Source organism: Nuphar pumila, chromosome 13, assembly GCF_984573655.1.
Source record: "Nuphar pumila chromosome 13, dmNupPumi1.hap1.1, whole genome shotgun sequence".
NCBI classification, from domain to species: domain Eukaryota; kingdom Viridiplantae; phylum Streptophyta; class Magnoliopsida; order Nymphaeales; family Nymphaeaceae; genus Nuphar; species Nuphar pumila.
In genome coordinates, this window is record NC_143261.1 from 99,155,876 (window position 1) to 99,216,823 (window position 60,948).

At 36.8% G+C, this 60,948-nt stretch overlaps 2 protein-coding genes across 2 annotated transcripts; one reads left to right on the plus strand and one right to left on the minus strand.

The window, feature by feature from the left end:
* Positions 1-15,086: 15,086 nt before the first annotated feature.
* On the plus strand, positions 15,087-31,928 carry LOC149819416 (vesicle-associated protein 1-2-like). Its single transcript, XM_089985987.1, has 7 exons — positions 15,087-15,363; positions 15,510-15,580; positions 15,707-15,788; positions 15,918-16,033; positions 16,121-16,279; positions 16,399-16,440; positions 31,499-31,928. The coding sequence occupies exons 1-7, from the start codon at positions 15,312-15,314 to the stop codon at positions 31,607-31,609; spliced, it is 633 nt and encodes a 210-aa protein (XP_089842113.1). The 5' UTR covers positions 15,087-15,311; the 3' UTR covers positions 31,610-31,928.
* Positions 31,929-34,578: 2,650 nt separating this feature from the next.
* EYE (conserved oligomeric Golgi complex component-related / COG complex component-like protein) lies at positions 34,579-59,213 on the minus strand. Its single transcript, XM_089984527.1, has 10 exons — positions 58,806-59,213; positions 57,531-57,620; positions 57,294-57,413; positions 57,106-57,207; positions 56,649-56,929; positions 55,638-55,783; positions 54,373-54,571; positions 51,855-52,542; positions 35,154-35,486; positions 34,579-35,069 (listed from the first exon to the last, which is right to left on the minus strand). The coding sequence occupies exons 1-10, from the start codon at positions 59,091-59,093 to the stop codon at positions 34,788-34,790; spliced, it is 2,529 nt and encodes an 842-aa protein (XP_089840653.1). The 5' UTR covers positions 59,094-59,213; the 3' UTR covers positions 34,579-34,787.
* Positions 59,214-60,948: the final 1,735 nt, after the last annotated feature.

Below are 60,948 nucleotides of genomic sequence, written 5' to 3' on the forward strand. Positions count from 1 at the left end.
GGCAGGGGATCAACAAAGAGTTGAGCCCGCAAGCAAACAACAAACCCAAAAATAAAGGGCCGAAAGCATGAAGGCAAAACAGAAAAAAAAAACACAAAGATCAGTCAGGGTCTTGAGGAAGAGAGGGCGACTAAAGGGGGTGGATAACACGGGAAAAAATGTGCAAAATTGCATACACATCAGCCAAGATGCAATGAACGAGCTTATTTAAGGCAACCGAAATTTGATGAAAGATCGCATTGTTGTGAGTCATCTATACAACCCATCAGAAAATAAAAAGCCAAGTTCTCCAGATCAACCACCACTGTTTGCAATTGTGAACCTGCGGTGAGCTTCACAGAAGGTCGAGCGCAAAGAATTCTTGTCTCACGATGACTTCAGACTGATTCCATGTACTTTTAAAGGGATCCACAAATATTGGGCAGACCCAAAAGAATGACAAAGGATGCACTTACTCGGATACTGAAAACCCACATTCTTTAGGAAGTTGTCTGTCTGACCCTATCATGCAAAATTAACCAAGCTAAGAACCAAGACTGGGGAGTTGCGCCATTAGCCCATAAAATGCACTCAGGAGCCAATCAACCCCAGGAAGAAGAAGAGATTGATAAACAAATTTGGTGCAAAAAGTGTCGTTCGGCACAATTACCCATTGCAAAAGTTGCACATCATTGCATGAGGACGAAAGACATGGTTTTAAGCCACATGCGACGCAGGTGCGTGAGAGAGAGGAGCTAGGTGAGAAATGATAGGTTGTAAATAGGTTTTTCTGCCCTTTGAATATTTTTTTTTCAATCTTGTAAATGTATCGAGCATGATTCATTTATGAGAAATTGACACTTGGAGCATGTGTTTTCAATAAAAAATGATATGTAGAGCCTTAAAAATTTACACAGATTTTGAAGATGATTTTGAACCTTATAAAAATCCACCCATGTGTCTACATAAAAGGCTTCAAGAACTTATCTCAAGTACATAGATCACATCTGTACGGTTAGAATTTAAAAATAAAATGAAAACAAACTGAAAACCCATTTAACAAGTTCATTTCGTACCTAACAAGAGCTCTCTCTCTCTCTCTCTCTCTCTATATATATATATATATATATATATATATATATATATATATATATATATATATATATATATATATACCATGGCATCTTGATAACATGGGGACTTGTTCTTCGGGTGTCAACCTGCCAACCCCCAACTGTCTTATACATCTTTTCCTGACATTGATCTTTGATTGCGCTGACAGGACTATGTGGAATAGGTCTGTCTGAACCAATGCTGGTCAGGCGTAGAGGTATTTTGGATAAGTTGAATTATTGTCTCAAGTGTTCTGTTTTGCGTATTTTTCTATTTCTTTTTCTTTTATTTATTTATTTTTGTTTCAGGTGTCCCCAACACCACTAGTACTACTCCAAGGGGATGGGTGGAACACTGCAAGACACCTAAAAAGTGTTCAGGCATCCCACGTGTCCGTTGTTTTTGTCCTGTGGGTGGAGCGTGGATACTTGTAACGCTATGTACCCTGACTTCATATTCTATTAACTTGAGGAAGAAAAACATCAAACATCATCAGTTCTCACGTACGCCATGTTTGGAAGTGAGAAAAATAGCATATAAAAGAAACTTTTACATGTAATCTGAAAAATTGAATTGAGAGAGAGAGAGAAAGCAATTTGGCATATGAAATTTTTCGCCTAGTTTTTTATATGAAAAAAGTTTTAGAATTTTTTTGTGTGAAAGTTTCTGTCATTTGGAACAACTGTATCATTTTTCTTTTTCACTCACATTTTGCTATCATTTTTCACTTCCAAATACTTTGGAGTAGAAAAAGGACTCCACGACAACATAGCTGCTTTTTTTTTAAGGAGATGACTCGTGTGGCATTTGAACTAGGGGTGTCAACAGGTCGGGTTTGGTTCCGACCTAGGTGAAACCAGACTTAGATCAGATTTTGGGGTATGGTATTGGATTTGGATCTGGGTCTAATTGGGTCCACTATAAGAAAAATAATACTCAGACCCGATAAGAACTACATGAACCAAATCCGGACCATACTCAGTAGAACCATATTTTTTATCATTTTTACATTGAAAATTTATGGGTCTTAATCAGAACTCGGGTCGGGTCCGGGTATGGTATAAAATTTTACAAACTATACTCTGGTCCATGTATTAATCGAACCTTCAAGTCCGGACCCAAGTCTTAATCAGGTCTTTTTATTTATCACCATACCCGGACCGTATAGGGTTTGGTTTGGGTCGGGTCCAGGTAAACCAGGCCCGTTGACAACCCTAATTTGGTTAGGACTTAGAGAGAAATTTCATTCCACCCTAACTGCAAGGCTACTTAAGTTTGACAAAAAACAGCCACAACAAGGAGCCCGAGGATCAGGTGCAATGTGATTGCACAAGAAGCACATGTCGTCCCATCTTTTTGAATGACACCTGCCCGGTTTAGACTAAAATTGCATCAGGCAGGTGCCATTCTTAGACACGGGTCATACATTACCTGATCCATGCTCAGACATGTAAGCGTGCAGCAACACTTTGTCTAAAATCTCTTTCATTATCCTACAATTCTCAAAGTTAAAAATATATGTCAGAACCCACCTGTGAACTTGAAAAACAAGTCTCGGTAGTCGGAGGGTGTTGTGTGTTCTCCCCGGAAGATGCATGTTTGGGGGCCCGAATGAGCACCACGTATATAAGCACATGGGGCTCGTATCCCATGTGTGTTGGCATCACTTAGCATCAGAGTTTGGTGTGATTGCAAAGACTTAAGTACTCTTTCTTGCTATTCTCGCCATGAAACGACGGTTCAAGAAAAGGATAAAAATGTCCTCTATCTAGAAAAATAAAATGTTGGTTCAAGAAAAGGACAAAAATGTCCTCCATCCAGAAAGTCGAGGATGATGTTAACTCTTTAAAGTCCAAAACGTTCTATTTGCACCATCTGTTGTAACAGAAGCTCCCTTTGACTATGCACTCTTTACCGTCGTCTACTGCCGTCGGAGCACCCTTTGCCATCGTCTCGAGTCCAGGTTCTCTCCTTGGTTTTCAGCTTGTGTTACAACACATTGTCCCCTTCTCATTCCTGCCTTGTGTTACAAAACATTCTCGAGTTTGTTCCTACCTCGTGGAGATAACTATAAATCGATCAACTGGTTCGATCATTGGTGGGTGTCATAGGGGCATTTTTCGGCCATCTCTTTTTACAGTCTTCTCTTCTTTTTTGTTTTCGTTAGGCAGTATGGAAAAAAACAATGACGCACAAATATTCCAACAAGTGCCATTAAGGCATCGTGAGTACCTTTTCATGTCATCATGTTATTGTTGAAGAACGTATGTCATCGTGAGTGCCATTAAGGCGTTGTTTTGTTATTACAGGTGGATCTTGTCTTTTCAACGATTGGAAAATGAAAGAAATTTATACGCTGGGACCTGTTGACAAGAATGTCTGTTTACAGATGCGAGGAAGGACCTCTACTTCATCTGTTATCGTTCATTCACTCAGTATATGCAATGTATCACAAATCGCGATTGTAGTAACATCCCACCGATTTATGAGATATTGTTTTGTTTGTTAATATCGATTTGTAAGCTATTATGTTGAATTTCTGTATTGATTTGTAATATATTTTGCGATATGTATATTGATTTGTAAGATATTATATGTTTTGTAGTGTCGATTTGTAAACTATTATGTTGAATTTCCGTATTGATTTATAATATAATTTGCGATATGTATATCGATTTGTAAGATATTATATTTTATAGTGTCGATTTGTAAGCTATTATGTTAAATTTTTGTATTGATTTATAATATAATTTGTGATATGTATATCGATTTATAAGATATTATGTGTTTTATAGTGTCGATTTGTAAGCTATTATGCTGAATTGCCGTAGCGATTTGTAATATATTATGCGATATGTATATCGATTTATAAGATATTATGTATTTTCTAGTATCGATTTGTAAGATATTTGTAGAAAGAATTTTAAAACATGTGCGTGCAGAAATACATTGTTGTGCACTTGCGATGGCGATTTTCGTATTCAAATTGCTGCTCATTTAGCGATTTCTATTAAAATTGCTTCACAGCGTCGTAGATATAATTAAATCATTGTCACGTGAATCGCTATCGTCAACACACATATACGATAAATCGTTTCTTTTATTGGCATGGTAAGTAACAACTTGATGCATAGTATAAGCAAATAACAAATCGTTGTTGCTTTTATATTGTGATTCGTTGAATCATTTCTTTGACTTGCTTAACCTTATCGGTATCTGTTGTTATATGCATCTTGAATAAATCGTAGTAAATGTATGCACTGGCTAACGCAAAATGATATCTTGCTTATGACAGTGGTGAGCTTATCATCTGGTTGTAATGAAGATGATCTACCTCAATCATTGGAAAGTTATGGAGAAGTGAATATCTGTACTAATGACTCACCTGAAGAAGTGAACATGCGCACTAATGATGCACATGATAAGAAGGGTACAGGCGTTAGATTCACTATTGACTTGAATGTTCCAGCAGAAGAAATGCAATTTGATAATGAGGTATACGATCATGACAGTACACTTGATAAAGGTGCAGGCACTGGGAATGTACATAATAGTACACTTGACTTTGTTCCCGTAGAAAGAATGCAATTTAATAATATGGAAGCTGCATACAAATTTTACAATGATTGTGCCTTAAAACTTGGCTTCAGTGTTAGAAGATATTCTTGGTCAAAAAATGCACATGGTGTCGTGGTGAGAAAGACATATGTTTGTTCTAAGTAAGGTTGGAAGAAGTCAAATGAAAATCCAACAAGGAGCAAGTTAGATTCAAGATGTGCAGCGAGAATGGTGTTAAAAAGACTTCTGAATGGGAAATATGTAGTTCGTACTTTAATCAGTGGTCATAATCATGATTTAGCAACTTCATTTATGACTCCTATGTTAAGGTCACATCATAAAGTAACTGAAGTGTATGCTGCAAGTGCTGAAATAGCTGATAGTGTCGGCATTGCACAAAGGAAGACATATAATTTATGCACGCATATAGATGGTGGTCGCGAGAATGTGTCATTCACACCTATGGATCTAAGAAACCACTTAAGAAGAAAGAGGACAGATAACATGAAGAATGGAAAAATATGTCATTTGGTTAATTACTTACAAAAGAAATCGAGCATTGACCTTGGATTTTTTAGCGTAATGCAATTGGATGAAGATGAATATGTGTGAATATGTTTTGGGTAGATTCAAAGTCAAGAGTAGATTATGAATGCTTCAATGATATGCTTATTTTTTATACAATAGTGAAGATTAATACTGAACAGTGACCATTTGCGCAGTTTGTCAGAGTCAACCATCACTCACAGAGTTGTATATTAAGCGGTGCTTTTTTGTATGACCAGACCAAGGAAAACTTTGAGTGGTTGTTCAGAGTATTTACACAGACAATGAATAGGAAGCAACCTGAAGTTATACTTACAGATGATGATCACGCAATTGCGACTGCAGTGTCTCATGTATGATCAGATGCACATCATCGCCTATGTTTGTGGCATATCTTTCAAAATGCAGCAAAGAACATAAGACACATTTAATCAGAAGACAGAGTTTGACAAAAAGATTACAAGGTGTGTACTTGAGAGCATAGACGAGGTCACCTTTATGTCTGATTGGGAAGCAATGATTTAAATAAATGACCTTGAAGACTGTCTGTGGTTACAAAATTTATATGCAGAAAAAGAGAAGTGGGCATTGACTTATGAAAGATAATACTTTGGGGCAGGGATGATAAGCACACAAGGAGTTGAATCTATGCATGCCACACTGAAGAAAACCCCGTATTTATGTTTAACAATATTTCGCTTCATAGAGCAATATGAATTATTTATAGACGATCTTAGATAGAATGAGCTTGAACAAGATGTGAAATGCTTCAATACACACCCTGTAACTTTGGGCATGAAAATATTGATGTGACCTGCAGATCTGTATACACTAACTGCATTTGAATGGATTAAAAAAGAGGTTATACAGGTCATGAACTGCAACATAGAAGGATACATGCAAACTGAGAATATGCATAAATACCATATTGTATGGGAGAGCAAAGAGCATCTAAAAAGGCAAGAAGCGCATGCCACGTACAATGCTGACAACAGAACTGTTGAATGTATGTGCAAAATGTATGAATCCAAAGGTATTTTATGTCGTCATGCATTAAAGGCGCTTAATCAAGAGAAGATACAAGAAATACCTGAGTCATATTTAATGTAAAGATGGACGAGATAAACAAAGATTGGACTGATGGATACAGATAATATCAGTCAATCTGGTGTTTATGAGAAGTATCACGTAGCCTCCCATTACCAACAACTGTGTAGGTCACTTATGAATATTGCAAATTTAGCATCGAAAAGTGAAAAAGCCTATATATGCATGAGAAAATTGTCAAGGGAGTTACTTGAAAACGTGTAGTTAATTCACCATCAGTCTGTTGCAGCTCATGAAAGCCAGTTCAACAACATGGGAGAGAACAACGAAGGTGAAAATCATGATAGAAAAATTCACGTAAACATCATCTTCAACAAGTCAAGAGTGAATGTTGTAGATTATGATGAAAAAATTCACCTAGTGAAGGGTATCAAAAGAAAACATACCTCTTATCGCAGTCGTCGGAGGACAAAGGGTGCACTAGAATTGGTTGGCAAGAAAAGGTCTAAGAAACAACCAACTTTTAAGCAAAAACAACCAAGCCCTTTGCATGAACATGTATGTAATATATTATATTGATTCCCATGTAAATTACATTACGTGCAGCTTATCAATATCTAACTTATGTAATTTCTAACATGCAGCAATACCCTACAGACGTGCACTACAATGTTGTAACTTTCAATCCTTCCGACCAGTTTTTCTGAAAGGATAGCTTCAGTTTTACAAGTCTTTTGGTATGTAATCAATGTTGGGAGGATGTTTACGTCTCTTGTGAAACTTAATGTAGTGTCTTATATTGTTTTGTTTCATGACAGGCTCAGATCAATTCGAAACCGAGCTATGAAATATAGGATTCACGTGTGAATTCTATTTAAGTCTTACCATAAAGTTAGTTGTTATGCCTCTTTACATGACCCGATTTCCACAATGTCGGATTTGTTAAGAGTTTAACAAAACAGGAGTTGAATATGCTTATACACTGGATGGTCTTATTAAGAAAGAGTTTTTGGATGAAGCCATTTTCATGAATCGTGAGACACAAAAATAGAATTGTTAATATTTTTGTATATCACCGTTCATGAAAATGGCTTCATCCAAAAAGCTATAGAACACGGGAATGGCGTGTGAATTCTGTTTAATAATGTATCTTTCACATGTATAAATTGTTGTAATATGTATCATTCACATGTATAAATCGTTGTCTCATCTAGCCTACAGAACTACAATTTTGATACCGTAGGTAAATCGTCATTGCTTAGTGCTTATATAATTAGTGAAAATCATTGTCTCATCTAGCCTTCACATATACAAATCATTATATATATATTGTAGTTAAATCATTGCATAAAAACCATACTTCATAGTTGGAAAAACATCTACCTAATCTTCGATATACTTCAAGACAAATATGCTACAGTCGTGCAACCTGTTGACAAGAATGCTTATTTACAGATACGAGGAAGGACCTCTACCCCATTCGGTATCGTCCATTCACTCAGTATATGCAATGTATTCTAAATCGCAGTTATAGTAACATACTACCGATTTGTGAGATATTATTTTGTTTGTTAATATCGATTTGTAAGTTATTATGCTGAATTTTTGTATCGATTCTTCCATTGTTTGCAAATCATACTTCGTAGTTGAAAAAATATTTGCCTAATCTTTGATATACTTCATGACAAAATGGTGCAGTGGAAGTATCCTCAGCTGCACATAGAATCATTTTGAGCTCATTTTCTTGGAAAGGATGTATCCTTAGTTGCACATAGAATCATTTTGCAGTAGGAAATGAACTTGACGATTAACGATATGGATGTTTTGGTGATCTCTTCTATAAAAATGAGAGTCTCTAAAAGATAGATATGTGTTTGACATAAATGTCCTCCCATAAATAGTTTTCCATGATGTATTGTAACTAAATACTCATTTGTTTTGATTGTTCTATGTGGGGTTCTATCTGGGATGAGAATTTGAGAACTTTTGGAATCATTTGATTGAGTGATAAATTCCCCCTGACTAGTGATAAATGCATGACCTGAAAGACTGTTTGCTTTTGCAGTACATTCCTCCAGCCTTTGTAAGGTGTATCAAGTTAGATAAATGTGTTAATGTCACCTTAAACAACCATACAGACAACCCTTGGCGTATGAAAGTGCACGCTAAAGATGGTGTCATGTTTCTCAAGAATGGTTGGCCAACATTTGTCGCATGTCATTCCTTGCAATTTGGAGAATTTTTGGTGTTCAAGTATATTGGTAATTTGGATTTTGATGTTAAGATATTTGGTAGAAGTGGATGTCAAAGGGCAACTACATATCTTGGTAAAAGTCTATGCATGGGAAAAGTCAAGCAGTTCTTATACATTAGGAGAAACACATGGGAACAAGTCTATGCATAATCAAGAGGTACAAATGTGTTGTAAAAAAAACTTGCAAAGAGATAAGGACCTCTATTGGTAGATAGATTAGCCTTCTATCATTCTCAGTGACTAGCGAAGGCCACTCAGTAAACTGAAGGTGGTAGTCGTGCGGGCTGCATCTTTTCTACCAGTTGCAATCCATACCTTCAATATACTTCAATTCTGGCTGAAAACAAGCTGGATTTCATGCACACCTGGATTGCACTCGAAGCACATAACTATTTGGACATGGGGATTATGTTGATGATGATATATGTTTTCTTTGATGATGATGGTCATGTATTGAAACTAAATACTCATATATTTTATAAATGAATGTGGTTGTAATGTATCGTTGAAGTTAACTCAAATTATAGTTTACTAAGTCTAAACATCGTGTCAATTTGTTTATTGTTTTTTCTTTCTACCTTTTATGAATCAGTCATTATGTAAATCGTGGTAGGACATGTTGTTCATATATACAAAACTCGTAAAATTAATTCACGAGAGGACAATCAGTATCATGCAAATCGCAATAGCAAGTATTGTTACAATGAAATCGATTTGCTACTATTTCAGGATTTGTAGTTTACTAAGTCCAAACATCGTGACAATTTGTTTATTGTTTTTCTTTTCTGCCTTTTATGAATCAGTCATTGTGTAAATCGCGATGGACATATCATTCACATAGACATAGCTCATAAAAGCAAATCGCTAGAGGAAAAATATTATTATATTATGATACATAAAGAATTGTGGTTCTAAGTAGATTTATATTTATTCGCCTTTTATCAGTCAGTGTAAATCGCGATAAGATAAATCATTGTACATATAATGTATCTGAATCGTTATACAAGATATTGTCACAGAGCAATTTACACAATGATGTCTGTATCTTTGAAGTTAACTCAATTTGTTCTTTACTAAGTCTAAACATCATGTCTATTTGTTTAGTTTTTTTTTTTCGTCATATATGAATGTCATTGTGTAAATCGCGATGGAACGTATCGTTCACTTAGATAAAGCTCGTAAAGGCAAATTATAATAGGATATTAAAACAGATTTGGTTTGATTATTTGATGGGTTTTGGTGGCATTGGTTGTACAGATCGTGATGTAGCAAATCACGATAGTACGTAGTATTTATACATACAAATTGTTTCATCCTTTTATCAATGTTTGTATAAATCATGATATGAAGATAGCTTGTAAAAGCAATTCATAATTTGCAGAGTACACAACGCTAAACGCTTCTTCACTTTTTTTTTATGAAGGTCGAACATTACAATGATTTGTTCAATGGCACTTGTATGTTATGCTTATTAAAAAAAGAATTACACATTTATAGAATGTCACTAGGGATGGCAGTGGGGCGGGGCGGGGCGGGGGACAAGGTCTCCACCCCCGCCCTGCCTCAAGATTTTATCCTCCACCCCCGCCTCGCCTCCCTGGCGGGGATGGATTTTATCCTCCACCCCCGCCTTCATCCCCGTTTCATGTCCTCCATCCCCGGTTCAAACGGGGATGAGGCGGGGCGAGGATATTGCGGGGAAAAGTGGTTGGGGCGGGGTTGGGGCGGGGATCGTGGCGGGGATGGGGCGGGGCGGGGCGAGGAAAAGTGCACGTCCATCCCCGCCTCCACCCCCGGACGGGGATGGATTTTAACCTCCGTCCCCGCCTCCATCCCTGTTTCATACCCTTCATCCCCGGTCCAAACGGGGCGAGGCGGGGCGGGGACCCGCTTTCCCCCGGTCCACTGCCATCCAAACCCGATCCTCTGTACCATAAAGGGTTAAAAAGGTTTGGTTTTAGACCTGATTCGACTCATGGATCCTAACCTAGTCCACCAAATTGAACCTATGACCCAAGCTAGATCCAAGGATCCAAACCCGATCCTCCAAACCGAAAACCCAGACCCAGGTCTCCTATAAACCGGGCACTCGGATCATGTTCATAATGGGTCACAGAATCTAGGGCTCAGACTTGGTCTACCCGAAACCCTGTAATCATTCTGAGTCTTAGATCAAATCGCATCGGGTTGAGGACAGAGCCGGTCCACTCGAAACCCAAATATTGGGTCCGAGTCTAGGACCAAGTCCAACAGGATCGAGAACAAACCTGGTCCTCTAAAACCTCCAGGTCCTATCAGGTCGGGTACATATCCGGTCCAATCGAAACCCCAAAAACAGGTTCGAGTCCAGGACCGGGTCCAATCGGGTGAAGGACATACCGGGTCTATAGACCCATAACCCAATGTCAGAATAATCTAATATGAGTGCCACTTAACGAAAGCGGCTATGGTCAATTCGAACCAAACTTTAATGGAGGTGAGTTGTCGGCGTTTTCCTCAACCAATCAATGCCTCTTATACATCCCAGCCATCAAGTCGAGAGGTGAGCATGACTTTAAACCCAAAGAATTAAAAAAAAAATTGTATCACCTTAGCCCTCGTCACACTATGGTGGTGATTTATATAGTGGGAGAAATGTAATGGGAGGTCTACATTCATGTAGCTCTTCACATTCTCATAAGTGTCATGTAACCATAACCTCCATCTAGACTAAAACCTTTCATGTTCCCGAGGCAATATGGGTCAAATCCATAGTCCAATAGATGATTCATCTATCCATTTATCCTAAGTCGACCTTAGACGTGCATGTTAGCATTTTGTTGTATGGTTCACAAGTTTAATGTTTGTATGAGCACTGTAGCCCCTCATTTTAGTCAAAATTTTCAGCAACTGATGATTCAATGCAGAGCATGCCTAAATTATGACACATCTGGAATATAGCTCTTGAAATACAATAAATAATTTTCTTCATATGTTCTATACCTCTTTTTGATGTTGAAGCAGTGATGGCCACTGCCCACTGCATTCAACTATGGTATATTGAATATTATGCTGTCAAAAGTACACCAAGTAGTGAGCCTAAGCAAACTCATAGGGCATCATACCCATCAAACTGCCAAGAAAAATCAGCTTACAAGCTCTAAAAGCTCCACAAAAACATTTACCAAGTCAACCTAATAGAATGGTAGGGCATACATCATCTTCACCCACAACCACCAAATTTCATCTTTCATGTAACAGACATGGACACTAAATCAGTCAAAAAACAATTCCAACTCTCCATTCTATAATCTCCCTCATCCTGTGCATTTGCATACGTATTATATATATATATATATATATATATATATATATATATATATATATATATATATATATATATATATATATATATATATATATATATATATAGAGAGAGAGAGAGAGAGAGAGAGAGAGAGAGAGAGAGAGAGAGAGAGAGAGTCACTAGAATATGGAGAACTCAAAATATTAGAACTAATGTGTGAACCATAATTTTTATGAATTTTTATTTTTGCTCTTATCTAACTATACGGATGTGTTCTTGTTTGGTTTCACAAGAACACGCCCTTGAATCATCGGATTTTGATGCATAAATGAGATTTTTTTAAGGCTTTAAAATCAATGGCTCATATTGTTAATAGATATTGAAGTATTCAAAAATCATATATTTTTTTTATCAAAAATACATGATCCAATGGTTGATTCCTAGCAAATTCATCAAGACAAACACATCCACATGGTTGAATTTGCAAAAAAAGTGTTGAAAATGTTCATATTTTCAGTTCTCATGTTCTAGTGATTATATATATATATATATATATAAAGAGAGAAGATGGTAATTGTTAATCACTTTTCTAGTTAACCACTGTGCTAACTGGGCTTTCAAAGGGTTTTTTCATGTATTACTTAAAGTTGATCGTACACATGTGTTTGGCACGGTTGGAAACAACACTTGGATCATGCTATTTTTTAAGCTTTGAATGTTTGGAAAAATCACAGACCAATTTTTTAAACCTTACAAAAACTCTCTACTTATAAGAATTGGATGATCCAAGAGCACCGTCAGATTTAAGAAAAACCCTTTGAAAGCTCAGTCAACATGACAGTTAGAAAAGTGCTTATATATGATAGGTGGTAGCTGTTTACCACTGTCAGACTATCGGGCTTTGAAAGATTTTTTTTTTCTTCTAAAATCTGTGCTTCCATATGTGATCTGCATGTTTGATTTTATAGGAATGGACTCTTGCATCATCAGACACAAGTAGGTTTTTATAAGATTAGAAAATTGACGGTTTACAATTTTAAAAAATATTCAATGCTTAAAAGATCATTTTTTTTATCAAAATCATGATCAAAATGTCATTTCTTAGTAAATTGACCATGCCCAACACATCTTTAGTGGCAGATTTGGTAAAAACAACCCCAGACCACCTATTTATTGGTGGTAAGCATCCAATAAGCTCAAAATATGGTAGGCAGCTATCACTTTTCCTATACATATATAAGTGTTCTCGGGTTGTTTTTAGCAAATCTGATACTGCAGATGCGTTGGGCATGGTCAATTTACTAAGAAATGACACTTGAATTATGATTTTGATAAAAAAAAATATGATCTTTTAAGCATTGAATATTTTTTAAAATTGTAGACCGTCAATTTTCTATATATAAAAGGCCTGATATTTGTGCATGTGCCCAAAACTATATATAAGGTCGAAGCTGGGTGTTTTTCCTTTACCCTAGCAATTAAAAAAAAAAGACCAAAAAAAAATCACTAGTTTTTTCTAAACATTCCCTTTGATTTCGTAACATTGTCAGCACAAATCATGGAACTTCAGGGCGATACCATGCTGGACCCATCACAAGCTCAGATTTAGATAGCTCCACCACATATCATCCAAACCATACATGACCACCAAGCTTATGTTGCAACTTCCTTGTAGTTAGGCTCTGTCAAATTGGGTTCAGATAAATAGACCAATCCCAAATCAGTTTAGCGGGATTTGGTAAACAAACAAATATCCAAATGAATAATTGGATCTGGATTTGGTATAGAGTTTTACATTGAATCTGAAGTTGGTGTAGAGTTTTACGTTGAATCTGAATATGAAGAGTGCATTTGATTCTGATACTGTTTAAAAAATGTGTTGGATTATATATTAAATCTAATCAGATCTGGATTCAATAGCCACAATTTTTTTCCGAATCTGATCGGCATCTGCAATGAGATTAGCAATACCTGATTTAGTATGATTCGATAATGCCTACCCACAAACCAAATCCAGCCTGTTTGCACTATGGTTTTTTTTAAGACTACGCTAACGGAAGACGCTCCATGACCGACTGCATATTGGAAGGCCTTTGGTTGGTAAAACTCTTGAGGTTCATTCTTGGTCACTAAGGAGTACACTTAGCTTCATCCTTGTAGCAAGGGATGCCGCTGCGAGTTTCGAATTGTGTGTTGGGATGTGCCACATACGACCTGTGATCATTTAGAGTTTCTCTCATAGCTTATAAGAAAACTTTAACATACTTATGGTTTCTTTTTTTGTTTTGGAAACTAAGCATCCATATATGTATAGATACAAAAGGTTGTTTTACAAGGAGTGTTTTTCAAGAGAGGTCTTTGAGAGTTCTTGTTAGCAAGGGTGAATGGTATAGCTTATTCCTATTGCAACAAGGGAGGAGAAAGAATGTGGTGCAAATTTTGGTTTTGACTTGTCAAGTTGAGGTAATCCTCATTAGTTGTGTATTAGTATAATTCTTCTTATTCTCGCGAGCCCTTAACATCTTATTAGTTTCAATAAAGATTTCTTTCGTACTTAAGTGGTTTTTTGGAAGCACATAAATTGGGTGTCCTATGTGCTTAATTGATTGTTTTTTTCATTGCATCGTGTGTTTGCATGTCTTCCACACATCTAGTGGCAACAAGGACAAGAGGCACGCCGTATTTGTATAATCTTTAGTTAAGAATAATACAGAAGAGGACACGACACGAGAGTTAGCATTGATGAAACAGATCCACCAAACCGACGAACATGGCAGTGTTGACGGTGAAAATAAATCCACGATCAAAAAGCTACGTCGCAATACCAACCCAACGAACTCGCTTACATCATTAAGTCAACATTAATATTATTAATCGCTCAAGCCCGACCTTATCGGGCTGCCAGCTTCAATAGAGAAAAAAAAGAGAGAAATTTTGGGAAGAAAAACTTTTAACGTTACACGTGGCAGGAGACGATCAAAGAAGCTTAAGTTATTTTGTTACCAGACATCATTTCCCACTCATAATTACAGTGTTTCATAAAAGAAAATTTGTCAGCAAAATGATGGTCTTATTCATTGCCTATGTCCTCGCCGCAGGCGTGGACCCCACACGTCCTGCAAGCCGGGCCCCACTAAAAAAATGCTGTCATGTGATTTAGCCAGAAGACATAGACTTGGACCTTTCCGATCACCAGTTCGTCACCTTGTCAATCTCATAGCGTCATTTCGTCCCTTCGATCCGACGCAACCGAGTTTCCTCTTGTCGTCTTTATTTTATCCATTTAATTATTTTTTAATTCCATTTTTTTAAAAAGTGAAAAATAAAAAAGTGGGGGGAAGAAGAAAACCGCTCTCAGCGAACTGTTCCAGATCCTTCCGATACAATGCGTCCGGCGGATCAAATTCTCGGAATCTGAGCTCCCTTCACGTTTGGTTTTCTGGAATTCCCAAAAGCGTCGATCTAGGGTTTCTTCTTCTGGTTTTTTCCTTCTTCGGTGGGGGGGAAGAGGGAAGCGGCGGAGGGAAGATGAGTTCCGGCGAACTCGTTAGCATCCAACCCAACGAGCTCAGATTCCCATGTAACGCCTTCTTTTCGGAGTTGTTCTCTGTTTGGATTCGTCGGCGTTTCGGTTTTCCTCCGTTTGGTTTCTTTCCTTTTCTTAGTGTTTTTTCTGTTTCCGGTGGAATTCTGCCTGATTTTGTTTTTTGGTTTGGGGACGTGAAGTTGAATTGAAGAAACAGATATCGTGTTCTCTCCAATTGACGAATCAGACGGATCAGTATGTGGCCTTCAAGGTGCTTCTATGCTTCCTCTTCGTTTTATCGTGTTTTGGGGTGGTTTCTCTTTCGGAGACCGTGACGATTTTAGGATGATGTAAAAAATCGAATGTTTCCTTTTGGATTCCCGTTGGTTTTTATCAGGTCAAGACCACGAATCCGAAGAAGTATTGCGTTCGGCCAAACACCGGAATCATCTTGCCGCGGACCACTTGCGATGTCATAGGTACGATCTTTATCGTCGCCGTCGGAGGCTTCGTTCTTGTAGTTTTTTCCTTTTTCCGATGACGATTTGGGTTTGGGATTCTTGGGGATTGTTCTTTGATGGTTGTAATTTAATGCTGGTTTGCGTTAGTAACAATGCAAGCCCAACGTGAGGCTCCTCCGGATATGCAATGCAAGGATAAATTCTTGATCCAGAGCGTCGTCGCTGCTACTGGAGCTACTCAGAAGGATACTATGTCAGAAATGGTAAATTGGTCTCTTGTGGTGGTGATTTCTTTGGTTGGTTGCTTGTCGATGTTTTGATTATTGAATCCGTGAGTTGGGTGTGTGCAGTTCAACAAGGAAGCTGGTAACCATGTTGAGGAGTGTAAATTGAGAGTCGTGTATGTGTCTCCACCCCAGCCACCATCACCGGTTACCGAAGGATCGGAAGAGGGCTCCTCGCCGAGGGCATCTTTGTCGGAAGTTGGGAATGCTGCAGTATTCAATGGTGTATGTACTTTGGAATCAACCACTGACTCCTTATCTAACAACTGTTTGAATTTACATCTCTTGTTTTTTTAATGGTTGGATCTACTTATGTGAATCGATTTTTTATCTCAATTATTTAGGTATTGCGTGAAGATGCTGATTCCAAGGAAAGGGCCTCGGAGGTATTTACTTGTGAAAATTTCTGAACTAGATTACGTGAACTTGTTGTTTTATAATTATTGTTTGTGTATCTATAATTCTTTAAGCGCATGTGCATGCACAACTCTAAATAAGTAATTATTACAACCTTACATCATAATGCAAACATGTCAAAGGCTCAAGAAAGCTCTCATTTTGTTGTAAAGGTTGTGGGTGGCATCTAAGTTCTAACCTCTAACCAGTGTTGTCAGTATCGCATCTTATCATATGATACGATACCATATATCGTAGTATCGGTAGGGGACCCAATACAATATGAGACCCATATCGTATTCTGTATGATTATTGTACCAATATGATATGACTCGTATGATACATGGATGTATGGTACCATATTGTTTGAATATCATTTTTTTTATGATTGATAGATTAAGATGCTTCTTCTTTTGTTTTGTTATATTATATATACTTTGATATCAAACATTCATGCTTGTGAGTCGTGACTTTTTCTAAATGTTCGTTGGGAGTGTTATCACTATCTTATCGAATGTTTTATTAGTGCATGTTTATGTTTAATTACTCATGATGCATATATTCATTTTTTCTATTGAATTCTATATTTTTTCTTGCTTTTTGGAGATTTTTCTCTATTTTTTTAAAATTTTCAGATTTTTTTATGATTTTTAATTCATGTTTTTTCCAGTGTTATTAAAAACGCGCCTCAAGGCTCAAAAAGCGCGCCTCACCTCAAGGCGAGGGCCTTTGTGCCTTGAGGCACAGGCTTGAAGCGCAAATGCATAGAGGCGTACACCTCATAGGCCTTGAGGGGTAAGCCTCGAGGCGAGGTGCGCCTCACGGTGAGGCGCGCACGCCTCATGATTATGGTCAAATGAGGGTCAAATCCCTCATTTGACCATAATTAAAATCTTGCCCCCCAACCCTAACGAGGGTCGGGGGCCCTAATCTCTCGCAGCCCCTCTCTCTCTCTCGTCTCTCACAATCTCTCCCTCTCTCTCGCAGCCCCTCTCTCTCTCGTCTCTCACAATCTCTCCCTCTCTCTCGCAGCCCCTCTCCCTCTCTCTCTCACAACCTCTCACAACCCCTCTCACTCTCTCTCACAGTCCCTCTCTAGCGTCTCTCCCTTGTCGGCCTCCTCCTTCTCGCCCGAAGCAGATGCAACGCCGGAAGCAGCCATACCCCAGGTAACCCGACCCCCTTCATTCTTTTTCCTTCGTGTCTGCCTCCCTCTCTTGAATCTCTGTAGCAGGCAGGGGCACGACCCCTGCCGTGCGATTTATTCCGTCAGGCCCGACCCCCTTCGTAGATCTTGAGACCAAGGTTGGGAAGTTGGTTGTACCAATGTTTATAGAGAAGAGCAGTTTGTAAACGAACCAAACTGAAAGCCTTGTTCAAGCTCAGTTCGATTACAACCTAGCTGAACATGAGCTTGCACAAGCTCAAGCTAGCCAAAACTGAGTTGGCTCGTTAAGCAGAACTAGGTTTTTTTTACAAGAAGCCACAACAAAAATGAACCAGTGACCTCATTGTTTTTATCATATTTGTATAACCAGTTCATTTACTCTTATGTTTGTTGGCATATGATAAACCTAATCGTGCTCATTTCACTTATATTGCACGAACTGCTTCTTGCTTATTGCTCAGCTCATTGAGCTCAAGTCTGAATGAGCTTTGTGCGAGCCAACTAAGTAGAGCAGTGAGTTGCTCTGTTCGCTTACAATCCCTAACAAATGGGGTGAATGAGATAGCTGGATGGTAAAGTTGCACTAATCTTTTTTGTCCATAGGAAATGTTGGGGAGCTCAAGTTTGGGGACGGTTTCTCTGCGTAAGAATAAAAAAAGTAGCTTTTAATATATATTTTGAATTATTTCAATAGAAATGTATAAAAGATGCAGTAAAATATCACAAAATTATTCTTGTGTATTAATTAAAAAGTCAAAAAAATTGATGTTCTCATGTGCTATGTTTCAAAAATTTTACAAACTCCCATCTCAAACTCTTTCGTTTGTGGGTACACCCTTATTGAATTGGTGGTTCAGTGGCCACATTTTGAATGACCTTACTTCAGGCCAGTCAGTGGCACTTTTCTACATGAAAGATATTAGAATTAAATACATTTGCATTAGTTACATCAATGTTACTTTTACATGTTAATCTCATATTTTTTTTCGTATTTATTTGAGATTTTTTATTTCGTGTTGGTTGGTGCTTCATCAATAAAGCATTTCTTATTTATTTATATTTTTAGATAATTTTTATAGCTTTTTTAAGTTTAAAAAAAATTGTTTTGAGGCTTACGCCTCGCCTCAGATTTTGGTGGAGCGCCTCGCTACGCCTCAATGCTTTCGTACTATGTGATTTTTGTAGACGATTACACTAGATTTTGTTGGATATATTTTCTTAAACATAAACATGAAGTGTTTTCAACTTTTAAAACTTTTCGTATGATGGTTTTTAACCAATTCAATGGAAGTTTAAAAATTCTTAGATCCGACTCTGGTGGCGAATTCCTTTCAAACGAATTCAAGAGTTATCTTGAAAGTTATGGTATCCTCCATCAAAAATCATATCCTAAAACCCCACAACAAAATGGGTTAGTTGAATGAAAGCAATAGGCATATCATTGAAACAACTAGAACCTTGCTCATTTCGCAAAATATTCAAAAAAAAACTCTGGGCTGAGGCAGCCCTTGCATCCGTCTATCTCATAAATAGACTTCCATCAAAAAATTTGAACAAGATTTCCCCATTTGAAAAATTGTATGAGAAAGAACCTGATTATAGCAGGTTAAGGGTTCTTAGATGTAAATGTTTTGTTCTTACTGATAAAAACAACAAACTTTTCCCAAAGGCCATTCTTTGCGTCTTTCTTGGTTATTTCGAAACCCAAAAGGGTTTTCGATGTTATGATGTTAAAAATGACAAATTATATGTTTCCAGAAATGTAAGTTTTTTGGAAAATCTTAGTGGTTTCGAAAACCTTGAATCTAATGATGAAAACGTAGATTATTCTTTTTTATTTGATCTGTTAACTGAAAGTGACGATACTAGTGATGATGAGTCAAATCAGAATGACTCAAGTGATAATGAAACCAGGGAAACCAGTCTTGTGTCCTCTCCATTTTCTCAACATGTCGATGTGGAACCTCCTAGGGATCCCATCATCTATACTCATAGAGATAGAAACACCTTCAGAAGTACCCTTGAAAGATATGATGATGCTAGTAGGACTGCTCCTCAAAGTGAGAACCTTCGTAGGATTAATCCTTCTCACCTAAACATAGAGTTTGTCTAGGCGTCATTCATTCTTACATAGAACCTAGAAACTTTGAGGAAGCACGAAAATGTCGTGAATGGATAGCCGCCATGGATAATGAACTCGGAGCTCTGAAAGAGCCAAGACATGGAAATTTCAAGACCTTCCTAGAGGTAAGAAAACAATAGGGTGTAGATGGGTATTTAAGGTTAAGACTAAGAGTGATGGATCCCTCAAAAGATATAAGGCTTGACTGGTTGCAAAGGGGTATAGTCAAGAATATGGGATTGATTATGAGGAGACATTTGCTCCAATAGCTCGGATGATTAATGTCTGATGTCTTATAGTTGTTGCCTCAATCAACAAATGGAACATCTATTAAATGGATGTTAAGAATGCCTTTCTAAACGGAGAGCTACCAGAAGAAGTGTATATGGATGCTCCTCCTGAAATGGAGACTCTTAAAGGAAAGGTGTTTCGCATTCAAAAGGCACTTTATGGTTTGAAACAAGCCCCCAAGGCTTGGTATGATAGGTTTAATTCCGTAATGATAGAAAATGGTTTTTCATCCTGTTTTTCTGATACTGCTTTGTTTGTTAGAAAATCCAATGCAGGTATTGTCATCTTATTGTTGTATGTGGATGACATGCTCATAACTGGTAGTGATTCTCAAGGGGTTAAGAGCATAAAATCAATTTTGAAAGATAAGTTTGAAATGTCTGATCTGGGTTTTCTAACTTATTTTTTGGGTATTGAAGTAACATACTCTCATAGAGGGTATTTCTTATCTCAAACTAAGCTTGCTTCTGAGATTATTAACAAATCAGGTATTACAGATGAAAAGGTTTGTGAAACTCTTGCTATAGTAGGAGCTAAAATGAAGATTGATGATGGTGTTTCCCTTTCAGATCCTACTCCCTACAGACAGCTTGTTGGTTCATTGATGTATTTGAGTATCACCAGACCAGAGTCCATACTGCAAGCCAGTTTCAGCATGCACCAACTTTCGTCCACATGAGTGTCATCTTGCGAGTCGTAAGATACATAAAAGGTACTCTAAATAAGGGAGTTTTTCTGTCATCTTCTTCTGATTTAAAATTAATTGCTTATACTGACTCTGATTGGGAAGGTGACCCAAATAACTGTTACTCCACCACTGGTTTTTGAAATGAAATGGGGATCTTCGAAACACGTGCTTTGATTAACAAGAGCAAGTGTCAAGAATGACACTAAAGCATAACCCTTAAAAAGGGTATAACTGGAAACAAAATAAAAATAATAAAGTATTCTTTATTGATATGAAAAACCAATTGCTTAAGAAGCATTGGGGGTAAAATACAAGAGGGGCTGCACCCCTTTATATACACAGCTGAAAGAGGACTCAATAGAGCTGTTGGGCACAGTCCAACAGCTCTATTTAGAGCTGTTGGACTGTGTCAGTCCAACAGCTCTATTGCTAGTCAAGTCTGGACAGGACTTGACTAGCAACAGTCATTCTAGTTCAAACTGAACTAGATGACATAAAGACAAAAAAATAAAAATAAAGGAAAAAAAATACAGAAAAGAAAGAAATTAAAAATGTATTTATATATATATAATAATATAATATTATTATATATACATATATGTACAGTTTTACATTTTAACACTCCCCCTCAAACTTACGGTACAATGAGCGAAAGTTTGTCTAAGAGAAAGTGAAATCGGGGAGCAGCGAGAGGCTTTGTAAAGAAGTCTGCTAACTGATATTCTGAAGTGACATATGGCAGATCAATTATCCCGTGTAGATATTCCTCTCTGACGTAGTGACAATCCATTTCGATGTGTTTGGTGCGTTCGTGGAATGTTCTGTTACTGGCAATGTAGATCGCACTTTTGTTGTCACAACACATTTGTGAAGCCTTTGTTGCTTCAACTCCCATGTCAGCAAGCAGTCGTCGGAGCCAAACTACTTCCATGGTCGTGGTTGCCATGGCTCTGTATTCAGCTTCGGTGGATGAGAGAGATACCTTCTGTTGCTTTTTACACCTCCACGAGATTAATGATTCCCCTAAAAAGACACAAAAGCCACTGGTTGAGTGTCTGTTATTGGGATCACCTCCCCAATCAGCATCAGTATATGCAATTAAATCAAGAGAAGAGGAGGAAGATAAGAAAAGTCCTCGTGAAAGAGAGGACTTGATGTATCTGATAATACGCATGACTGCTCCCATATGAACAAAAGTAGGAGCATGTTGAAATTGACTTGATGTATGAACAACATGTGCTATATCTGGTCTGGTAATGGATAGATAGGAAAGTGCCCCGACAAGCTGTCTGTAAGGAGTAGGGTCTGCAAGAAGTTCTCCATCATCAATCTTCATTTTAACATTAACAACTTTTGGAGTGTCAACTTTCTTATCATCAGTAATACCAGACCTGAAAACAATATCAAAAGCAAATTTAGTCTGAGATAATAAATATCCTCTAGGAGAATAAGCAACTTCAATGCCTAAAAAATATCTCAACAAGCCCAAATCAGTCATTTCAAAATGAGATTTAAGAAGTGTTTTGATTGTTTCAACTCCCTGTTTATCGCTTCCGGTGATGATCATATCATCCACATAGAGAAGAAGCACAATGATCCCTGCATCAGAATTCTTAATAAACAAAGCAGTGTCAGTTAAACAGAATTGAAAACCAATATCAATCATAACACGACTAAACCTATCATACCAAGCTTTTGGTGCTTGTTTAAGTCCATAAAGAGCTTTTTCTAAGCGAAGGACTTTACCCTTAGGAATACTTAGACCAGGAGGGGGTTCCATATATACTTCTTCAACTAGCTTTCCATTTAAAAAAGCATTTTTGACATCCATTTGAAAAATAGACCATTTTTTTATAGAAGCTAAGGCAATTAAGGTTCGGACAGTAGTCATACGAGCCACCGGAGCAAAGGTTTCTTCATAATCAATCCCATATTCTTGGGCATAACCTTTGGCTACTAAACGGGCTTTATATCTTTCAAGAGTACCATCACTCTTGGTTTTAATTTTATAAACCCATCGACATCCTATAGTTTTCTTCCCTGGAGGAAGATCTTGAATATTCCATGTAGAAGCCTTTTCAAGTGCATCTAATTCAGCTTTCATGGCTTCTATCCATTTGATATCATTTTTTGCTTGAAAATATGTGGATGGTTCTTCATATGAGTGAATTAATGCAATAACTGCCCTATATGTGGGTGAGAAAGACTCGTATGATACAAACTTTTCTGGAGGCCTCGAGATTCGGGATGATTGTCTAGTTGGAATGTTAGAATATTTCTCAAGTGCACATGGAGTATTAGACTCTTGTCGCCTGGAATATTGAATACTAGTATCTCTATGAACTTCTTCATTTTCAACATTAAGATCAATAATTCTTTGATCATCATCAAAGTTACAATCAAGGTCATATTCATCAGATGTTGATGTTAGATCTAGCAAAAAGGAGTACTCAGTGACGTCTTTTAATTTTCTAAAATCAAAGAAGCTCTCCTTTTCAAGAAAGGAAACATTTCTAGACACATATAGTTTATTATTTTTGAAGTCAAAACATCTATAACCTTTCTGGTTTTCAGCATATCCTAAAAAGGCACAGGGAATCGCACGAGGGGAAAGTTTATCATTTTTGTCAGTAAATATGAAACATTTGCACCCAAATATTCTTAATCTAGAGTAGTCTGGAGAAATGTTCATAAGTTTTTCAATGGGAGTGATATTTTGTAACGAAGAAGATGGCATCCTATTAATGAGATAGGTGGCAGTTAAGGCAGCTTCTGCCCAAAAGTCTTTAGGGACTTGATTTGCTATTAATAAAGTTCTAGTGGTTTCTATAATATGGCGATGTTTTCGTTCTGCCAGTCCATTTTGTTGAGGTGTATAAGGACAAGATCTTTGATGTGTGATGCCATGCAATTTAAGATAATTTTGAAAATCTGTGGATAAAAACTCTCCCCCTGAATCTGTGCGAAAAATAGTAATATCATTTTGAAATTTGTTTTTAACCATATTATGAAAAGTTTGAAAGTATGAAAATACTTCAGACTTATGTTTGAGAAAGTACATCCACGTATGTCGGGAGAAATCATCGACAAAAATAACATAGTAAACAAATCCTCCTTTAGAAATTACTGGTGCAGGACCCCAAACATCCGAGTGTATTAATTCAAGTGGTCTTGAAGAGAAAAAGGTTCTGTTCTGAAATGGTAATCTTTTCATTTTGCCGAGAATACAATCTTTACAATCAAATGATTCAGAGTTACAAAATTTTCCTAGATTTGGAAAATGTTGGATTTTGGCTATATGTGGGTGACCAAGTCTCTTATGCCACAGTTCCAACTCTATTTTTTGAATATTATAACAAAAAGCTTTTTTCGGCATTTCCAAAAAATCCATGTAATAGAGTCCTCCTTCTCTATGGCCTTCCCCAATCAGCTTGCCTGACTGGCGATCCTGTACCCAACAACCATGAGAAGAAAAAGAAATATTACACCCATAATCAGAAATTTGAGATACAGATAAAAGATTTAAATTTAATTTGGGAACATGTCTAATTTCTGGAATAAAAAATTTTTTTGTTTTATAAATTTTTTCAAAATTTCCTATTCCTTCTATTTCAAGAGAAGTCCCATCAGCAGTAAAGACCTTTGACACACTTGTTTTATTTTTAACACATTTGGATAGACTTTGATTATTTGGGGTCATATGAAAAGATGCACCAGAGTCAAGAAGCCAAGAAATTTTACCTAAATCAGAAAAAGATGAGGCTGCTGCGCCGGTTGAAGCTTCAGATGAGGAAGAGGCACCTTTGATGAGAGGCTGAAGAATCTCCATTAGTTGGGCCAGGGAAACTGGTGCATCCTGATCTTTAGGCTCTGATCCAGCATTGCAGCTCTTTTTTCTCTCAGCTCCTTAAGTTTGGGACATTGTGGCCTGTAGTGTCCCGGTTCATGACAGTGATGACAAATAACTTTCTTCTTATCATAGTCACCATTTTGTCGGTTAAAGTGAGGAGGCCTATATGATCGAACATGATTCCCTGGTCTAGACACGGCTAAAACGGAATCATCTTCAATTTTTAAAGAACCTTTCCGGAGACGATTTTCTTCCATTGTTAACTCTTCAATAGTTTCAACAATAGAAGGAATTTTTCCCCGGTGAAGTAGGGCCGATTTAGTGGTTTCAAATTCCGGCCTTAATCCAGTGATAAACTGGTAAAAATGTTCAGCATCGAGTTGTTTCTGACGAAGCTCGATGTCTTCGGCACAATGCCACTTTGGTTCTAAAAGGGAAAGTTATTCCCAAAGTTCGAACAACCCATTGTAATATTCACGAATAGTTTTGTCTCCTTGTGTCATCATTCGAACTTTTTCTTGGAGGTTGCACACGTGTGCAATATCTTTAAGGGAATACATATTCTTAAGGTATTCCCATGCCTTATCGGCATGATCAAATTTGGCAAGACTTGAGCATTTTTTAATGTCAACGCTATTGATAAGCCATGACATTATCTTCGCATGAGATATTCTCCATTCTTTCCATTTCTTCTCGTATGAGGCAATAGCCTTGATTTTCTCTTCTTCCGATAGAGGGACCTCTTTATCTCCCTCCTTTTTAGTAATAGATAGCTTAGGTTCCGAATCGGAACCATCCACAATCCCCCATAAGCCTTTTCCCCATATATGGTGCTTCATGATTGAAGCCCATGTTACATAGTTCGTATCGCTTAGTTTCATAGGCATGATGGTGACTTTATCATTGTCATCCATCGATTACAAGGAGAGAAAGAATAGGGATAGAAGAGAAACAAGAAGGAAAATGAGAAAGAAAGAAAAAAAACAATACAACAAGATGTGAAATCTTCTCCAATGAAGTGATAAAACACTTCTCTTCAAGTGGCGAACACTTTTGCAAACGGGCACGGAAACCGAGGCAGCTTTTCCTCAAGATTTAGTACTTCCGCGGCTCTGATACCATGAAATGAAATGGGGATCTTCGAAACACGTGCTTTGATTAACAAGAGCAAGTGTCAAGAATGACACTAAAGCATAACCCTTAAAAAGGGTATAACTGGAAACAAAATAAAAATAAAAAAGTATTCTTTATTGATATGAAAAACCAATTGCTTAAGAAGCATTGGGGGTAAAATACAAGAGGGGCTGCACCCCTTTATATACACAGCTGAAAGAGGACTCAATAGAGCTGTTGGGCACAGTCCAACAGCTCTATTTAGAGCTGTTGGACTGTGTCAGTCCAACAGCTCTATTGCTAGTCAAGTCTGGACAGGACTTGACTAGCAACAGTCATTCTAGTTCAAACTGAACTAGATGACATAAAGACAAAAAAATAAAGGAAAAAAAATACAGAAAAGAAAGAAATTAAAAATGTATTTATATATATAATAATATAATATTATTATATATACATATATGTACAGTTTTACATTTTAACAGTTTTTGTGTGTTCTTACGAGACTCACTGATTTCGTGGAGATGTAAGAAGCAACAAAAAGTGTATCTATCATCAATTGAAGTCAAATATCGTGCCATGACAACTACTACCATGAAAATTGTATGGATCCATCAGCTACTTGAAGACATGAAGATCACTATTGAATGACCCACTAAGTTATGCTGTGATAACAAGAGTGAAATTTACATTGCCAAAAATCATACTTTCCACGAGCGGACTAAGCACATTGAAATGGATTGTCACTATGTTTGTGAAGCCTATCTAAAAGGAGTCATTGATCTACCTTATGTTACTTCAGAATATCAGTTGACTGACTTTTTCACTAAAGCCTTATGTGCACCTCGATTCAACTTTCTTCTTGGCAAACTTTCGGTCATCATGCCTTAAGTTTGAGGGGGGTGTTAAATTATGTATCAACCTTGTAATCTCGTATATATATATCTATATATATATATATATTTCTTTTTTGTCTCTTTGTTCACCTGAAAAGGGTATTTCTGTAAATACCTATTTTACGCATATTCCATTTTGAATATGATTGTAACTTTTTTAATTCTTTTATTTTTCTTCTTTTTTTTTCTTTTCCTTTTATTTTTGGTATTTTGTGCCACATAGGGAGGCTCCCCAAAGAGTCGTTGGGGAGCCTCCAACGGTCACATATGTGACCGTTGGGGGCTCCCAACGACTCTCTTGGGAGCCCCCTATGTGGTTCCTTGTTTGGTTATAAATAGGGGCTTATTCCCCCTTGTATTCTTATGGCTTTGAGTCAAAGCCCAAGCTTCTAATAAAGTTCGAATATTTATTTTTATGCCTTTGGTGCATTTGTGAGAGTTAGTGCTTTTATGCACAAGTGTTCTTATTGTGCATGTGTGCACATATTTGTTATCAAGAATATTAAGGTCTTGATCTTAGTATCTTGTTGAAGATACTTTCACAATATATATATCCGACGTTGATCCAGCGTGAGGGCTTGGGATTTGAGAAGTGTTTTGCGAAGGTCAATTCGGGTTTGGAGTATGGTATATAAATCTCTTTTTTTATTTTTTACATGGGTCAATTGTTATTAGGGCTCGATTGAGCCCAACTTAACAACTGATGGTTTGGACCAAGGTTGTTAGACTAGGAAGCTGAAGCGAAAAACAATACGGGAAGCGAAAGCGAGAAGCGATGTATTTTAAAATATATAGAAAGCGGGAAGCGAAGAATAAATATATATATATATATATATATATATATATATATATATATATATATATATATAAGAATTGAATGAGAATCAAAATGAAACAAAACAAAAATTAAAATAAAAGTGACTAATATTAAATTTCATAATTTTTAAGTGTAAAAATTAAAGATTTAACAAAATCTAAAGATTTAACAAAATCTAAAGATTTAACAAAATCTAAAAATGATGACTACCAATTTAGAGAAAGCATGGGAGAAAACACATAAAAATATGAAAAGTTGAGAAAGAGAACATATAAGAAGAATAGATGAAACGTGTGGAAAGCATAGGAGAAGCGTTGGGGGAATCAAGGTTTTCATCAAGTTTTGGAAGCGAGGAGTATCGCGCTTCCGAAGCGAGTTTCCGAGAAGCGAGCTTCCTACTATCTAAGAAGCTTCTGGTAACTCTGGTTTGGACTTGACTTAAGAGTTAAGACCAATTTGGCTCAGGGAAAAGTTTGATTCCCAAACCCGACCTACATTGGGTCAGGTTCTTGGCCTAATGTCTACCCTTAATACATAAAATGTAAATAAATAAAAATATATATATATATATATATATATTTATGATAGGAAAGGATATGAATGCTTTGAACTTCACCGAGGACATGGCATTGGATAGAAATGATTGGAGGAGAAGGATTCATGTGGAAGACCCAGAATGATTTTCTTTTTTGGTTCATATCGCCGACCCCAATTGTTTTGGGATGAAGGCGTAGTTGTTGTTGTTGTATATATATATATATATATATATATATATATATATATATATATATATATATTTACTTATTTATTTATTTATTTACATTTATATCCTTACTCTCATAATGACACTTTTAGAGTTTCCCATGCCATACCCTCCTTGTACGCGTACCTGTATGACATAGGTTTTGACTGATAACATACTCACTGTTATGCCCTGAGAAAATGACAAAAGGTACCTTTGCCTTATCTTTGAGGTGCAAACTTTTTCTTCTTTTTTTTCATGAAGTGCCTCTCAGGTGATTTCTTACAAAACCATGATGATGATGGTGATGATAATGTTGGTGGTGGTGATGGTAGTGATTAGAGTTTTGGTAATGTTAAATGCACATGACAATGATGATGGAGAAGCCATGTCACAAGGGCACAATAAATGGGTTCATATATTTAGGTGACATGACAATATGTGGACACATCACTTGACACATAATTACACGTCTTACATTATGTTCACATTTCAATAGTGTTTTCAATATAAATATATTATATGTCGTAAAATATAAAAATGTATTTTTACAATGAAAAATAAAAATACATGTGTCCTTGTGTCCTAGTTTGGAAAAAAAGCATATTCTTTTCTTGTTTCCATATCGAGTCCATGCATTTCTGTGTTCATATCTCATAGTGAACATGAACATGATGATGGTGGTGTGCATGACAACAATGTTGTGTTCATGAAAAATGGCAGTAATGATAGTGATACTGGTTCAAATAATGTGATGGTTGGTGGTATTGTTGGTGAATGTGTGAAAATGTTGGAGGCCTTAGTCTTTAAAAATAAGAGTGGTGGTGTTTGATTTGTTATTTGGAGAGTTAGACTAGGAGATATGCGGTGGTAAACCTGTTGGGTTTTAGAATACAAAGTTAAAAACTAATTGATTGCAAGCTATAAACCCTGTATTCCTCAAAAAAGAATATATTGAGTTACATTCTTTTAAAATGTTATATAAGCCCGTATGTTACCTGGACTCTCATAGAGGCCCAGTGTGATCGTATTCAGTTGTGGCCGGCACCAGTACTTTTTGACATGGCTTTGACGTCTATTTTTGTATTTCAAAGTGTCCGATACTATTAGACATCTGGACATAGTATCTCAAGTGTTTCACACTTCGTGTATGGTGTATAGACACTTCAACAATAAAAGTGTTAAATATTTTATAAATAACCTTTTGTTTTCTCAATTATTGACTACATGGTGAACAATGATGATCTTTGACATTAAATAGGCTTTTGAGTTTCTTTTTTATATGAACCTGGCAGTCTATCTAAACTTCAAGGACCTCACAAAATCTAATTTTTATTTTTTTAGTTTCTTCCTTTTTTCTTTGCCTCTCTTCTTGGTATCATATATCATTTCATGTTATGTCAAGGTGGTGCTCAATCCTCTAGTTAAAATAAGCAACCTTGTTTCTCTTTGTCGCTCTTCTCTCACTTATTTTCCTTCTCTCTATTGCCACACTTTTCTTTTCCTCCGTTTGACTAGAAAATTAAGGTTTATATTCTTGGACGTGTTTGCTCGAGAATAGGTTTGTAATTTTTTTCCTGACATTATATATATAGCTGTGTCAATGTATCTAATAATCAAAATTCGATGTGTTTGACACTTCATATCCATGTCTGACACAAACACTTGTATGAGTGTCTAGGTAATATATTAGAAGCCCTAGTGTATTGTATTGATATAAAGCAACCACAAACTTCATTAACTTTGATTTCATTAAAAAATAGAACAATCTATGGCCTTTTGTGGGACTGTCAGGGCTGTTGACACTTTGTGAACTCTCTTTTATAAAGTGCTCCCTCTCCTCTGCATCAGTATATGACCATGAGAAAATTATCAAAATATTAAAAGATTATTTACGAACTGTACTCTTTAGTTTTTCAATCTTTTTACATGATGGGACATGATTCCCTGTGTTCAAGGCACCTTGATGACACACACTGTCAAAGTAAACCAAATGACACCCACTGACCCACAGGTGTCCCATACACCTTGCTAGCTGGGTTGGCTTAAGGTGTTCAAGTTGAAGAACATTGCAAGTTTGATGCCTGGGGTGTGCATCCCTTGCCACAGGATCGAACAACAGGAAAGTACCTTAGGTGGGTAGGGCAGGAGTACTGCGGAGTTTAATACCGCAGATATTGAAACAGGGACAGGGTCAAAGTGGCACCTTTGGATCCATGAGGGGACTCCAAACCATAACTGTGGTTTCTCCTTGATATAAAGAAAAAATAAACCAAGTGATCTAGCAAAAAGAACCCTCAGAATTTAAAAATGTAGTGGTTCTTTTTCTGGTAAGCAACTAAACAAGAAGCAAGTCCATGTGATGTGATGATTTGCATTCTTGTGATTTTGAGTTGTTTATGTTGTGATGATCTCAGCAGAATCTTAGTCTGTTCAACGTTTGTTTCCTGTCAGCATGTTAAATTGTTGTTTGGATGGGAAGCCTGTGCAACACCTTGGTGTTTTTTCTAAAATATCCTATCATAACCAATTTATCCATTAATGTTCCTGTTTTTTCATGTGTCATGGCCAGTAACTGGTATGCAGGTCTATAAAGGTACTTTATCTATTATGCAGTTTTAAATAAAGAAAATTGTGATTCTTTTAGGGCTTGTTTTTGTCCTGGGGAAAGGGTGGTTTCTGTGGAAACCATGCCCCAAGAATTGCTGACACTCCAGCACCTCCTTATTTTTATTATATTGTGGTCTTTTTCTTTTTTGTTATGGTTTTGGGAGCTGCGGTGGGGTTGGGGGTGGGGGGTGATGGTGTTGAGGACTGTTGCTGCTTTCTACAAAGGAGTCTCCATGCTGCACATAGCATAATTCTGCAGGATGTAAATGCACCGTTGAGTCTTTTTTCGAACAATAGGCTTTCAGAACTGAAGAAATTCTTGGCCATTTACTTGTTGCTACTTTTGAAGGAGGCTACTTGAATGATAGCCAGTGCTCCTTTTGTGGTTCCTTTTCTTCTTTTTCCTCCAAGTTGTTTTGACAACTTAAACTTGTGAAGCTAGGGTCATGCTTGCCTTCAACTTAAGGAAAAGCCTACCAGAGGTCTGTTCAAAAGATTGATTTTTTAGTATGAGAAATCTGAATATCTGCGGTTGGCAATGGCACCACCTCCATTGCTGGAATAGTCCTAAATATTGCATATTCATAACAAGTGGATGCAAGATATCCCACTATTGGATGAACTAACAAGTGACTGTTCTAAGTGCTTTGTTTGGGGTATTGTTCTATAACCAAAAAGGATAATAGTAAGGGCATTATCCAAAATCATCATCATTGAAGGAGATGTATAACCTGGTTAATTTGCTTTGTAGGAGCTTTTGAGAAAGCAAAGCAATAGAGCTGGTGGTGGCTTTCCGTTCTTGTATGTGTTGATTGTCAGTCTGCTGGTACTCCTCATTGGTTATCTCATGAGGAGGATATGAAGAATATGGCTGTTCATGCTAGTAGCTGTTTGCAGTCTTCACAAGCTGGATTGCTCTGCTCTGGTTGAAAAGGGGAAGGGACAACATAATTATCGGGGCTTGATGTACGTCTTCGCCATCGAGCATTGCTTTATTTTGTGTATTGATTGATTGTTGTGTCAATTTTCTTTCTTTTTGCCTCTTTGTTGTTTAGATTTCCTTATTTAGATTCTCTAGTTTATCCTGGAAATCCAAATATTGCCTTCTGCAGTTGAATGAAGGGCACTTATTGTACGGGAGAACTGAAAATATTTTTCTCAAACATCTTAGTTTCTTTTGCTGCCCTGCTCTTTCGCATTCTTGCATTATCTGCACATCCAAAGTAGCACATGATGGTAGTGATTACTGTTCAACTTAAGGTGGTTAACTTCTGTAACTATTAGACAAGGAATAATTGAGTTGCATTTGTGTGTGCGCTTTTGTACGTGTACACACTTGAATTTTTATGCTAACAAATTTAGTAGTTTTATTTATTTATTTATTTATCTTTGGTTGGTTTTGGTACAACAAAGCTTTCACCTTCCTTGATAGGACAAGACATACACCCCTGATTGTGTAAAATAGCTGACATCTTGATTATACTGTGTTGAAATAATTGCAGATTTCACGATATTTTGACTAAACTATAGCATAGATACCGCAATGTTTTAGTCATTTAAAATGGCATCCAAGATATGTTTTTTGCAAGGGGATGCAGGTTTTGTTCTTAAGGTAGACAACGGGTAAGGCGCCTAATGGGCTTGTTGGAGGGTCAGCGTTTGGCTGGGTCTTGGACTTTTAGCTGCCTGTACAGGCTGACGTGGGGTGGGTTTAGGGGAATTTCAATAGCCCCTGGTCACTAATAGGGCCCCACCTGACCCAACATGCGAAGGACCCAACAAGACATGCTGGCTGGTCAAGGCTGGGGCATAGCATGGCAGGCTCTAACAAGCCTCTGTGATCAGGCAGGCAAATAGTGGTCAGATTTGGAGAAACTGTTTGACTGTTCTTCCATGTGCTTGGCATCATAGACGCTCTAAACTTTGCTTCTCACGAGAGAGGTAATTCCTCTGTATCGCCATTTGTGAACCGATGATATCAAACTTTATATCTCCTGCATGCCTTGTGTGTTTCAAAAATCACGAGTTTCATAGCAATCTCTAACTTGGATCTCGTATCACTTATTGGTTTCTCTTCAAACTTTCTCTCTCCAAAGCTTTTTTTGATGCCCCCACTGTCTAACTGCTGTAGTGAACAACAGTCACAAGCATAAATAACAGCAAAGATGCTGCTGTGACATGAGAAAGAAAAGCAAAGATCACTCTGGTTCCCATTTGGATGCAATTTATTCACCACTACAATTAATAACCAGAGCTGCTTTCTTTGACGACATATCGTCAATGTGCTTACGTGGTTCCAAAGTATGGCATGAAGAAGGTTGTGGCTCTTTTTTTCAGATGACTGGGGAAAACCACGTCCCTCACTGTCGTGGTCATTGGTGTAAAAACTTGAGATTCCCATTGCTTACAAGGGAGTACACCAAGCTTCAGCTTTGTGGGGGATGTGTACCTTGTTAAGAAGTAATGTGTTTGGGAGGAAATTCACATATCTGTAGAAAATTCGCTCATGCGAAGGTTAAAATGGTCCTTTTAATATCGAACATTTGCGGTTTTGAACATTGGGTGGATTTTTGAAAATTATAGGGTTTTTCAAAAAACAATTCATTTTTTACAGTACCGGTTTTCGCTTTAGCTTTAAGCGTGTTGGGATTGTCTTTTTATTGATTACACCCCGTGACCTAACAGCTTGCTTACCTGTATGGTTAAATTTATCAGTTGGAGGCTACATCCCCATACAAATAAGAGTGTGTACCACCACAGTGTTATGGTTTAGAACTGCCACATATATCAAGTTACCAGGTTTTCCGTACAAAACCTCCTTTGTCTTCTCAAGAATTTCCTAACATAACTCGGCTTCGTAAAACTCATACAACGATGTCTTCTTTTTCAATTTATTACACAAATAAACTGGCCCCAGGATCAGAGACCTAGTTGCTCTAGCTCAGCCTGCCATACTTAGTGTCGTCCTAGTGGCATAAAACTCTGAGCTTACCCCTCGCCCCCAGGAAATCGTAGGACAATGTAACCGAGCTTGATATTTGGGTGGCCTTTGCTGTCAGCGTCCAAGTCAAGTTAGATGGACACAAATGCCCCGGGAATGGTTGCACTGGTGCAGTTCACTGTCGGCTAGATCAAAATGACAGGATGCAATGGCCTCGTATCTCATAGCTTTGGTCCCTGCAACCAATCACATGGAGGCTTTGCAAAGTCCAGTTGGCATCATCAGCTGAATGACACCTTGTGATTGGTCCAAAGACCCAAGCTATGAGATATGATATTGTTGAATCCTGTCTCATTAGTTGCAGTTTTGATGACAATGTCCATTTCTTAGTTTGTGTTTTACCAGTTTGTTATGAATCCATGATAGTTGTCAAGCAAAACCATTATGAATAAGGAGCAAACAAGTTGGATTTGGTTTAAATGTAGGCATTACTGAATACGACCTAATTAGATATGGACTAATTGGGTTGCAAGTTGGGTTTAAATTCCGATGAACAAAGCTAATACAGAAGGCCGATCTAACTAGCTTAAATAGCTAATTGAATATGCCCTATACACGCAAATGGATTTTGATATTTGTCAGATTCAGATTAGGTTTACATTCAAGTTCGGATTGGGCTGTTTACACTACTGAATCTAACTAGGTGGATTCGGATTTTGTAGAATATATATGACTCGAACCTGAACCTTTGACAGCCCTAACTATGAAGTCCATTGGCCACCGCAAACCCTTCAAAAATCACCACCCACTCTCCCTATACATCAGGGAGTGTGATCCATATATTTTTGGCATCCATTAACATAGCTTAACCCTGATGACCAAAGCAAAGCTCAGGAATATGGTCAATCAATTTCAGAACCCAACATATCAGATTTACACATTTGTTTCATTTCAAATCTATAATCACCGCAAAAAGATTACAGGGATTTTTTTTGTCTATCAAGAAACTAATATGGAACATTAAGTCTCCAAGAAACACCAGATATGCCCCAATCAAAGATACTAAAGCGGAGTAAGTTAACCTGAAAGAACTGCTCACTCACTGTTCCAGTGTGACCCGCCGAATCTTGCAGACAAGACGAGCTGTAGGAAGATCAAGTTGGTTTCCGGCATCAGATTTCACAAACTCACGAAGCTGATCCCTTGGAGTTGAAAGGCATGTCTGGAAAGTGGACAAGATGGGGGGAATTGGCATCGAAAGAGCAGAAAGTACGTTGCTCAGGTACTCTATATCGGTTGATAACTGCTGAGCGCCTCGATCTGTTATCGACTGTATAGCACGTAATTGCTCAATGTAAAGAGCAGTTGCACCTTCAGCAACCTTGATCAAAATACAAACCAAAAGTGAGGATACATGGTCAAATAAGTAGGAAGCCCATCTTGGGGCCTTTGTGAAGAAATGTACCTTAAACATCCACTCAGTTGCAAAGAACTGGGCCTCGTCCATATTGGCCTCACCACTGGAGACACTCTCAGCAAGTGGCTCCAACTGCTGAGGCAGTGTAAGAAGATATTCACCAACGCTGGTTACATAAGCCTGGGGGTACGCACTAAAACTCGGGATGGGGAATCCACTTTGCTCCTCAATGGAAGACCAAATAGGCAAGTGAGCCACGTTGCTTAGCCGTTGGCGCACCTTTGATATGAGGACCTCATAGACAAGCTCATTCACCATATCAGAAAATGCAGCCACCCGTTGAGAGGCAAGTGGGAGAGCATGAAAACGTGGATCTTTAGACTGCAACATGTTAAGCGCAACAAGCAAATTAAACGAATAGTGAAGTATCATCAAAACATTCAGAATTATCATCAACTTGCAGTGCTCCCAGTTAACCGACACTCTTGATAGTGAAGGGCATCAATATCAATTTAAAAAAAAAACTGCTGGAGAAGACTATATGTGTGTGTGGTAAAAGCTCATTTTCTCATAATACATGGCAGGCGTTATGGATTGGAGCCTATATAGTTAAATGAGTGAAAAACATGTTTCTGATTAGGATATTTTGATTCTTAAATACATCAAGCACTAAAATTCCATGATACAAAAGATCAGATTTTAATGTTGAAATAACTCAATACAAAGCATATTTCCTAGTACGAGAAGTACATCACATCAGCATATTATAAAAGTCCATACGCAAAGTTCCCTCAATAAAAGGCCAACTTAGAGCTAATACAGAATTAAATGCAATGTCACCAAATAAGGAAGCAAGAATTGAAAACCAATGCAAGAAGCCAAGGTTTATTTGCATCCATGTGAAATAGGCGGTTTGAAGTGACTTGAGAGGCATTTAAGAAATGAGCTAAAAATTTCTCGGGAACTTACACGTAAAAAGAGTCAAATGTTATATAATATGATAATATTATTCCACATAAGACTTGTTAACGTATAAGTGAATATAACATAATAATTTCCCATATTTTTTAATATGTGGTATTAAAATATGTTGTATAGATCATATATACATACATATATATTTTTGTCTATGTAATAACTATCAAGGGTATTTCAGTAATTTCACATCGTAATAGGGATCAACCTATAAGTTGTCCCTTTCTTTTCTTTTTTATTCTTTTTGTTTATAGCTGTTGGGTTAGTCCCAATGGTGATAAATATGACCTAGTTGGGCTGCCCCCACTCTCCCTCTTGTTTGCTTATAAATAGGGGTTTTTTCGCTTGTATTTCTTAATGTTTTTACAAGCATTTCATGTGAAGCAATAGACATTATATTTTTTTATGTTGTGTTCTCTTATGAGTTGTGATTGTGTATCTCTTTTATGAGATTGTAATTGGTCCATTAGAGACCCTCTTATGTTTTAGCACTTGTGTAACCCTTTGTTGACATTGTGATTGTGCACATCTTGTTTCATTACAAGGTATTAGAGCCTAAGGCTCTTGTATTTGAAAAACATCTTTATCATGATCTGTGTGATGGTGATCATCTTCGAGTCTTCCTCCTCAACGTGATTATCATCATGGGCGAAAGAGAATCATCTTTCGCCATCTCATACAAGCTCAACAAAAGCAACTACTTGATGTGGGCTACAGCCATGAAAAACATCAAGGAGAAAAAGCTATGGTGACCCTCAATTGAAGCTAACAAGAAGAGAAGAAGACCAAATAAAGCTCTTTCCAAAAAAAGAAAAGGAGAAAGCTATGCAAGAATATCAAGAAAAAATGAAGGATTGGGAGGCTAATAATGCTCAAATACTCTCATGGTTTATGAATACCATGATGTTCAAAATCGCTACCAGTATCATCAAATTCAAAAAGGCATGTGATGCATGAGTATTCCTAAAGGGCACGTTCATTCAAAAGGACATGGCTCAATTACATTATCTCCAAGATAAGGTAAGTACTACCTTTTAAAAATATATATACATATGTATGTATATATATATATATAAATTATGTAATTCATTTGTAATACCTGATAGGGGTAAAATAGTCTTTTCATCATTTCTCGCATATTCATTATTTTGAACATGTTTTTATTTTTTTTTTGTATTTTTATTTTTCTTTTCTTTTTTTTATTTTGTCTTTTAGGCATTGAGGGGCCCACCATATAGACGTTGGGCCCCTCCAACGGTCATAAGGGGCTCCAACGCCTACATGGGAGCCCATCCTTGGGTCCTCTCTCTTATATAAATATGGGGTTATCCGCCTTGTATTTGTATGTCTTTCAAGGCTCATTTCAATAAATATTACATTATTTTTCATGCTTGTGTAGCCTTTTTAGGCTTTCATATTGTCCCTTTGTGGGCTTCTTGTTTGAATGTCATAGTGTTTGTCCATTATTGGACTTTGTGAATGCTTGTGCATTCTTGGGTTACACTTTCGCCTATTTCCTTACATGCTATCAAAGCTTAGTCTCTAGGAGAATAGATCGTGTGTTGCGATGATTGTCTCGAAAAATGTGCTACTCAAAATTGTGTGGCTTGGGTTCAAGAAAAGTTCTTATCCGGTGTGTAACTCATATTTTCTTAAAGTGTCTTTATGTATCTCATTTATGTATATGTATCGCTATTTTAAATAGTAGCCTCTTGTTAAATATGTTAAAAATGAATAGTTACTTTTTTAAAAGTAATTGTTAAATCTCGTATGTAAACATATTTCTATAAAATATTTGTTTTAATTTTGCATATCATCATAAAAATTATATTTTATAAAAATAGATGATTTTCCTTTAAAAATTTTAAATATTGTGTTTTTCGTATGGCTAATTCCTTTGTTGTATGCATTTGATTTTTATCGAAATTGTTAGTTCTAATTTCTATGAATATGCTTTTTAGGTATATTATATGAATTTCATGAAAAATTTTAGAAAACTTGTATGATGTACGTCTTATGTCATCATGTTTTCCTTAACTCTTTGGTAATATCGTAGATATTTTTGCATACTCATATGATTTTAATGGTTCTCTCACTTTTTTCCTTCAATAATATTCTTCTCTTGCTTTTTGGCATTTAACCCTTAGTGGGTTTTTGTGTATTTTGCACTTTATGTGCTTGTGATATTTGGTTCTCTATTGAATCCTTTTGTGTTATCCCTTGTAATTTGCATTTACGCATATCTCATTATAATGGTTAACTTTAAGATGTTTTCCTCATTATCCAAAACTAATTCTTTGAAAAACATTCTCGATTGATTATGCTTGAGAATGATCTTCGATATTTGTGTTCATCTTTATTCGACTTTTATATAGAAAATAAATCTTGCATTGGATGCTTTGAATACATTTTATAATGTTAACTCGTTTTTCTCTAAAAATGTGTCATAATCACACAAAATAGATTGCATTATGTTTGCTATAATTTCATAGCTTCTATATAACTATGAGTTATTAAATTATTTGCATGATTGATAGTAATTATGCTTACTTTTGGGATTGTAAAAAGTTCTTCTAAAAACTTTATATGTATTATTTCCTTAATATTACATGTTTTGTTTGTCTCATAGTAGACTTTTGTTTTTAAAATACTTCTTTTTAAGATAATGTCTTTGTCTTCTCTTTAAAAATTATAAAATCTTTTGTATGTAATGTGCCCTAAGTGCATTTATTCCTTGATCGGTGAATTTATGACTTCATTTTTTAAGAATTGATTATGTTAAGCATGATTCTTGTTTATTCAAAAGTCTGTCATGAGACATACTGATATGCATATGATTGCACTTTTTCTAAGATTGGTCATCTACCATTATTTTTTTTTATTTGAAATTGTCTTTTCATATCAGTTCTTTTTATGAACTCACCTATTTGAAAAATGATTTCCGTGAGTATTTATTGCCTTCTTATGGCATTTGTGTTATCGATCACAGACATTTATATGATGCATCCATCTTCTTGGCCTTATATGTTTGTTGGGGGTGAGTTGTGTGCATATCTTTTTATGTCATTTTAGATTGTCAACTTGTAATTTGACTCTAATTGACAGTTATATGATCTTTAAATGCGAGTGTATTGGATCACTCATTTTTTTTGCCATTGATTTTATTATGAATGTTTTTAATTATGTATCTGTGATGAATATCTAATTTTTGAAACCATGGTGTTTCGAAATGTGGTCTAAATTGATATTTTTTAAATTGCATTAGTGTTTTCATTACCTCGGGTGTTTCTCCTATTTATGCCTCTTATCTAAGTGTCATTATATGTAGACAAGAGATGTTTATTCACACCTTCCTATGTTATTTTTAGCCCATTGTTGGCTTTATACTCTTGCTCTAGTAGCCGATACACTTATTTTAAGTGTTATTATATGTAGACAAGAGACGTTGATTCACACCTCCGTGTGTGATTTTTAGCCTATTGTTGGCTTTGTACGCTTGCTCTAGTAGTTGATACTTTTGTTTTAAGTGTTATTATATATAGACAAAAGATGTTGATTCACACTGTGTGTGATTTTTAGCCTATTGTTGGCTTTGTACTCTTGTTCTAGTCGTTGATACACTTGATCCTTAGTGTCATTATATGTACACAAGAGTTGTTTATTCACCTTCATGTGTGATTTTTAGCCCTTTGTTGGCATTATGCTCTTGCTCTAATCGCCGATACACTAGTTTTAAGTGTCATTATATGTAGACAAGAAGTGTTTATACACACCTTCGCGTGTGTCTTTGGCTCTTTAGTGGCATTATATCTATGCTATTGTTCTAGTCGCTTATACACTTGATTTGTGGGTTTTGGAGGTCTAATGAGGTGATTGCTTGTAGTGGATGAACAATTGTTGAAATTTGCAAAATTTTATATTTATGAGAATTTTAAATTTATCATCTTCCACAAATTGGTTTTGATTTGCGTATATCATTCTCTTTATCATGTGGGATTTTTTAATTTTGCAATGAATTTTTAAAATCTTTACTAGTTTTTTCTTTGTATAGAAAAATATTTATTGATAAAAGTTCATGAATTTCATTGATAATATATATATACATACATATATATATATATATATATATATATATATTGATAAAACTGTTGGTAAGCAGAAATAATCTATAGAGAATAAGAAAATATGAGAAGGAAGAAGAGAGGAATTATCGGGGAATCGACAGCCTCCACTATTCTTTTTTGTGGGTTGCGGTAAACCTTCATTATATTAAATAGGGTTACAACATTTTTTTACAAGGACAAAAATGCCCTGTATAGGAAAAACATATTACAACATTATAAAACACGTGAATTGTTTTTCAAATACCAGAAGCGATGACTTGTGAGACCTTTTGTAAACATATTGGCAACTTGGTCTTCTAAAGGCACGTAAACCGTTTCAATTTCTTTACCTGCTATTTTTTGTCAGATGAAGTGTTGATCAATCTCAATATGCTTGGTCCAACTGTGATGGACAGGATTTAATGCGATTTGTATAGCACTTTTATTATCACACATAAGTATCAAACTTGAGATGTCCTCTCCTATCCCTGTAAGCAAGTGTCTAATCCAGGTCACTTCTGTTGTGACAGTTGCCATAGATCTATACTCTGCTTCTGTGCTAGATCGTGCCACTGCCTTATGTTTTCTGCTACTCCATGAGACCAGATTTTCTCCAATATAAACACAGTATCCTGAGACAGACCTTCTCTCATCTGAATCCTCTGCCCAGTTTGCATCTGTATATGCCAATATGTCATGTTTTGGAGTTTTCTATAAAGATTGTATATATGAGAGTCTGTCACCCACCGTGCCCTTCAGATAACGAAGAATGCATTTAACATCAGACATGTGACCAGTCCTCGGTTCATGCATAAACTAGGATACTTGATTAACAAAATATACAATATCTGGTCTAGTAAAGGTAAGGTATTGTAACATACCCACCAAACTACGATACTTGGTTGCATCAGGATATAATTCACCATCACAAATACTGAGCTTTTGGTTGATAATACTGGGTGTAGACAGAGGTTTGCAATCTGTTATTCCTGCTTTGTCCAGAAGATCAAGAGTGTATTTGTGTTGGGTTAATGACATTTTTCCACCCTTTTTGTCCACCTCTACACCGAGAAAATACCTCAGTTCCCCAAGATCTTTCATTTTGAATCGCATACTCAATAAATCTTTAATTCGTTGAATATGGTCTGGAGTATTGTCAGTAATCACTATATCATCAACATATATAAGCAAGAAAACAATAGCAGTACCGTCCTTGAATATAAACAAAGAATGATCCAGTTGAGAACGAAAGAAACCATGGTTCTGAATCTCTGAGGAGAAGCTCTCAAACCATGACCTGGAGGCTTGCTTCAAGCCACATAAGGCTCTGCTTAATTTGCACACATATTCTTTTAGATTTCTCTCTGCATAACCTTGCGGTTGTTCCGTTTAGACTTCTTCTTTTAAATCTTCATGAAGAAATGCATTTTTTAACATCAAGCTGAATAAGGGTCCACCCATGTTCAATTTTCAATCCCAGTATGATGCGAATAGTTCCCATCTTCACCACTGGGCTGAATGTCTCATCATAATCTTGACCATATTCTTGAGTGAAACCCTTGGCAACAAGGCGTGTCTTGTACCGTTCAATGCTACTATCTGGTTTATATTTAATTTTATATACCCATTTTGAACCAACAACATTTTTATCTAGAGGGCGACCAACTATCTCCCATGTTTGACACTCATGAAGTGCCTCGATCTCTTCATTCATCGCTTCAATCCGTTTGTTGGATTTGATAGCTTGACAAAAACCAAGTGGTTCATCCTGCTTTTTAATCTTGGATAAAAAAATCTGAAAATCCATAGAAAAGTTATAATAACTAACCCACTTCTCAATAGGATGCCTTATCCTACTTGATCTTCTTGGTGCCTCTCTGTTATTAGACAATGTTATGTGTTCTCCCGCATGTACATTTGTTTGCTATCTGGGTCTTCTGATATAGACATTACCTTTGTATCTCAGACATTCTGTGTCTAATGCAGCATCTGAAATCGTCTCACCAGGTATGCTTTCAGGGGCCATAGTAGATTGTTCTGCAGCATGTGAAATGAGTTCAGCACTGAGCCATGGGTCATACCAGTTAGCAATTGCACCCACATGTTCATGATCATGACCTGATTCATTTCCCAGAAAACTATTTTCATTAAAAATAATATTTCTGAAAATTCTAATCTTCTTATAGACAGAATCATAGCACCTGTGACCCTTGTGCTCGTCTGCATAACCTACAAATTGACATACAGAAGCTTTGTCCTGAAATTTAGTTCTCATGGATTTATCAATGTGTACATAATATGTGCATTCAAAAACTCGTAGCTCATCATAATTAGAATGTACAACATATAGAACATGATAGAGAGACTGATTTTCAAGAATAGGCATAGGAAGGCGATTTATCACATGAGTAGCAGTATAAAAGGCTTTTGTCCAAAGATCAATAGGTAAGTTACAACCATGCATCATACTCATTGCACTCTCCACAATATGTCTATGCTTACGTTCGGCAATTCCATTTTGTTGTGGGGTGTACGGGCAAGAAACTCTACGATGCATCCCATTATCTTGGAGAAAATCTAAAAATTCTTTGGAGGAATACTCACCTCCCCCATCACATTGGAAGATTTGAATATTTTGGGAGAATTGAGTTTTAACGTAGGCATGAAAGCGACGAAAAATAAGGAAGACTTCTTATTTATGTTTCATAAAGAATATCCAGGTAAAGCGAGTGAAACTATCAATAAATGACGCATAGTATTTGCTTCTAGAAGAGGAAGGATTGGGAGCAGGACCCCAAACATCAGAACATATTATTTCAAAAGGCATGGAAGCTCTTTTATTTATTTGATGAAAGGGAAGTGCATGACTCTTGCAGACCTGACAACTGGGACATATTTTGTCCCTCAACAATGAAGGTGAAACAAACTCTGAAATAAAACCATGAGACACTAGTTTTTCAATAAAGACTCTACTACAATGACCAAGACGAGAATGTCAAAGATCTGGCTTATTGCATTTGGATATACTTAGAACATCTTTAGAAACACGATCGGATTTAGGCTTCAGGACACTGGAAGCTGGATCTTCATTGAAAATGTACATGTTTCCACGTCGCTCTCCTTTAACGAACGTCTGCTTCGTTTGAAGATCCTTGACAAAAACAGAAGTAGGAGTGAATTATCAATAAGTTTAGAAACAGAGACAATGTTTTTCTTTATATTTGGTGCATGGACAACATTGGATAAAGGGATGGATGAAGACTGTGATAAAGGAATGAGGACATTGTCTACGCTTGAAATAGGGTGGTGAGTCTCATCTCCAGTTATAATATTAGATTTACCAAAATATAGGGTCAAAGTAGATAACTTACCTGCATTTCCAGTGACATGAGCCGTTGCCCCAAAATCCACATACCAAACTCCATCATTATTCTGCTTCAAATTCAAGTTGGCCATTGCAGACAAGAAAAGATCCGTAGCATCATTACTGACCCGAAAAGTACCTGCGGTTCCTGGTGTGGCAACATTTTTATGGTTTTGAATTTTATTACGATTTTGTGGGTTAAACCAGCAGTTAGCCTTGATATGACCACGTTTGTTACACAGATAGCATGTGAGAACACTCTTTAAAGAACCGACAGTGAAATTTGGCGTAGGTAGCAACCCACGGTCACCTTGGATTTGTGCTCCTCTACCTCTGCCATGCCCCCCTCTATAGGAAAGATCTCCTCGTGTGCAATCAGCTGTCATGTCTGTGGCAAAAACATCATGCGTAGATGATTGCCCTGCTGAAGTATCAGACATATTTTTCAAAGACATTTCATACTGAAGCAGTTTAACACGTAAATCCTCAAAATTGGGCAATGTAGGTAAACACAACAAAGAAGTGACAAGAACATGATACTCTGACCCCAGGGCACTCAGCAACTGTTGTACTTTTTCTTTATCTGATACTGGATATCTAACAATGGCTAATTGATCTGTGATACTTTTAATTTGATTTAAAAATTCAATAATAGTCATTGATCCATTTTTCAAAAGCTGGAATTCATGCTTGAGGAATAACACCTTAGCTTCTTATATCTGAAAGTAAGTCTGAGTTAGAGTCTCCCATAGTGGTTTAATTGTGCAATCATAAGGAATAGAAACTAATACCTCTTGAGACAATGTAAAAGTGATATATGCAAAAAGAGTCTGATCGCGCTTCATCCAGGCAACAAATGCAGGGTTACGAACAACGTTTGTCATTCCTTCTCCCTCTTTTGTTTCTTGTGTAATAAACTCTGAAGGCACCGAAACTGAACCATCTAAGTGACCTGTAATTTCTTGACTTCAAATGAAGGGAGTGATCTTCCTTTTCCAAGTCAGGTAGTTATTTGAATTTAATTTTTCGGAGACAAGCTGCCCCAGAAAGTTGGAAGAAAGTCCAGAGTTGGCATAAGTTATAACTATCTATTGACAAACCTTGGAGACTCATATCGGGGAATTAAGAGGAATAAAAAATAACAGCAATAAATGAAAACAACAAAGTAAAATTGATGGGACTGATTTCAGATTGAATATAGGACCAGAATGAAGGAGAAAGTGTGAAATAGCCCACACGACACAGTCGACAAGTGAAGAAGAATAGCAGATTTAAAAAAAAAATAAGATGCAAACAGGAAAATAGATATGAAGATGCAGACAAATACAAGGAAGCAGAAGTGCTTTAGGGTTTAAGAGAAAGAGAAGGATATGACAGATCTATTAGAATACACAGCAGATCTGAATGTGATTCAGATCTGCGATAAGACTGTTGGATATTTAGGAAACGTGAGGTAGAGAAAGAAGAAAGGAGCGACAAACCTTTGGTGAACAAAATAGAAGGAGAAGAGGACGACCAGAGGCAGATCAGAACCTGTTGACGAGAAGAAAAGCACGACTTTGAGGATAGAAGGAGAGGATGAGGCAGGAGGCAGATCGGCACCCATTGACGGGAAGGAGGAGATGACTTTTCACGCCCAGAGATTTCGCTGCTCTGATATCATGATAAAATTGTTGGTAAGCAGAAATAATCTATAGAGAATAAAAAAATATGAGAAGGAAGAAGAGAGGAATTATCTGGGAATCGACAGCCTCCACTATTCTTTTTTGTGGGCTGCGGTAAACCTTGATTATATTAAATAGGGTTACAACATTTTTTTACAAGAACAAAAATGCCCTGTATAGGAAAAACATATTACAACATTATAAAACATGTGAATTATAAAACACGTGAATGGATATGGATCCAATAAGGGATCCATATTCATTCATATTCTAATATATATATGTATGTATATTTGGACCTCTATAATTAAAATCACTCTAAGATGTGTAAGTTATGTTTCTAATTGATTATTGTGCCCACATTGTGGTACACATAAAATTAATTAACATATATCTTTTATTGATAAAATTAGTTGTTTCTTCATTATTGTTTCATGTGTATTGAACATGCTTTAACTATATGATGTATATATGTGTGTATTAGCATGAAGTTAATTAGCTTTTTTTTAATCCATTTTGTAAAAGTTCTCTTACTCATTCAATAAACTTGTTCTTTATTTTTCATGCCTTTGTGCACTTGTCCTCCTTTGAGAGTGTTCATCTAGCCTTTGTGTGCATTTTGATCTATTGAGAATCTAGTGCCCTTGAGCACATAGCTTTAGTCTTGAAGACATTTTCACATGGTGCATGATCAATGTTTCTTAAGCATTTTTGTGATAAATAAAGATTTATTTACTTTATTTGTGTTCTTCCATTTATACTCTTTTATGGGTTTTGTTTGAAGTGTCTCTAATAGACACTCTTTTGAGAGATTCATATGTTTTTTGGAAGACCACCATTTTATTTAAGATAATTTTTATGCATAATTGTTTATCTCTTCTTAATGAATCATATTTCCTTTAAATAATCAAATCTTCTTATGATCAATGTTATGGTTTCTTGAAAAATAAGTTGATTATGATTTAATTTCATCTTTGAGGGAAGATGATCTTGTCTTTCTTAATATCTAATGATTCGAAAAGTTATTACTATTTTGTTTAAACCATTTTATTCTTGCTTTACAATATATTATTGTTAAAAAAAAAACAACTCTTGAGCTAGAATATTTTTCTTATGTACTTGGAGTCTTCTTTTGGTTTGTTCTTTCTATGTAGGATCTTTAAGATGTGATATGTTCGATACATCATGGAGAAAACCAATGAAGGTGCTTGGGGATGATCACCAATAAAGGCGTTTTGAAGACTTATATTTGCAAGAATTTTCTGAGATGCCATAAAGATGGATATTTCCCTTGAAGACTTGTACTTCTTCCCAAGATTCTTTTTGTATTTCCAAACTTTCGTGATAACTTTTCCCATCAAATTTGAGGGGGTGTTAAAAATATATATACATATGTATGTATATATACATATATATATATATATATAAATTATGTAATTCATTTGTAATACCCGATAGGGGTAAAATAGTCTTTTCATTATTTCTTGCATATTCATTTTTTTTAATATGTTTTTATTTTTTTTTGTATTTTTATTTTTATTTTTATTTATTTTGTCTTTTAGGCATTGAGGGGCCCACCATATAGACGTTGGGCCCCTCCAACGGTCATAAGGGGCTCCAACGCCTATATGGGAGCCCATCCTTGGGTCCTCTCTCTTGTATAAATATGGGGTTATCCCCCTTGTATTTGTATGTCTTTCAAGGCTCATTCCAATAAATATTACATTATTTTTCATGCTTGTGTAGCTTTTTTAGGCTTTCATATTGTCCCTTTGTGGACTTCTTGTTTGAATGTCATAGTGTTTGTCCATTATTGGACTTTGTGAATGCTTGTGCATTCTTGGGTTACACTTCCGCCTATTTCCTTGCACTACCAAGCAAGGAGATAAAAAGTGTAAGATTTTTAGTCTCTTATCTCTTATTTGAGATGAATTGGCTATGCTAGAACATAAATGGAAAGGTTTGACAATTGAAATGAGGCAAAAACAAGTGGAAAGAGAAAATCTTTTCTCTTTCTTATTTGGCCTTAGACCAGAATTGGAACAAGTCCGTTCATCTCTACTTCATAGAACTTTCGCTCCTTCTATAAGTGATGCTCTTGCCCAAGTGTGTCAAGAAGAAACTAAACTTTGAATGCACAAGTCTAGTGATGAGGTTTTTGCTTTATCAAGATTTAGAAACTTTGTAAAAACCTATAAAATAACTCACTTTGAGGAAAAATATAATAGAGGAGGATATGAGAGATGATACAATGGTTGGAAAAGTAAGGTTACTTGTCATTATTGTAAAGAACTGGGGCACACAAAGCTAGAATGTCCCAAACTCAAAAAGGTGACCGCAGTAAGTAAAGAATCGCCAAAACGTGAAGAAACAAGAAAATGAGGCAATTTCAATTATTTGACGATTGCCTAAATTGTGGAGGCCGTTTCACAAATCCTAAAAGTCACTCCCTCTACATCCGGTGTCATCGTTTCTTTCTTTTCTCCTCTGAGTAAGTCCTTTTAGATTTTGGATTTGTGAGCCTCTTTTCATATGACATATAATGAATACTATCTGATTGCACTAAATCATATTTTTCATGTATTATACCCACCGATGAAAATTCTTTAAATAAAAAAGTATAGAAAATTTAAACAAAATTTCAAGTGATTAAAAAAAATTTTGTTCCAAATATTAGAGTTATTCCAAAACTTTGATTTAAACCTTTTTTCGGTTTCTCAGATTTGTGATTGTAGGTGCAAAGTTTTTTTCTCATCTAAAGGTAAGGCCATAAAAAGGTGCAGGATCTCCAATTAAAGAAGCTGATTAGGTAAGGCCATAAAAAGGAGACCTTTATCATATAGATTTTTTATGTCTTTCTAAATAATGTTTTAGCAACCATGCTAAAGAAGTTGATTTAAATCTTTGGCATAGACGTCTAGGATACCCAAGTATATCCAAACTATCTCTCTTTCCGTTTTTGAAAAAATCTTGTAAGGAAAAAAACTATCTATGTAATGATTGTATACTTGAAAAAATGAAAATGTTACCTTTTGGGCTTAGAACTTCTTTATCTAATGAAATTTTTTATTTAGTGCATTCAGATGTATGGGGTCCCGCTCCCATTATGTCAAAAGGTGGATTCTCATATTATGTTACTTTTATAGATAATTTTAGTAGGCATACATGGATCTACTTCCTTATACTCAAATCCAAAGTTTTCATGTTTTAAAATTTTTCATAGTCTTGTAAGAAATCAATTTAAAACAAATATTAAGATCTACTCTTATTCAGGGGGAGAATTTCTTTTAAGTGAATTTCAAACTTATCTAAAAACTAATGGTATTTTGCATAAAAAATCTTGTCCTAAAACTCAACAAAATGGTATTGCAAAGAGAAAACATCGTCATATTGCTGAGACTACTAGGACTTTACTTATTTCAAAAGAAGTTCCAAAAAGGTTTTGGGCCGAAGCCGCTCTCACTGTGGTTTATTTAATAAATAAAATGTTTTCTCAAATCTTAGAAAATAAGTCTCCAATTGAAAAACTTTTTAAAATGATTCTCGATTTTAAAAGATTAAGGGTTTTTTGATGTAAATATTTTGTACTTCTTGAAAAATATTATAAACTTTTTCCCAAAGCTATTGAATGTATTTTCTTAAGATATGTCGATAACCAAAAAGACTATTGATGCTATGATTTAAGAAACGACAAACTTTATGTATCCAGAAATGTCACTTTTCTTGAAAAGGAAAAAAGATTTGATCTTAAAAAACCTAAGAATCTGAGTATGCCTTCTTATTTGCCTAAGTCAAAAATTGAGAGTAATGATTGTGAAAATGAAGTTAGTAATAATATTGAACTAAGGCATGAATCTAATGTTGGTGAAGAACCTACCAATGATCTTATGCATTATTCTAGACGAAGTAATGGGGAGCATTAATGTGCACTTGAGAGATATAGTCAATCACTTGAAATAGAGGAACCTAGTCTTAGAAGATTCGAAAGAATTTCTAGAATCCCAAATAGGTTTGTTTCATATGAATCCTTTCCACCAAATTATAGGGTATTTCTAGCTATTTATTCATATTATGAGTCATCCAACTATAAAGAAGCTAAAGACATCAAAGAATGGGTAGAGGCTATGAACTTAAAATTAGATACCTTACATAAAGCAAAGACTGAGAAATCCAACATCTTCTTAAAGGCAAGAAGACAATAGGATGCATGTGAGTTTTTTAAATTAAAACAAAGAGTGATGAATTCCTAAAAAGATAAAAAGCTAGATTGGTTGCAAAAGGGTATTCACAGGAATATGATATAAATTATGAGAAGACCTTTGCCCCAGTAGCTCGTATGACTATCGTAAGGGCTCCAGTTGCCGTAGCATCTATTAGGAATTGACCTATATTTCAATTAAATGTTAATAGTATTTTTTTAAATGAAAATTTGAATGAAAAAGTATACATGGATCCTCTCACTGGTCTAAATATTGAAACAGGTAAAGTTTTTCGCCTTCGTAAAGCATTATATGGGCTTCAACAAGCTCCTAAAGCATGGTATGATAGATTCAGTAGGATTATGTTAAATTCTGAATTTAAATCATGTTATATTTATACTGTTCTTTTTATAAGATCTACATGTTCTGAATTTGTTATTTTGCTTCTATATGTTGATGACATGACATCATTGAAAGTGATAAGAAGAAAATTGAAATTAATATTATGCTTAAAAAATCTTTTGATATGACTAACCTTTATTTTTTGAAATACTTGTTAGGTATTGAAGTTGCTTATTTGCCAAGAGGATATATTTTGTCCCAAATCAAGTTTGCAGTTGATATTGTTACACACTTGGATATCACAGATGAGAAATTTGCAGCTATTCCTAAAGTGATTAATGTCAAAATGAGAGTTAAAGATGGAGTCTTATTAGATTATCTAACTCCTTATAGGCAGCTTTTTGGATCATTGATGTACTTGTCTATTACTAGACTGGATATTGTGTATATTATAAGTCAATTTCAGCATGCGCCCACTTCGGTTCACATGAGTAATTTATTGAGAATAGTTTGATACATTAAAAATACCATATCTAAAGGGTTTTTCTTATCATCTTCCTCACTTTTAAATATTATTGCATATATTGATTTTGATCGGGAAGGAGATTCCAACAGACACTCAACTACGGGTTTTTGTGTATTTTTACGTGATTCTCTTATATCCTAGAGGTATAAAAAGCAACAGAATGTGTCTTTGTCCTCTACGAAAACTGAGTATAGAGTAATGGCTATAACAACAACCGAGGTCGTATGGTTGCGGTCTTTACTTGCATATATGGGAGTTGATGTTTAAGAACCTTCAAAGTTGTGTTGTGATAACAAGAGCACCATATATATAGCGAGCAATCATATATTCCATGAATAAACGAAGCACATCAAAATGGATTGTTGCTACGTTTGGTAAGAACACTTGAAGGGGACGATTGATTTACCATATGTTCCGTCCGAATTTTAGATTAGAGACTTTTTTATCAAAGTTCTTCCTCTACTTCGTTTTTTTTTCTTTTTTACAAACTTTTGGTGATCTCATCGTAAGTTTGAAGGGGAGTGTTAAAATATATTGTATAGATCATATATACATGTATGGATATATATTTCTGTTTATGTAAACTGAAATACACATCAGGGGTATTTCAATAATTTTACATTGTAATAGGGATCAACCTATAAGTTCTCTTTCTTTCTTTTCTTTTTATTTTATTTGTTTTTCTTTTTTATTCTTTTATAACCGCTGGGGGCTAGCCCAAGAGCTAATTGGGCTGCCCCCACTCTCCCTCTTGCTTATAAATAGGGGTTTTTTCCGTTGCATTTCTCAATGCTTTTACAAGCATTTCATGTGAAGCAATACACATTATATTTTTTTATGTTTTGTTCTCTTATGAGTTGTGATTGTATCTCTTTTAGAGACCCTATTGTGTTTGTGCATTTGTGTAGCCCTTTGTTGGCATTGTGATTGTGCACATCTTGTTTCATTGCATGTGGTTCTAAAACTAACCTATAATACATCAAATATACCAAACAAACTGGTATGACATCTTAAATCCAAATAAAAAACACTATTTATTAGTACTACCATAAGCAATTAGTAGCAAAGAAAAGATTAATATTACCATAAAACATTACTTAACAGCAAAATAGCGCACATGTTCTTACAATGAAGAGAAATTTTTCTAGGATTTTGTCTCAACTTTTTCTTGTAATGAATAACCTAAAATCCTTTCGAGTTTTGTAATATGGAACTTTTCTTGTGTTTTAAAATCACTATAGAAAATGTAATCATATTTATGATTTATTTTGAAGTTGCCCAAACAGTTGAAAAACAATAATTTCCACAAAAAATATGAATGGATTGCAGAAAAAACTTCTGAAAAGAGTAACATTGATATTCTTATTTCTTAACAATTGTATATTACTTTTCTTTATTCCAGAAGACAGAAAGCAGGATATCCAGATAAAAGTATATTGCATGCAACAGAAAAACCGTAGGTGCTTTCAGGTTGAAGATAGCAAGTTCAAGAATCTAAAACAAAGAACTGATGAAGATAGTGGTATGTTGGAAAGAAAAGTTAAAAAGAATAGACGAAACAAAGTCAACAGAAAACCTGTTCCAGAAGATTGACAAGTTTCTTTGCCTTCTCAGGCACATCAATAAGACGCAAAACTGCAATATCCAGGGCCCCCTTCCTTGAAAGAAACGACTCTGTGTTTGTGGGGATGTCATCAGAGGACAAGTGAAGCTGATCAAATATTGGACCAAGAACTGAAAGAGATAAACTAGTGCTAAGCCTGACAAGTGTAGCACGTAAAGAAGCTTCAAATACTGATGATCTGCTGGTTAGACAATCAGCTACAGTAAGAATCTGCAGTGCTCCTTGGACAATAGACCATTCCTCCTCATCTGACACCACATCCATGAGGCGAGAACTGGCTGCATCCTTTTTGTCCAATCCAGTCTCTTTCTTTTGACCAGGGCCATCTTTCCGTGCAATATTATCCAGCCCACATATAGTTCTCAAGGATTTCAAGGTATCCTGTAGGTTTGAAAGGTATTGGAGCATGGTCTCATCAATTGCCCGTACAAGTTCCTCAGCCTCAGACCCCCCTGTAAAGCTGATGCATCTCTCAACTGCTGCTTCAAGAATCACAATGACTTGTGGAATTGATTCTTCCATTCTTCGAACTGTCTCACTAAGTTCAATTCCTTGTGCTCCCACACCACGAGCAACGGCTCCCCTGAGGTCTAACATTGCCAGCTCTGAAGAAAGTATGGCACGCTCCATTTGTCCATACCTAAGAAGATAGTCACATCCACTTAGTATTTCCTCAATTCAAGAAATAGAAGCAAAAATCCTATCAGGAAAACACAAAAGTAAAACAGAGACAGGTTATGGCTATCTCAAGACAAACAGACAGGCATTTTATGCAAGCCACGATTCTACTGGTATGAGCTTAGAGTAAGAGAAAAGGGAGGAGAATGAACCTGTCTTTTTAGATGCAAATACAAACAGATTTACCACATCCATCACCACTTTTTGCAACTCTAATTACAATTCTACGACACTTAAGCCTGGGTCTGGCTTGATGTAAACTGGCATGATCTTGACTTATTTATTAGGTACAAAGTACAAGTCAGGCAGTTCTCAAGCTGCTTGTGGCTCGTTGCCTACCCTTGAAAAATTCATGCATGTCATGAAAAAAGATGAACCCTACATGTTATTATGGACAAGAGTAGGGCTGACTGTCAATGGGTCAGATGTCCAACCATACATCCAACACATTAGGTGTACTCGAACTCACCCAGACAACATGCAGTTGGGGTCATGTTCGGCTTAAAGTTGTGCCAGGTCAAGAAAATGGAAACCCAAATTACCTGACCTGTGTAATTTATATAGTGTTAAAACATATATTTTTTCTAAATAATATACATAAAATACTCAGGTCAGGTCTGATATACAAAAAAAGGGGTACTGATGAACCCTCAAAAGAATATCTTTTTCTGGGGAAATTTTCCAAAGGGGCAGCTAAAGTTTTTGCCATAATAAAAAAAAACTTAAGTTTTTCGGTAATTGCAGCACATTTAACGATAACTTTAACAGGGACAAACCCTGGATTTTTTTTATTAACCATAAAAAGGTTTATGTGTGTTTTTAACAATACTGAAAACTTAGGTGTGTTTTTTATAATCACCAAAAATTTAGGTGTGTTTTTTAAAATGTCCCTAAAAAAAAGCATAGCTAAACCTAATTTGAGTTGGGTTCTGGTCATTATTTTATGGCTATCCAGATATTTGGGTTCGGGCTCAGTCAGATACCAGACATGGATCCGGCCCATTGACAGCCCAAGACAAGAGATATGGAGAGGTCCATTGACATACAAAAGCATCCACAGTTGTGTACTTATACCCAAACAAATGTATATCTCTGCACACACATGCAACAACATGGGAAATAGCCCGTAACAAAAATTGGAGTGTGGCTGAGCCGCTGAGATCTGTTTGGATCACAGTAAATCTTTTTAGAATAATTTCTAACTTGTCAGCAAGGTAATTTGTAGGGGATTTTCCAAAAATGATTTGTTTTTCTTTCAGAGAATCAGTAATTTAGAGAAAAAATCAAAAGGAAATTTTACAAAAGCCAACAAGCGAAAAGGTTTGGTTTATAAGAGGGAAAAAAAAAGAAAAATATAACTGCCACAATAAATATGAAAATACTATTCATGGCAGCATTGATCCCGATTTCATGGAGATACTCTTTACACTGTTGTATAAAGTGAGCCTAATAAACGATAATGTCAATTTAGAACAAATATGACAGCCAACCCTTTGCTTCATCCCTCTTTTTTTTTATAGGCAAGCTGGGGTACATCACTGAGCATTTGATCACGCTAGATTTATATTCCGAACAAATATATCACACGCACATCATCACAATCACACCGTGGAGCCAGCCCAAATTGTGAAGTGTGAACTTGAAAGGACAGTTTAGAAATGTTAAACAAAATGTGAAATGTTAACAAAATGCCACAGAATAATGTCCAAAATATGATGAAGAAAACTGCAGCACCAACTGCTTGAAACACTGACCACAGTATTAGAATAATTTAATTTTTTTCTTCACTTACCTTTGTTTATAAGGTTCATACGGAGAGTATACAGATTTTAAGGTCTGAGATATAACTTGATTATCAGAATCTGCAAACAAGTGTTGAATATTCTTCGCGAATGCACTTGTCATGTTATGGAGCTCTATTAGTGTTTCCAGATGCTTAGTTTGCAACTTAGCTCCTTTTGAAACATCTCCAGACAAGATATCAAGTATACCTATAAGAAATCAGAAAAATGATACATTTAGTATGGAAAAAAGGCAGGTGATGCAGCATAAGCAATTGGAAGATAGAAATAAAAATTACTGGGTGACCAAACCTATGATAACACTTTAAAGATTACACAGAATTAGGACAGTGATTAAAAAAATTACAGCAGGAAAAATTTCCCACAAATTATTTCAGAAGTGGAGAGACAACTCAGATATGACACATGCATCTCTGTATGATCAAGATGTGGCTAGAAAAAACACAATGTTATCCAATTCCTTTACATAATCTGCAATCAAGGATGCACTATGAGATGAGCTAATGATCTCTTGTAAAAACTGTAATAATACACATGGAACAGACAAAAAGAATTTAGAAGAGCAGAAAATATTTTTACAGCCAATCCAGACATATTTGTGGCATATATACACCTAACTAATTTTTTTTCTCCCAAAAACGTAAAGATCCACATATTACTCAAGAAGATTAGCATGAGAGAGAGAGAGAGTTGACTTTTACTTACCAAAAGACCTGTTTTCACTTTTGTTAACACCGTAAAAGGACAAGAAAGAGGTTCACTTTTGCAAACACTAAAAGGACAAGAAAGAGGGTTAGCTCACCAAAAGTCAAAACCTGTGATAAACATATTACAAGTGTATCATATGGAGAGAATTTGCGCTTTCACTTACTACAGCCCATCCTATCCAGGGATATCCCTAGCTTTCGCTAATTGCATATCCGGAGGCATTTTTTTCACACTTTTGACAACTCCACATAAGCTACAGTTCCAGAATCTAAACATTTTATCAATCTTATATTGTTTGAGTCGCATATGATAAGTTCAGTTTTTACAGAATATAGAATCATAGATGATTACCAATTCTAAGCAGTTATTATGTTACACCAATTCTAAGTAATTCACACAGCAACTGGTCAATAGTCAAGAGTCAAGACTTCTATAGTGCAATTTAAATGTTATTAAGATAAAATTGCAGCACTACCACTTCAAACAACAAAGACATCCAAAAGTAATGTCACATTCTTGAGGAGTCAGAAAATCCTTTAGCTGTAACCTTTTGTTAATGCCCTTGTCTCTGGAACCACCTCTCCAGTAGCAAGATTAATACGAGTAGAAAAACTTGTGTTCAGTGCTGACATGGTCTCTATTAGTAGCTTCGGTACAAGAGTTTTGAAATCATCAGGGAAAGCAGTCATACACCTGCCAACATCAGTTGAAAAGCAACAGATTTAGAATGAAAACATCAGTCACATGTTCCCTGAGAGACAATTGAACGTGATTGCATTTCTTGCAGCACTTTACAAGGTGTTGACCAGAAGCAGCGCCACCATAGTGACAAACTACTCTGACAACAGAAAAAGGAAAAGGAATAAGTTGATACCAACTCTTAAATGGGGATAAAAAAGGGCCAGAGAATTCAATAAAATATGAATAAAAGACAATAGCAAAGAACAAGAAAATAAAAAATTGGTTTATGATAACTTGAGCAACTGGAAAAAGATCTGTATATCAGAAAATGAGAAAAAACAAATAGATATCCTGTTGGTCAGCAGAGAAGGGAAAAAACTCTGTATTTCACAGTTTTCTCATTTCTCTTACTGCAAATTTTAAAGTGAATTAAAGAAAGACATCTCAAAAAGTTTGCACACTGAAGACTTGTTTATTTTCATGACATTGTCATGGCCCCAGGTTAATCCAGTGATAATCTCTTCAGAAGCATTCATCTTTTTAAAGATATTAACTTTACGGTATAGCATCAGTACAAAACAACCCTCAGTTTTTGAAATTTCCCATGAGGGTTGGCAACGAGGGTTGAAAACACATGGGTCTCACGCATTTTTCAGGTTAGTAAACAGAGGAAAAGTTTCCTCCAAAAAAATTGTCATTTTAGACAAGCTTTTTTGGAGAAAAAAGTTTGAAGTGAGGACATCCAACTGTTTTTCCCAGATAAAGCTTAGTATTTTGTAATTCAGTGCTATAACTTGCGCATCACCAAGTATGCTCAGGCATTTATCCAGACTATTTAGAAGGTTACGCCAAAAACAATTAGAAGCAATTTCCATACCATTTCCATTCTTGTTCGAGATATAGTAAAACTTCATCATAGAAGTTTGGTAACCAGCTGGCAAACAGGATTGAGGAAGAGTTAGATAATAAATCACTTGCACTGGCACGCCTCTCACCATCATGAGTTCCAGGTGCTAGCTTATTTGATCTTTGTCTAGAGTCAAAATCTTCCCAAAGTTGCCGTATAGGCTTCATGTGAATTTTTGTGTAGAGAAGTTCCACAGACTTCAAACGACCAATACGAATAAGGATGTCTCGAAAACTTTGTACTTCATCAACCTGCATGATTCAGCTTAGTTAGAGAATGTAAAACTGCAGCCTTCATGACATGATAAAAGAAAACCACATGATAGAGCTCACTCAATCAGTCAATGGAAAACCTCCCCGCCTAGCCACAGCACTCAAGAACCAAATACAAAAAGACAACAAGATGTGAAACTAGAGGAAATTATTACCTTGCGGTTTGATATGGCATCTGATAAGCGAGGCTGGACCATCGCATCTAACCTATCTTCTAGCACTTCAAGCTGCTTCCTGACATTTGCAAACTCTGCAACCTGAAGGGAAATAGACTTATGATACACCTTTCAAATGCCTCTTTGCTTCTGTACATTCATCTGAAATAGTTACATAAAAAACTGACCTCACCAACAGCAGACAAACAGTGCCTCATGTTGGCCAAAGTCTCTGCAGCACGTGGAAGATCACCACTAGCGAATACATCTTCTACACTTGCACTTAACTGAGTCAGCCCAGCAGCATCCTATTCTCAAGAAAAGGGGGGTATGAATCGGTACTTTACTCCACAGCAACAAAGTATCCAGTCAAAGCACATTATCAGCCTATGGATGTAAGAATAAAACAAAGAAATGACAATTACCTGCAAAGTCTCATATGCAGCTTCCATTCGCTGCTTCACCATATCAATTTCAGCAAGTGCAGCTATTGATTCTGCGGACGAGCCCTCTGCCTACAGTCAAAAGTAGATGGAAGTTGACCCTCATATGAATGTATATACACACGAAAATAACTTTGAGCATGCCAATGAAATACACAACAAAAATTAAAGTGTTCTCTAGTAGGATTTAGGGAATCCAGATAGAGCGGATTGACAAACCAAAGATTCTGACAGAGGAAAACTTGTACTGGAAACAAAGTTAGAGACACCTCTAGCCATAGAAACAATGAAAGTATCACAGCATGTGACGGTGATGGAAACAGAAAGATAAAAGGTTTAAATTCTCCAAGATAAGTGATAATGCGGTTGCAAAAATGATGTTGGAAATTAAAAAGATTAAATTCTCCAACCCCAATATCAAAATTCAGCAGAACAATGCATCCTGAAGGAGACAAGAAGATTAGGATCGGAAAAGCAATCACTTATCTGATCATTACACATCACATCCAAGAAGCTTTAATACCAAATAACTTCCAGATATAAACATCATAGGATGCTTGGCATATCGATAATTGTAACCGGATGATATTCTATTGCATAGGACATAAAGCAGCCAGTATCCCGAAGAATGGACCTCCAGTTCCAAACTTTCTCCATATTGAAATCAAACACTATTTCATATGCATTCTCAAAGAACACAATACCTCAACCTCGGATTAGGGGTCTAACAATGCGATGTCATCAAAGTAGAAAATTCCACATAAGGGAGAAATTGAAACCTACATTGCCCAAAAGCTAATAACAGATCTCACATTCAAATGTTTCAAACCGAGCACGCGCTGGAGGATTTCACCCGAGACCACAGAGCTACTTCTAAAGACACGGGCAGGGCCGGCAATCCAAGAGAGTGGACGACAGCAATCGAAACAACTCAACAACTAAAAAAACAACGCTGAATTTCATAAATCTGCAAAAAAAAATTGCAAGAAATCGACAGAATTCCCCAAAAACCACCACCGATTCGAAAAAACACATCCCAAAACCTAGTCAGAACGGACGAAATGCCAACCACAGGCAAGCTCCTTCTCTAAATTACACTGGAAATTGATGCCGGAGAAGCTGCAAACCGATTCGCTAGAGGATAAAACTCACAAATCCCAGAAACCGTAGAGGAATCGACAGAACCCGGAAAATCAACAGCACAATCGGCATAATCACGAATCGGATCAATTCAATCGACAAGAAGAAGAAGAATACCTTCTTGAGCCTCTGGAGGATGAGGGAGACGGCAGATCGGAGGGAGGAGGCGTCGTCGCGGAGGCGGACGACGTCGCGGGTGGAGCGGGGGACGCGGAGGAGGGCCGCCTCGCTCTGCTCGTCGAGGGAGGAGGCGAGCTCCTCGGAGAGGAGCTGCAACTTCATCTCCAGGTCGGCGAGGTGCTTGTCCGCTGTGTCCTGTGGGTCGCGCGATCCGCACGCCGCGTTGATCCATCGCTTCGGATCGAACTTCTCCTCAGAGAAGGCACTCAGATCCACCGTCATCATCCTCTCTCTCTCTCTCCTTCGTCCTAAACCCTAACCGCCACTGCTCTCTCTCTCTCGTCGTCTTCGAATTCGTCGTTGCTGGAGCGCCAAGGCTTCCAGTGGGAGCTTTGTTTCTCACACGATTTGATTCAGCATCAAGGCACGGAGCATGCATCCCATCATTTGACATCCTATGGATCGGTTCCAATCAACGGCTAATCGCTGTCCACATTCTGACTTTTATGTGGACTCAGTAGCCGTTCAGATGCTTTATCTGGACGGCTAGGATCAACATAGATAGTATGGAACCCATCTTATGTCAAAGGATGGGATCCTTTTTGAGGTACATCGATACCGTAGCCGCAGGCAAGCGAATTAAACGCTAATTTAACGATCACCAATATCGTGAGAAATTGAAACTGTTGGTTTTGCTGAGTTTTTATAATATCACCAAAATCAATATATTTAAAATGTAGAAAACACGTGTATAATATATATATATATATATATATATATATCATGGCATTTTAATCCCAAGTTACTATTGAGAAGAAAAAAAGCTATAAACAAACAACGATTTTCTTTTAACAAAAACAGTTATCGCGATGTTTTGGACATTAAAACACTTGACAAAAATATCGTGGATTCAGGGCATTTGTAGCACTGGTTGACACCAGAAAGGACCAAACACCCTTTGTTCGTGCTCAACTACTTAAAGCTTCATAATCATCTTATGGCTCGGTTCACCAGCTTTCCATTGAGTCTAGTGCCCGTCCATCATAGGTGCAGCCTGCCTTTTAAGTGTGTGTTTGTGTATGCATGCCGCAAAAAACAAGGTTTTTTTATTCAAAAATGCACTCATTGTGATCCGTGGCGGAGCCACATACTGGTCAGGGTGGGCAAGTGCCCGCCTTGACCCTGAAATCCCCAATAACGGAGTTGGGTCAGTACCCACCTTAACCCGAATGTTGTGCCTCCCCTAAACTCTCTCTCTCTCTCTCTCTCTCTCTCTCTCTCTCTCTCTCTCGTTTTTCTGACCAGTTACTCTGGCCGGAGAAAGGCCTACGACTGGCCTCGATTTTGGCCATTGTCCCCTCCCTCTCGCCTCTCTCTTACTGTGTGTCTCTCTCTCTCTCTCCCCCTCCACTGGGGTTTCCCCGTTCTTCCCATCCTCCACTATCCATTCTGGTCTGTCGCCGACTCTTCCCTCCGACGCCATCTTCCCCTTCCTCTGTTCTTTCTTCGCCTTTTTTTTCTCCTTCCCTCTGCGTTTTCTTCTCCACTCGAGCGCCGACCGGAGGGCAGCCATTACCTTAACCCTCTTCAGCCGCTGTCAGAGACCAGCGAGGCCGTCCTTCCCCCTTCGCCGCCTGTCTCCACCGCCCCCACCACTGGGGTTTTGTGCATCGCTCCCGCTCGTGTCTCCTTACTCAGAACTCTCTCTTGGTTGGGTGTTCCAGCCACTGCCGGAAACCTTCCCTTCCGCCGGCCGTCTCTCTCTCTCTCTCTCTCTCTCTCTCTCTCTCTCTCTCTCTCTCTCTGACCCCCTCCACTAGGGTTTCCCCGTTCTTCCCATCCTCCTCTTTCCTTTCCCCGTCCGCGGCCTCGCCGGAGCCGCATCGTCGCCAACCCCCTTGCTGGCTGAGGGGCACCACCATTCCGGTCTGTCGCCGACTCTTCCCCTTCTTCCTCTGTTCTTTCTTCGCCTTTTTTTCTCCTTCCCCCTGCGTCTCTTCTCCGCTCGAGCGCCGACCGGAGGGCAGCCTTACCTTTACCCTCTTCAGCCGCTGTCAGAGACCAGCGAGGCCGTCCTCCCCCGTTCGCCGCCTGTCTCCACTGCCCCCACCACTGGGGTTTTGTGCATCGCTCCCGCTCG

Bases quoted from the DNA above. Each gene is read 5' to 3' on its own strand.
- LOC149819416 (XM_089985987.1), top strand. From the start codon at position 15,312: ATGAGTTCCGGCGAACTCGTTAGCATCCAACCCAACGAGCTCAGATTC. The intron at 15,581-15,706 runs GTGCTTCTATGC...GGTTTTTATCAG, and splicing joins ATCAGTATGTGGCCTTCAAG to GTCAAGACCACGAATCCGAA. The intron at 16,441-31,498 runs GTATTTACTTGT...TTTGCTTTGTAG, and splicing joins CCAAGGAAAGGGCCTCGGAG to GAGCTTTTGAGAAAGCAAAG.
- EYE (XM_089984527.1), bottom strand. From the start codon at position 59,093: ATGATGACGGTGGATCTGAGTGCCTTCTCTGAGGAGAAGTTCGATCCG. The intron at 57,208-57,293 runs GTCAGTTTTTTA...ATTTCCCTTCAG, and splicing joins GTTTGTCTGCTGTTGGTGAG to GTTGCAGAGTTTGCAAATGT. The intron at 55,784-56,648 runs GTATGGAAATTG...TGATGTTGGCAG, and splicing joins CTCGAACAAGAATGGAAATG to GTGTATGACTGCTTTCCCTG.